The 72,089-nt window shown below is 38.3% G+C and overlaps 2 non-coding genes across 2 annotated transcripts; one reads left to right on the top strand and one right to left on the bottom strand.

Annotated features, from left to right (window-relative positions):
* Positions 1–47,528: 47,528 nt before the first annotated feature.
* Positions 47,529–47,636, bottom strand: LOC148546219 (small nucleolar RNA R71). The gene has a single exon (XR_015900292.1). It is a non-coding gene; the product is annotated as a small nucleolar RNA R71 (small nucleolar RNA).
* Positions 47,637–60,355: 12,719 nt separating this feature from the next.
* LOC148546218 (small nucleolar RNA R71) lies at positions 60,356–60,463 on the top strand. Its single transcript, XR_015902109.1, has one exon. It is a non-coding gene; the product is annotated as a small nucleolar RNA R71 (small nucleolar RNA).
* Positions 60,464–72,089: the final 11,626 nt, after the last annotated feature.

Here is a 72,089-nt window from a genome sequence, read left to right as displayed (position 1 = left end):
GGACTAGAACTTTGATGCACTCTATTGCTTGATTTCAGGACAAAGGAAGCAACGAAGAACCACGTTAGCAGCCACGTTAATCCAATTAACGTAACTCCTAACGTGGAATGGCAGTAACTTGCAAAGTTAATGAGAAAAGTAATCGCCAATAACGCTCTCGAAGCCATCATTGTCCACGTTAAGAGTCACGTTAACTAAGTTAACGTGAACCCTAACGTGGAGGAAAGGAAATGGAGCTAACGTTAGTGACACTTACCTTTGTCACTAACGTTGGACCAAGCTCATAAGTGGTCACGTTAGTTGCCACGTTAACTTAGTTAACGTGGCCTCTAACGTTAAGAAGTAAAGGGGAAGCCAACGTTAGTGACATTCAACTTTGTCACTAACGTTGGCCAAGTCACAATAAGCCACGTTAACTCCCACGTTAACCTAGTTAACGTGGAAGCTAACGTGAAGAAAGTAGGTGATCGACAACGTTAGTGACACCAAATATTGTCACTAACGTTGGGATTAACCCACACAAGCCCCAATAAGCCACGTTAACTCCCACGTTAACCTAGTTAACGTGGAAGTTAACGTGAAGAAGGAAGGTGATCGCCAACGTTAGTGACACCTAACATTGTCACTAACGTTGGAAGGAGCCCGCACAAGCCACAATGAGCCACGTTAACTCCCACGTTAACGTTAACTTAGTTAATGTGGAAGCTAACGTGGATAAGGGAATGATGAGCCAACGTTAGTGACACTCAACTTTGTCACTAACGTTGGAGATGGCTACCATGGCCACGTTAGAAGCCACGTTAACCTAGTTAACGTGGACTCTAACGTGAGAAATAGGGGCACATTGGAACGTTAGTGACAAAGGTAAGCGTCACTAACGTTCTCGAAGGTTGGCAAGCCTACGTTAAAAGAGCCACGTTAACTAAGTTAACGTGGACTCTAACGTAGAAAAGGGGGAGACTTCTCAACGTTATTGGGAAAGGTAAGTCCCAATAACGTGTGCGAAGGACAAAGAGGCAACGTTAGTAGCAACGTTTGTGCCACTAACGTTGGAGTTAACGTGGCTCTTACTTTGGTGAGGAACGTTAGTGAAAAAGGTGATTGTCACTAACGTTCTCGAACCCACATTTCCACTTAAACGTTAACACCACTAACGTCCTGAGCTAAAGTCTCTGCCCACTTCACACTTTCTCTCTGCAAGTAAAACTAAGCCCAATGAAGAAGATAACTGCTTCAAACTCAAGATCCAAAGGCTCATACCCAAGACTTGAAGAGCCAACTAGAAGATCAGAAGAGTAGTATATATAGGAGTAGCTTTGAATTAAAATGGGAGTTGGAAATTATAGGGAGCCTCTTGGCATAGAACTACTCTCTGTATTTTACTTTCTCTGCACTTTTAGTTTCATCATGTATTCTCCATCTTTGTTTTCATTTTCCAGAGCTATGAACAACTAAACCCCTTTCATTGGGTTAGGGAGCTCTGTTGTAATTTGATGGATCAATACTAGTTTTCATTATTCTTCTATCTTTTCTCTTGATTTTACTTGAAAGATTTCGATCTTCATCCAATTGGGTAGTTATCTTGGAAAAGAAGCTATTCAAACTTGGATCTCTTCTAAACCTTGAAAGAGGAATGAAGAGATCATGCTAGAAATGCTTTCTCATGCTGGACCAAATTGGGTTTGGATGGATATGTGACTATAATCCTCTCAACACTTGATTTGGGAAATGCATGTGGTATAATCAGTGACCATACTTCATCTCTTCTCATGAGCAATTGACCAAGGAATTGGCTATTGATCAAGATTTGAGAGATTGAATTACAAGAAATTGTAATTCGATCACTTAAGATTGCCAAGGAGATCAATGAGTGCATTGATTGAGGAAGAGATGAAAATGAAATTGATCTGGAGAATGCAACATCTCCTGAGCCCAATGAACTCCCCATTTCTGATCTTACCCATTCTCTTTAATTTCTGTCGTTTACTTTTATAAGCAATTACCCCATTCCCATTTAAGATTCTGCAATTTACTTTCCGTCATCTACATTCAGCTCTTTATTTCTAGCATTTACTTTTCTGTTATTTACTTTCCCGTCATTTAATTTTCTACAATTCTCAACTCAAATTTTGATTCGCTCAACTAGAACATTCCTCTAATTAAAGTTGCTTGATCAATCAATCCCTGTGGGATTCGACCTCACTCTATTGTGAGTTTTTACTTGACGACAAATTCGGTACACATGCCGAAGGAAATTTGTTATGAGACAAGTTTTCCGTGCATCACCTGGAGATGCCCCAAAATAACTCAGAGAAGCCATCATCAATCCTACTCGAAAGACCATTCCTGAACACCTCAAAGTTCAAATTAGATGCTTTTTCAGGAACATACTCTTTTGAAATAGACGGCCGAGTAGTAAGCTTCAATCTGAATGGAATTATGAAGCACCCTCCAGAAGATCATTCTATCCTCCAGTGTGACATCATAGATGAAACCGTAGCTGAAATTTACTAGGAGGAGTTAGAGGAGAAGTACATAGGACAAGGTCCGAGTGTGGGGACACTTTCTGAGGAAAATGAAAGTACTTTACCATTGTCACCAACTCCAGACAATCCAGAGCCTACCCATGAACCAAAGTTAGAATTAAAACCCCTCCCTCCACACCTCAAATATGCTTACCTTGAGGACAAGCAGAAGTTTCCAGTTATCATTGCATGGGAACTCACATCTCAACAAGAAGAGCAGTTACTTAGTGTGCTGAGGAGGCACAAAAAGGCAATTGGGTGGAGTTTGGCAGACATAGTGGGCATCAACCCTCAAGTTTGTGAGCACAGAATATTTTTAGAAGAGGGGGCTAAGCCTGTTCGTCAACCCCAGAGAAGACTGAATCCCACTATCTTGTAGGTTGTCAAAAAGGAGGTGACCAGACTACTAGAGGCGGATATCATCTATCCCATCTCAGATAGTGAATGGGTAAGCCCAGTACAAGTGGTGCCCAAGAAGTCTGGAGCCACTACAGTGAAAAATGAGCATGGAGAGCTTATAGCAACCGAAGTACAGAACACCTGGAGGGTCTGCATTGATTATAGGCGCCTAAACCAGGCCACTCGTAAGGATCACTATCCTCTTCCATTCATTGATCAAATGCTGGATCGCCTGTCAGGTAAATCGCATTATTGCTTTTTAGATGGTTACACAGGTTATTTCCAGATTCATATAGCTCCTAAAGATCAGGAAAAGACTACTTTCACCTATCTTTTTGGGACTTATGCTTATAAGAGAATGCCCTTTGGCTTGTGCAATGCACCAGCTACTTTCTAAAGGTGCATGATGAGTCTTTTCTCTGACCTCATTGAGGACTGTATGGAGGTTTTTATGGATGATTTTAGTGTTTATGGTGATTCTTTTAGCCTTTGCTTAGATAGCTTATCTAGAGTATTAGATAGATGTGTCAGAACAAACCTTGTATTGAATTTTGAAAAATGTCACTTTATGGTTAAACAAGGTATTGTACTAGGACATGTTGTGTCTAATACTGGCATTTCTGTAGATCCAGCAAAGGTGGATGTTATTTCTAGTTTGCCTTACCCCTCCTCTGTAAGGAAAGTCCATTCATTCCTTGGCCATGCAGGTTTTTACCAGAGGTTCATTAAGGACTTTAGTAAGGTAGCACTTCCCTTATCCAGATTACTGTAGAAAGATATTGAATTGGAGTTCAGTGAGGATTACAAACAAGCGTTTGATAAACTGAAGACTGCCTTAACTCAAGCTCCAATTGTGAGAGGACCTGACTAGAGCCAGCCATTTGAGATCATGTGCGATGCTTCCAACTATGCAGTAGGAGCAGCGCTGGCTCAGCGTGAAGGTAATGATCCTTTTATCATTGCTTATGCGTCTAAGACTTTAGACGCCGCTCAGTCTAATTACAATACTACTGAGAAAGAGCTTCTTGCTATTGTTTTTGCTCTGGATAAATTCTGAGCCTATTTACTTGGTACTAAGGTAGTAGTGTACTCAGACCACGCAGCTCTAAAGTATTTATTATCTAAAAAGGAATCCAAACCAAGGTTTATACATTGGATACTGCTACTACAAGAATTTAATTTAGAAATTAAAGATAGGAGTGGTAACCAAAATCTCGTGGCAGACCACTTGAGTTGCCTTGAGCACATTAAGGATACCTCCACTCCTATAAATGATAATTTTTCATTTGATAACCTGCAAGCAGTATCTGAGGCAGTCCCTTGGTATGCACCTGTAGCTAATTATCTAGTTAGTCGCACCTTTCCTCCAAACTTTACTAAGCATCAAAGAGATAAGCTGAAAAGCGAGTCTAAATATTATATATGGGATGACCCATATTTATGGAGATGTGGCACTGACCAGGTAATTAGAAGGTGTGTGCCTCAATCAGAATTCCACTCCATTCTAGAGGCCTGTCACTCATCTGAGAGTGGAGGACATTTTGGCCCTCAAAGAACAGCTTGAAAAATCTTAGACTGTGGATTCTGGTGGCCTACTCTTTTTAGAGACGCTGCTGAATTTTGTAAATCTTGTTTCCCATGCCAAAAATTTGGTAATATATCCAAGAAGGATGAGATGCCTCAACAAATTATGCTTTTCTGTGAAATTTTTGATGTTTGGGGCATTGACTTCATGGGTCCATTTCCAAATTCTAATGGTTATTTTTATATCTTGTTAGCTGTAGATTACGTTTCTAAATGGGTGGAAGCAATTTCTACCTGCACTGATGATGCTAACACTGTTGTTTTCTTTGTAAGAAACCACATTCTTTGTCGCTTTGGATCACCACGAGCAATCATGAGCGATCAAGGCACCCATTTTTGTAACAGGAGACTAACAGGATTACTGAAGAAGCATGGAATAATTCATAAAGTAGCAACAGCCTACCATCCTCAGACTAATGGGCAAGCCGAGGTGTCTAACAGAGAGATAAAGCGCATATTGTAAAAGATAGTCAAACCTCATAGAAGAGACTGGAGCACCAGGCTATAAGATACACTCTGAGCATACAGAACAGCATACAAGACACCCATTGGGATGAGTCCCTTTCGCTTAGTTTATGGAAAAGCTTGTCCTCTCCCAGTTGAAGTTGAGCACAAAGCCTTTTGGGCAGTAAAGGAGTGCAACATGGGATTTGAGAATGCCGGAGCTGAAAGGAAGTTGCAACTGCAAGAATTGGAAAGCCTTCGCCTGGAAGCTTATGAGAACTCAAGACTGTACAAGGAAAAGATGAAGGCTGTACATGATCAGCACATCAAGAGGAAAGAGTTCCAACCTGGGGACTTAGTCCTCCTTTACAAATCTAGACTGAGGCTCATGCCAGGCAAGTTGAAATCAAGATGGGAAAGTCCCTATAGAGTAGAGAAGACTGAGCCATACGGAGTTTTTCACCTAAGCCATCCTTCAAGCTCTGAACTCATCAAGGTTAATGGACATCGTTTGAAGCTATATCATGGTGAGAAGCTGACGAAAAACAAGGAGTTAGATATTTTCCTCTTGGGGGATCCACTCACAGCAGAAGACTGAGCTAATGGAGCGTCCAACTTACGGATGTTAAAGCAAAGTGCTAGGTGGGAGACAACCCACCATGGTATGATCGTTCCTTTCTTTATTCTTAGTTTTCTTTTTCAATAACTTTTTTCATTATTAGAACATTTATTTTGCATCTGCATTTGCATATTTTTATTTAAAAAAAAAAGAGAGCCGCGACACGACAGCGTCGCCGACGCGTCCGCGTCACAGGTGGCTCAGTGAGAATAAAAAATCAAACAGATAGCCACGTGGGAGCGTGGCTGGAGGCGTGCCTTTGGCACAAATCACCCCACGCGACCGCATCGCTGAGGCTTCCGCATCACATGGGAAACATGCCTCCCACGCAGACGCGTGACCTGAAAATCGACGTAAGAAAGGGTGCACGACTGAAAGTTGTGCGAGAGTGGTGCTGGACTGGTGCTGAACGCACACGCCTTACCACGTGGACGTATGGCTCACGCGTCCGCGTCATCTCCCAATGATGGCCACTCACGCGATCGCGTCGACCACGCGACCGCGTCACCCTGGATTTTGGCAATACTAACTTTTGAACAGAGAGTTGTGCGAGCGCGAGGCTGCCCTCGCGCCAATAGCACAAAACACGTCACGCGTCCGCGTGATCGACGCGACCGCATCGATTAATTTACGCACAAGTCGCGCGAAAGCGTCCCCCACGCGTCCGCGTCACTTGCGCCGCACAGCTTATCCTAATTTGCCTAATATCTTATCTTTCTCTTCCCCAAATCCTACTTTTTATTTTCCCTCCTCATTATTTTCTTCCCCTTCCTTCCTCCTTCCTTCTTTCTCACTTTCTACTTTCTCTCTCTCATCACTATTAACAAGGTTTTTCTTTTCTTCTTTCCTCTTTACTTTTCTATTCTTCTTCTCAATTTATGTTTTCTTCTCCTTTTCTTTTTCTTTTTATTTTCTTTATTCATGTTTTCTTTTTCTTTCTTTTTCTTTTAATTGGTGTTAGATATTTAGTAGGGTCGTTATTATTCTTTATGTTTGCTTGTGGTTTATTGCAACATTGTTTGGCAATTATATATCAATTTTTAAAAGGTTTCTTGCATGTTCAATTTATTATTTTCATAAGCTTATTTCCCATGCATGCTATGTGTTTGTGAAAAAGCCCATATGGCATTGTGCACTATTTTTGAATCCTTTTATTTTCCTACTCTAAATGCTTGCTTTTCACAAAACCTTTTTTCATATCATATTAATTTAATATAATTGTCATTACAAACAGATTGTTAGTATGAAAGCCTTGGTAATCTAACTTGGACATTGAATGCTTGATCTATGCTACTCATGCCTTTGCCTGCATGCCAATAAACACCTTGCATTTAATTGTCCCCATATGCACTCGTTATATTTCCATTGTTGATTTTCCACATGTTGTCATGACCATGTGTTAACATCATTGATTTTTTTAATGTGCATTGATTACCACCTTTCCCATTCTCTTCCTTGCTCTATCCCTTGACATTTTGACATACTTTCTTTCTTCTCCCTTTCAGGATGGCCACTAAGAAAGGAAAAGAGAAAGCTACTCCCAAATCAACAGCAAGGAGAGGAACAAAACGAGCATTAGTGGCAGAGCCTTCTTCAACTTCAGTTAAACCCTCAACAAAAAGAATTAAGAAGATTATAAAGGTTGATGATAAAGAAAAAGCCTTCCCAGCAAAGGACACTACGCGATTTATCAATCGCTACTGTGAGCAGATGTTTCCCATCCTAGCAGAAAGGAGTTACAACAACGAATACCTTCTTATCCTCCCAAACCATATTGTTGAATTTGTTGAGCCACAAATTGCACGGAGACAGTGGGGTTTCCTACAAAGACAGCCACGGCAGGTTAATCTTTCATGGGTGGTCGAGTTCTACTCCAACTTCCACCTGCCAACCCTGCAGTCTGTCTATGTTTGTCAGAAGCAAGTCCCCATTACAGAGGAGGCCATTCAACGAGCTTTAGATCTCCCCCCTACTCTAGAAGGACTGGACGCATTTCAAGAAGCCGCACTCAAGCGCCAGATGTACCAATTTGACTGGGACGCCGTTCTCGGAGTTATCGCACTACCTGGCAGCAGATGGATCTACGGATACCATCGTTCCCGTTCTAAGGGAATATCGGCTTCCGCACTTACCTTGGAGGCTCGAGTATGGGCACAGATTATGTCCCATTACGTCTTTCCGAGTACCCACGAGTCTTCCTTCACTGCAGACATGGCCATTCTACTATGGTGCATCCTTACAGACCAGCCTCTGAACCTACCAAGACACATCCGGAGTGCTACGGGACACATAAAAATTGCGGGCAACTTACCTTTTCCTGCCTTGGTCTCAGATCTTGTCTCAGCAGCCGGAGTCTCCTACAGAGCTGGAGACACCAAAGCCATGCTTCCACAGGTTGATCAGTACGTCCCTAACGGGAAATATATCAGACCTCCAGCAGCCACTACAAGTCAGCCTACTGAACCGGCTGAAGAGATCCCTCCTTCAACACCACAAACACCTACAACAACTCAACTGCTCCATCAGATACTTGAAAAGTTGGATCGGCAGGAACACAAAGCAAAGCTAAGAGAGCGCCGTAACAAGCGCCGATTCACATACCTCAAGGAGCTACTTAAGGAAAAATACAGAGACTCAGACACCCCGGACTCCACTTCCTTTACCAGCACAAGGAGTCATGACGGTCCCGACTGTGGAGATACTGCTACCAGCCCACCTTTGTTCCTGACAGACGGCACCGAGGACGGTGCAAAGCCTTAAGTGTGGGGAGGTCGGTCAGTACCTGACTTCCAGAGGTAATTTCTCTTCCCTAACACCAATAAAATAGGATATTTAGTTAGTTTTTATTTTGTAGAATAGGATAAATTGCATAGTAATAGATTAGTTGCATGCATGTTCTACTTGATTGAAAAGACAATAAGTTTCTTCTAAGACCCTATTTTTAGAACAAAATTTCACTAATTTTAATTTAAACTTTTGTGTTAAATTTGCTTGAAGTTATATTTGGAACATGGTTTTTAAGCTAAAGAACACACAACCTGTGAGACTTTGAGCCTTTATACATGGTTACATTATTTAACCATAATTATTCTGTTCTTGTGTGTTTACTTCTCTATGATTGTAATTTATATTTTGTTTCATCCTATATGTCCAATGTTTAATATATTTATATGCTTGCATATGATTGAGGCCATTATTTGTTTAGCTCACTTATCCAAATTAAGCCTACCCTTTCAATTACCTTTGTTAGCCACTTTGAGCCTTTAAATTCCATTTGTTCTTTATTTTACCACATTACTAGCCTTAAGCGGAAAAACAATTCTATATCCCAATTGAATCTTTGGTTAGCTTAAGATAGAATTGTATGCTAATTAAGTATGGGAAAATTGTGGGAACAAAAGATAATAAGGGAATGTGTCATGATGAGATAATGGGAATTTGGGTACCTACTCATGTGAAACTACAAGAATTAGAAATCTATGTGAATTGATAAGCTATGTTTATTTTTATGTTATTTTATTTAAAAAAAAATTACCCCAATGTTAAGTTAAGAATTCAAAGATCAATGCATGTATGATAAAATTAAAATGAAAGTTGATACATGAGTAAGAAATGTGAAAGAGAAATTTTGGGTAGCTAGGTATGAAATTTAAGTTATATAGAATGTACATATGTGTGGGTTAAAGCTTGGGTTAATTAAAGATTCAATTTATAAGCTTACTTAAACATATATGTATCCTTACGCTTACCTTGGCCCCATTACAACCTTGAAAAGACCTCATGATATTTGCATTGGTATATTAAATGTTGTTGATTGGTTAGGTGAAGAACAAAAATTAGAAAGCATGATTAGAGAAGGATAGAGTGATTACCCTATACACTAGAGAGATTGGAGCATACATACATCATCAGTGAGGGTTCAATGCTTAAATTCTATGTTCCCTGCTTTCATGAGCTACCTTCTTACATTTTTATCTGTTCTTACTGAATAAGAATTGAATTAGTGGAATTTGATTTGTGATTGTCTTGAAGAGCTTATTTACTTTTAACCAGGTAGACAAGAATCATATAGTTGCATTCATATATATAGGTTGCATTGCATTGCATGAGTTTTACATTTCCTACTCATTTATTTTATCTCCTTCAAATAAGCATGAGGACATGCTAATATCTAAGTGTGGGGAGGTTGATAAACCACTATTTTATGGTTTATATTGTGTTTAAAATTGTGTAGTTTTATCAAATCTTTACCCACTTATTCATTAAATAAGGATGCATTTATCATTCCTTCCTAAAAATACTTTATGGTTGAAAACTTGCTTCCTAGAGGCTTTTAATTTTGTATTTTAATTCTCCTTTATTCCATTCGATGCCGTGATCTGTGTGTTGAGTGTTTCAGGCTTTATAGGGCATGAATGACTTGGAGATTAGAAAAGAAGCTTGCAAAAATGGAAGGAACACAAGAAATTAAGGAGATGACCAGCGAGAAGTGACGCAGGCTGAAGAACTGAAGATTGATGGTTTAGAAGTTATAGTAAACTCTCGTTGCAAGTATAGTTACTAAACCAAGCAATCAACCTTTCTTAAAAACGTTTAGGTTGTCACAAGTAACAAACCCCTTTAAAATTGATAACCGAGTATTTAAACCTCGGGTCGTCTTCTTAAGGAATTGCAGGGAGGTGTTCTTATTATTGGTTATGAGTCTTGAAATTGGGAGTTTTGAAAGTAAGGAAGAAGTATGTTAAATGGTAAGAAAAATAAAATAGTAATAATAAAATAAACTCATAGCAAGGTATTAGAACTGGAAATCCTGTCCTTCTTATCCTTATCAGATATGATGAGAATTGGATTTTAATCCCACTTAGTTAAGTCAAGTGGACTAATTAGCTTGATCCTCAAGTCGTAGTCAATCCTTGTGGGAGGACTAGCTTTAGAGAGATCTAGATCAAGTAGAATCTACCAATTTCAACCACTCCTGAGTTTGACAACTCAAGTGTTACTAATTACCTAACCAAAGCCAAAAGGGGAGAGAGTCTACTCGAATGAAAATAATTGGGATAAATCGAAAGCATTCATGGCATAAATAAAACAATCTTATAACTGAAATACCTCAAATTATATTAAATAGAATATTCAAATCTAACATGAAAAATTTCATAAATTAAACTGAAAAAATAAATAAAAGGAATATTGAACCTGTGATGAAGAAGAAATAATCCTAAATCCTAAAACTAAATCCTAAGAGAGATGAGAGAATCTCTCTCTCTAAAAACTACATCTAAAACTAAAATTGTGTGTTGTGAGCTTCTGATTATGAATGGATGCATTCTCCCACTTTATAGCCTCTAATCTGTGTTTTCTGGGCTGAAAACTGGGTCGAAAAAAGCCCAGAAATCGCTGGAGAAGAAATCTGCCACGCTGATTTTCGCCACTGCGACGCGTCCACGTGGAGCACGCGTTCGCGTCGCCTAGCATCAAAACAACTATAGCATATTATATATCAAATTGAAGCCCCGAACGTTAGCTTTCCAATGCAACTGAAACCGCGTTATTTGGAGCTCTGTAGCTAAAGTTATAGCCGTTTGAGTGCGAAGAGGTCAGGCTGGACAACTTAGCAATTTCTCCAACTTCTTGTATTCCTTCCACTTTTGCATGCTTCCTTTCCATCCTCTAAATCATTCCTGCCCTATAAACTCTGAAATCACTTAACACACATATCAAGGCATCTAATGGTAATAAGAGAGGATTAATATTAGCAATTTAAAGGTCCAGGAAACATGTTTTCAGTCATAGCACAAAATTAGGAAGGAAAATGTAAAACCATGCAAATAGTATGAATAAGTAGATAAAGAGTTGATAAAAACCACTCAATTGGGCACAAGATAAACTATGAAATAGGAGTTTATCAACCTCCCCACACTTAAACATTAGCATGTCCTCATGCTAAGCTCAAGAGAAGCTATAAGAGAGTGAAGAGGAATGATAGAATGTATGAAATGCAACCTATCTGTATGAATGCAACTACATGCAAAATATTTCTACCTACTTGGTTATAAGTAAATAAGCTCTTCAAGACAAACATAAATCAGATTTCACTAATTCAAATCATACAATAAAAAGCAAGTAAACTTGTAAGAAGATAGCTCATGAAAGCAAGGAATATAGAATTAAGCACTGAACCCTTACTGGTAGTGTATATCACTCTAACTCTCAAGTGTCTAGGGTAATCACTCTACTCTTCTCTAGTCATGCTTTCTAAACTTTATTTTTCATCTAACTAATCAACAAATATTTAGCATATCAATGCAAACATCATGAGGTCTTTTCAGGATTGCAATGGGGATGAGGTAAAGGTAAGGATATATGTATGGCCAAGTGAGCTTTATAAAGTGAATCCTTGATTAGTCTAAGATCTCACCTAACATATACATACTTTATATAATTTTAAAATACTTTACCTAGCTACCCAAATTTTTCCCACTTTTGTATTACATGCTCATGTATCAAACTTATTTTTGAATTTTGTTCCATGTGCATTGATTCTTTTTATTTTGCATTTGGGGTAATATTATTTTTCTCTTCTCTTTTTTTTTTGTATCCCCTTATTTAATTACTTAATATATTTTTTTTCTTCAATGCACATGGTAATTTAATTATTTTGATTTCACATGAGCATGCTTCCTAAATTTTTAAATAACTTATTCAATTTAATTCCTCTTTTTTTTTTTTTTATCATCCCATGTTCCCATAAAATTCCCCATACTTAAATTATACACAATATCTATCTTAAGCTAACCAAGGATTCAACTTAGAATTTTTATTTTATTTTTTTACTTAAGGCTAGTAATGTGGTTATGAAATAGAAGGGGGTTAAAAGTTCAAAGTGGCTAACAAGGGTGATGTAAAAGGTAGGCTTATTTGGGATAAGTGAGCTAATAACAAATAATGGCCTCAATCATATGCAAGCATGTAAATACACTAAATAATGGACATATAGAATGGAACAAAGCAAAGATTGCAATTATAGAGAAGAAAACACACAAGAATAAAATTTTATGGTTAAATAATGTAACCATGTAAATAAGCTCAAAATCTCACAGGTTGTGTGTTCTTTGGCTCAAAAACCATATTCCAAATACAACTTCAAACAAGTTTTAACATTAAAAAAAATTTTCAATTTAAATTAGTGAAATTTTTCAAAAATAGAGTCCTAAAAAGAAATTTATTTCTTTAACCAAGTAGTGACTAAATGCATAAAATCAAACAAACATGCAATTAAACATGCAAATGCAACAACTAATTTAACAAAGAAAATTTAAATATTGGTGTTGAAAAGAAGGTAACTAACCCCTGGAAGTCGGTATCGACCTCCCCACACTTAAAGATTGCACCGTCCTCGGTGCATGCTAAGATGTGCAGGTGGAAGGGTTGTTCCAACTGATGCTTTTCTTCAGGGATTGTACAGATGAACTTGTTTGTCTCTCCTTTTAGAATTTTCTCCCTTTTTCTGTCTTCGGTGGCCAGCCTGAAAGAAGAGAAAAAGAAGAACAGTAACCCAGAAATAAAGATAAGAAAATAAAGGAAGTATGGGAGGGTTAATGCCAAATGATAAGGGTCTCATTTACATGGAAGCTTCAACATGTACGTGAGAAAACAATAGAAGTACATGGCAAATCAAGAGTGCAAAAATTTGCAACAATGGGGAAGAGAGTGCAAGACAATATAAATTAATGTCAATGCAAAATTAATACAAATATCATAAAAGATTAGCATTGACTTAAATAATATTACTCAACAGTGTAAAACAAGTCACTGAGCACCAAAATAATATTAGAAAAGACACAACAGTTGAATATGAACAAGTGACACCAATGGAAAAGTAATAAATTTAGAAAAGAAAAGAAAAATATGCACAAAATTAAAATACAATGAATGAAATATGCAAATAAATTAAGAAAAATAGAATGAAGGTGAAAAATAATGAGAAGTGAAAGAAATAAAGTAAGAAAGAAAGAAGAAAAAAAGAAAAGATAGAAGAGATTAGGATAAGAAAAGAAAAGACAAGATAATTGGCGCTGATCTGGATAAGTTGTGCGGCGCAGGCGACGCGGATGCGTGAGTGACGCGGTCGCGTGGTGCGCGATAAGGTCAGGTGGCGCAGATGCGTGGGTCATGCGATCGTGTGACCTGGTTTGTGCGATTGGCGCGAGTGCAGCCTCGCGTTCGCGCAACTCTCTGTTCGAAACTCTTTTTGCCAAATTCTCGGGTGGCGCGGTCGCGTGGGTGACACGATCGCGTGAATGGCCTTTCTTTTAAAAATGACGCGGACGCGTGGGGCACGCGTTCGTGTGGTAGGGCTTGTGCTTCTAGCATGGTTCCAGCCCCATTCCAGCCCAACATACTGCCATACACCCCTTTACGTCGATTTTATAGAGCCACGCATTCGCGTGGGTGACGCGGACGCGTAGGGAGGATATTTTGCAAAACGACGCAAACGCGTCAGGTATGCGGTCGCGTGAGCGTATTTGTGCCAAAGGCATGCCTCCAGCCACGCTCTCGCGTGACTCTCTGTTCACTTTTCTTTTCTTCCCAATGCACTGGCGACGCGGACGCGTCAGTGACGCTGTCGCGTCACGTGCGTGCTTCCTTTTTTTTAATGCAAAATGCAGAATGCAGTGCTAATATGAATGCTATGCATGATTCCAGGTTCAATCAAAACTCAAAAACAGACTAAAATTAAAACTGAAAAAGGAACGATCCTACCATGGTGCGTTGTCTCCCACCTAGCACTTTTAGTTAAAGTCCTTAACTTGGACATTTGGTGAGCTCCCTGTTATGGTGGCTTATGCTTGTATTCATCCAGGAATCTCCACCAGTGCTTGGAATTCCAACAGCCTCCAGGGTCCCAAACAAGGCATGTAAAGCCCTGGAGTAGTTTCAAACAGGTTCTCAGGCTTCCAGGGTGTTGAATGTCAGAGCAGATCCCAGGATCCCAAACCTTGCTTTTGCACCCGTCTTCTGGTTGACCAATATTGTTCCATCCGGGTGGTAAGCAGTCTGAATTCTCACGTAAGCACCCAAACATCTTCCTAGACCCATTCAATCGAGTTCTACACCAACCTTTGCATTTAAACTTAAAGCTTCCAACCATAATGAACCTTGCAGGACAATTCTTACTAGTGACCATCTTCCTCTTACTCTTAATGTCACAAAGAGCTCTAAATTGACCATCCATCTCCAGTAGCCTATATTCAAGTGGAATTAGAAAGCTAAGGGATATGAGTTTTACCCACTTGAATGTTGTGAAGGATGATGGCAACTTAGGGGGAGGGGTCTCCAATAACTTTTTCAAGGTGATTCCAAGCTCCACTCCCTTGTGCTCTTTGACAACTTCCACCTCTTTGCAAGCTTCTTCAATTTTAACCTCTTCCTCTTGGTAGCTTTCTTCCAGTTCAATCTTTTCTTCATTGCTCACCAAGGGCATGGGAGGCTGTGCTTCTGCTTCTTTAGTCTCCATTTCTTGATCAACCTCTTCCAAGTCTTCAACCATGGTATGCCTTGGAGGTTGTACACCATCCTCAACATTAATTTCAATTGCCTTGGAAGGAGGTTCTATAACTTGACTTTCCCATGGAGGTTCAGCATCTCCTAAGTCTGCAACCAATTCTTCTTCTTCGATAATTTCGGATTTCTCCACTTGTTCCAGTACAAAGTCATGCTCCTTACTATCCACTGGAGTTTCTAGTATCTCCTTCATGCTACGTTCTTCATTAGATTGCCCACATGAAGCCATGGGGGTTCCCTGAATGTTCAAACATTTGGAAGGTAATTGATTTATTGCTTGGTCCAGCTGGCGAAGGGTTGCATTAAGTCTTTCCATTGCTTCCTTGAAATGCTCTGTTGAGTCTTGAGGTGATGGATATGGACATGGTACATAGGGAAGTGGTGGTTCTTGATATGGTTCATATGGCTCATAAGGTGGTTGGTATGGTGGATAAGGGTTAGGATCATATGAGAGTGTTTAGTGGTAAGGGGCTTGTGAGTATAGTGGTCTAAAGCTATTTTGACGAGGTGGTTCATTGGCATATGATGGAGCTTGCTGGTAACTATAAGGGGGTCTACCATATCTATTGTCTTGGCATGCATTGTAGGATGGTCTTTGTTCATGGTATCCTGGAAGGTGTTGTTGCCTAAAGGGTTGATCAGATCCTCTTGGCTCCTTCCATCTCTGATTGTTTTGACTTTGATGCATGTTCCTGTTATAATTTCCATTCCTTGCAACAACATTGGAACCAAACTCAAAGCGATGGGGTGAGAATTCATAATAGCAATTAAAAATTAAAAACGAAAATAAAAACAAATTTTAAATTAAAAGGTTATTGAAATCTAAATTTTTGAAATTTGAATTTTGAAATTTAAAATTTGAAAATTGAAATTTAAATATTGAATTTTGAAATTTGATTTTTGAAATAAGGTAAGATAAGATTTTGAAAAAGATATGATTTTTTGAAAAAGATTTGAATTTTGAAATTTAAATTTTGAAATTTTAAATTTTAAAATTTGAAATTTGAATTTTAAGTTTTTTTTTGTTTTTTTATTTGAATTTTTGAAAATTGAAATTTGAAATTTTGAAATTTGAATTTAAAATTTTGAATTTTTGAATTTAATGAGGAAAGAGAAAAACAATAAAATGACACCAAACTTAAAATTTTTAGATCAAAACGAAAAAAACAGCTAAGAACAACTTGAAGGTCAAGATGAACACGAAGAACAACTTGAAGATCAAGATGAACACAAAGAACAATTTTTTTTTTTGAAAAATTTTTAATAAATAAATAAAAAACCAATAACCTCTTAATTTATGAAAAAGTAAAAATTAAAAACAAAAATAAAAACAAATAAACAAGCAAAAAGCAAATATTTACAATAGCCAACAATAAGGCACATGTTTGCAATTCCCCGGCAACGGCGCCATTTTGAAGAACTGAAGATTGATGGTTTAGAAGTTATAGTAAACTCTCGTTGCAAGTATAGTTACTAAACCAATCAATCAACCTTTCTTACAAACGTTTTGGTTGTCACAAGTAACAAACCCCTTTAAAATTGATAACCGAGTATTTAAACCTCAGGTTGTCTTCTCAAGGAATTGCAGGGAGGTGTTCTTATTATTGGTTATGAGTCTTGTAAATTGGGGGTTTTGAAAGTAAGGAAGAAGTATGTTAAATGATAAGAAAAATAAAATAGTAATAATAAAATAAACTCTTGGCAAGGTATTAGAACTGGAAATCCTGTCCTTGTTATCCTTATCAGATGTGATGAGAATTGGATTTTAATCCCACTTAGTTAAGTCAAGTGGACTAATTAGCTTGATCCTCAAGTCCTAGTCAATCCCTGTGGGAGGACTAGCTTTAGAGAGATCTAGATCAAGTAGAATCTGCCAATTTCAACTACTCCTGAGTTTGACAACTCAAGTGTTACCAATTACCTAACCAAAGCCAAAAGGGGAGAGAGTCTACTCGAATGAAAATAATTTGGATAAATCAAAAGCATTCATGGCATAAATAAAACAATCTTATAACTGAAATACCTCAAATTATATTAAATAGAATATTCAAATCTAACATGAAAAAGTTCATAAATTAAATTGGAAAAATAAATAAAAGGAACATTGAACCTGTGATGAAGAAGAAATAATCCTAAATCCTAAAACTAAATCCTAAGAGAGAGGAGAGAACCTCTCTCTCTAAAAACTACATCTAAAACTAAAATTGTATGTTGTGAGCTTCTGATTATGAATGGATGCATTCTCCCACTTTATAGCCTCTAATCTGTGTTTTCTGGGCCGAAAACTGGGTCGAAAATAGCCCAGAAATCGTTGGAGAAGAAATCTGCCACGCTGATTTTCGCCACTGCGACGCGTCCGCGTGGAGCACGCATTCGCGTCGCCTAGAGTCAGGGCAACTATGGCATATTATATATCAAATCAAAGCCCCAGACATTGGAACCGCGTCATTTGGACCTCTGTAGCTAAAGTTATAGCCGTTTGAGTGCGAAGAGGTCAGGCTGGACAGCTTAGCAATTACTCCAACTTCTTGTATTCCTTCCACTTTTGCATGCTTCCTTTCCATCCTCTAAGTCATTCCTGCCCTATAAACTCTGAAATCACTTAACACACATATCAAGGCATCTAATGGTAATAAGAGAGGATTAATATTAGCAATTTAAAGGTCCAGGAAACATGTTTTCAATCATAGCACAAAATTAGGAAGGAAAATGTAAAACCATGCAAATAGTATGAATAAGTGGATAAAGGGTTGATAAAAACCACTCAATTGAGCACAAGATAAACCATGAAATAAGGGTTTATCACGGGCGCATGGCTCACGCAACCGCGTGATATAGAGGAAATTGCAGTGACGCGGACGCATGGCTCACGCGACCGCGCGGATTAGAAACTGCACCAGTGACGCGAAGGTGTGGACGATGTGCACGCGTGGCAAGGCAAAATGCTGGATGACGCGAACGCCTGGTTGACGCAATTGCGTGACGTGCGCGATCTGCAGAATCTGCAGAATTCGCTAGGGGCGATTTTGGGCCTGGTTTGACCCAGTTTTCGGCCCAGAAAATCATATTAGAGCCAGGGAACATGCAAAGACAGAGGAGAACATTTCATTCCGCATAATTTTTAGTTTTAGATATGATTTTACCTCTCCTCTTGGTTTTCTCTCTACACATTCATAGTTCTTAGGATTTGATTTTATTGCTTTTTGGATTGGGATATTGAGAAGAGTTATTACCTCCGCCAAGACTTCGTCATTCTAGTTTGTTTCCTTACTTGTCACTTACTTTTTCATATCCTTTATTTACTCAAAGTTACTCTTAGATTATTTCTAGAATTTATTTATACAAGAACTATTTTTATTTTTAATTGATCCTCTTGATTATTATTTATTATATCTTTCAGTATTTCTCTTCCTTATTTTGTGAAATTTACATTCATAATGAGCGAGTAGTTCCATAACTTGATTGGGAGATGATTGAAAGGAAACCTTGAGTTGGGTTACTCAAGAGGAAAATTGTAATTGGGTTTATTGTTGGATCGCCCTCTAGTCATTGACACTAGTCCTTCCCAAGGGAGAGGATTAGGACTTGTGACTAGAAATAGCTTTCCAACTTGCTTGACTTTCCTCTACCTAGTAAGGGATAACTAAGCAGAACAACCTTCAATTATCAATTAATCTTGAGAGTACTTCAACAAGAATAGGGCTTCCAACTAATCTATTCCCAATCAAGGTTTTTATTTAAAATTACATAAATTCTCTAATTTAATTTCCTATTTATCAACTCAAACCATTTTTTAAAACATCTGATTAATAAAATAGCACACCTTTCTGCAACTCGTTGGGAGACGACCTGGGATTCATACTCCCAGTATTTTTATTTTAATTTTAATTTTGTGACAACCCTTCTAAATTGATAAGTGGATTTTCGGTTGGTTAAGAACTGTACTTGCAACGTATCTCTTATAACAATTTCTTAACTCGCCAATTTCCGCCACGTCAATGCCCAACCCGTAGGAATTGGTGGCGTCGCGTGCAGGTAGTCATGTACGCAACCCTTTAAAATCCTTTCCTCGCATACGAATGCACCCCCCCGGCGTACGCGAAACCCTCAACCTGAATGGAATGGTCGCATCACGTTTGGTGGTTGCATACATGAGTTATGCAGAACCAGAAAAAGCTTAATTTGCAGAATTTCAGTTTTTAGTACCAAACTTCCGATACGCATAACTTTTCTGTTTTAAAACATTTTTCATCCGTTCTTTGAACGGCGTAAACTTCACGGATCCAATTTTCATATGAAACAAGATTGAAATAATTTGGGGTCCGAAAGCCGAGTTATGGCTTACCAAAGTTCGGCCAAAAATCTATTTTTCATAAAAACCATCAAACCTCAATTTCATTAAAACCAATCTCAAAACCAAACTTCTATACCTACAATCAACTTAGCAATATACCAAAGCATACTAGCACAGCACCAAAGTCCTCAGTACACAATTTCAACTTAAATTCTTCATTTTACATCGACAGCATTATCACCCACTTACTCAATATATATGTAATAATATCATCCCCTCATTTATCCACAACTCATCAATCAATATACTATCATGGGTTAGTCGGATCGGGAAGTGGTAAAGTATGAAGGGAATTGGATTAGAATAGAATCCCCTATGATAGTTGTCAAGTTATAGATTAGTGAGAACTTAGGATGGATATGGCGAGATAAGAAGCTTAAGATGCTTAGTGAATTTATATTATAGTGCATTGTATTTATTTGGCACTTTTACAATACTAAGAACCCATGGGTTGGGGTTCTTATTCCATATATATATATATATATTCTGTTTTTTAGATGCAGGTCCTGGTGCTCAGCAGTGAGCTGGATTCGTCTGGATGACGGCGGAGTCTATATGATTTTGTTTTGTGCTTTTTGTTCTCAACCCTTATTTTTGTAAAACCAATTATGATGTATGTATGAATTCTTTTAAAACTTGCCTATAGAGGCTTTGATGTATTTTTGGAGAGATAGGAATTTCCTGTTGTCAACTATTTTAACTTTGTAACCTTAGTCGACCTAAACTTCGCGGGTCGTGACTATTGGCTAGTATACTTATATTTATGTCTATTCTATTTCTTCCTTATATGCCTTAGTTATTTCATCCATTAGCCGAACGCGTTGAATTTTGTTATGCTTCGATACATGAGTGTTATTACTCCGCGATTTTATTTTACTCCTTTTCAGGCTTCTCGTTTAATATTTGCTTTCAACATATAATTACATATTATAATCCACCTTGAGAGTCGTACCACCTTAATATCATTGACTTATGATTCGAGTATAAGGATTTGTATAGTAGGGTGTTACATAACGTGCAACGACGCAGGCGACGCGAGCTCACAGCAGCAGCTCCCCCGACGGCCAGCCCGTGACGGCGCTCTCCCTCTCCTCAGCCTTTGCTCCCTCACGCAGCTCTCTCTCTCTCTCTCTCTCTCTCTCTCTCTCTCTCTCTCTTTTTCATCAGCACTGGCGATGACACGTGGGACGGTGGCAAGTTGGACAAGCTCCTCGCGTGCGGCAAGGTCTCCCCCTCCTCTCCTTCTATTCCATTTAGTTTTCTATCTTTTCCTTTCTTTCTTTCTCATTTTCGTGTGTGTGTGAAAAGGAAGGGGTGGCTGCTGGGAAGGGAAATTAGGGTTAGAATTGTGTGTGTTGAGTTTTAGGGTTAGTAGGGTTTGGGTAGTTTTGGTAATTTTAATGAAATCAAGGGTAATAGAGTAATTGAAAATCAATTTTAATTCAACAAAATTATCTTTAAAGAAAATACTATTTAATTATAACTTTACAAATTGTTTTCAAATAAATACTCTAATTCAAGAATTAGAGATAATCAAATCAATTTCTTTTAAAATCATAAATAAAGTTCAAAATCTAAATATTTGAATTAAAGCATATTTATTTTCAATTACTAAATCTTTAAACTAATAATAAAAAATACTCAATTAATACAAAAACCTCTGAAATAATATCTTAAATAAATAAAAATAAATCATAAATAATTTATTATTTTATTTCTAAAAATCTGGGATCTTACAGAAAAAGGCATTACAATGAGGAATGTAAGAAAAAGCCATTGAGTGAAAAAATGGCAGAGAGAGTTAGACTTAGAGAAAAGCTAAATGTTTATTTCAAAAAACCTTTGTATGTATTTCTATTTTGTTATCATGATCCTGAGGGAATTTTCTTGTTAAGTTGGGTGAGCACTTAGTAGTTGTAAATCTAAGGTGAGGTCCTAGTCAAATCTAGCGTAGGTAGAATCTGGGCTTGTCCCAGATAGGATTAGGTTGAATCCTAAGAAAATTGGTGAATGTAATCTTGGTTAAAGATAGTGAAATTCCATCAAGTTGTGATGGAGACTGGATGTAGGCTACATTACACAAGGTAGCTGAACCAGGATATATCGCTGTGTTACTTCTCTCTCTTTTTGATTCTGGTTTTGTTCTCTAAGAGACAAAATAAAATTGTTTCTTGCTTTTTATAATCAGAAATACTTCACATCATCTATCCCTTCTCACAATTCTGTTTTGGCTCCTCCATCGACAAGAGACAAACTAAAAGTATCTTCTGCCTTTTAACTCGAGGTGACTCAACAAATACTACAAGATCCATCTAGTTTGAAGAAAAGACAAGTAAAGTTGAAAGAGGCCTAGATTCAACCTCTTTTTCTCTAAGCCACCGATATCCATAAAAAAAATATTTACATAGACATAAGCAGGAGCAAAATGATTCACCTTAAATTCCCGGTTGAGTTTCTTCTCCCAAGCTAGCCAACTCCCCCAATTCCGTCAACTACGCCAAGAGCGGCACTTTAGGATTGGTGTAATCGGAACCCAATATGAAAGAAAAAACAAAGAACAATTACTTCGTATGTATTTACTCGAAACACATAAAAAAAATCCTAAGAAAACAAGATTGATCAATAAACATAACCATATAGTAGAAGATTGTAACTAAAATAATAGTAAATTCATATAGATTTAGAAAAAAATCAAAAGGCACCAATAAAACAAATGGATAATAACATTCACACTAACAAAAAATACATGTTTAACACATCACAGTTGAAAAAAAATAGTAAATTTAATCCAAAAATATTCATTAAATAAGTTTAGAATTCTAAAATATTACTCTTCCTTTTTTTTTTAAAATCAAGCAGTAAAATATTTTTATTTTAAACATAAACTCTTTAAGCAAAGCAAAGCTAAAATCAAACTCATGGAAAAGACCCATTCTAACTCCTAGACTTCGTTGAATCAAAAGTGGGTTTTGTAATGTCTACAGACCAAATTGCAAATGCAGAGGATGCCAAATTATAATTACAATTATTGTACATGTAAGAATATAGAAATTTCAAAAATAACCAATTAAGAAACACATATGAGAATTGAGAATTCAAATTCACAAAACTATTATACATGAGCAGGGATCCAAAATCAATATTTATTAGTTTTTGGCACCTTTTCACTTCTTTGTTTCCCCGTGGCCTTTAAAGACCACCATTCTTTTCTTATTTCCAGCAAGCCTGACAACACCATACAAAAATCACCAAATAACACACAAGACACCTAAATACAAATATCTAATGACTTAAATTTCAAATAACTCGTTATTTTCACATTTTTTATATATCCGGGCTGGAAACCCTAATCCCTAATTATTTCGTTCACTTTACCCTAATACACGAGGGAGGTAAAAAAAGCAGCAGTAACCTACAACAGAACAACAACCAATACTACTTACCCGGATCGGTTCTGTTCAAATCGCCTTTCCAATTTGCGACTTTCGCAATATCAGCTGCAACCAAAGAAATTAGGCTAGTTTTCTTGGCATTAAATTGAATGAAACAACGAAAATGAAGAAGAAGTAGTGATGACTGAAAATAAATGCGAACCAGATTGTCGAACGCGGAGTTAAGAACCTAGGGATTTTTAGAAATAACAGAGAAATCACCACAATCAGAAAACTAGACATCCGTTCTCTTCTCTCATAATTCACTCCCAGAAATCAAATCTCATCTCTAAAAATCCCAACCTAACACCACGACATCCCTTCATATCGAGATACCCAGAGACAGGCAGATCGCAGACGACCCATAGAGACGCTATAATCTAGAGAGCGAAAGCACAACACTGAGAGACAGAAGATCTAGGCCTGAGGGAGAGAGTAACCTATCAAAGAGGGAATGGAGAGAATAAGGGAGTTAGGATTTTTTGAGATTGAGACAGAGGAAGCGAATGCGTGAAATGAAGGAAAAAGAACATAAGGAGAAGAAGAGGTGATATCAAACACGTATATGTTACTTTTGATTTATTATTTTTTATTCCAAATGAATATGAGACTAACGCGTGACTGAAAGAGCCACGAAAATTATACTATTAGTATATTCATACAAGTTTATATATAAGCCTTCATGTTTTTTTACTTTTGGTCATGGATATAAGACTTCCCGTTGAATTTATCTAAAATACAAAGCTTGGCTTCACACCTGTTTTTGGGCTAATAATGTTTTGGTTCGAGCATGATTTAAACTTTTAAGTTTTAACTTGTAAGATGATAATAATACCAAAAAAAAAAAAATAAAGCTTGTAAGATGATAAGACCCTAAAAAAACTCGTAAGCGTTGTAAGCTAAATAAATAGTGAAGAGAAGTATATATAAAAATAAAATAAAAATAAAATATTTTTATTAATATTCTCTAATATATGTATCTCATTATAATCGAGATTTTATAACACATTCTTAATAACAATATACTCATTATAATGCACATATATATTATTATATATGTAACACTCTAATTACCCTAAGCCTTACCTCGCGTCGTAAGACGAAGGTTAATAAAAAGGTTACGACAAGTATAAAGCTTATACATATTATATAGAAGTAATATATTCTAAAAGCCCAATGAAGGATACAGCACAAAAATAGGATTTGAAAAGCGCAAAACATACCCACGAAGCTACAAACTTAACGCATAAGAAAAAGATAAAATATAACAAAAGATAAGAGTATCATAGTGTAAAGATCTAGCCACGGCTCCCGGAGTTTAAGCCGGCTAGCTATATATATACAACACAGAATTCTGAAAGTTCAAAAAAATAGCTTATACAAGTTTTTCTCTCAAGGTAAGCCTCTAGGAAAAAGTAAATACAAAAGATGAGAGATATGAACAAAATAAGCAAAAAGACTCCAAAATATATCTAGGATCCTCCGCTCTGAAAAATAACAACAGAATATGGTATGAGAAACGGAGGTTCTTAATAAGGTAACAGTGCCCAGTGATGTAAGATATAGGACCCAGGGATGCCAGAGGCAATTGTAGAACTTCATATCCATCACAAGATTCATCTTAAAGCATAACTTAAAACCTTAACATAATAAAAGGGGTAGTCTATCTTAAAGGATTTTCTAATCTAACAATTCTCTGCGGTCCCACAGCCTTCACCAACCTATCCTCCATTCGATCCCATCGCCACCGCCTTCCGAGCCTCCTCAATCCCAGTAGAAAACACAATTAATATCAATGCAAGTAAAACACAAGTATAGGCATATATGGCAAGTAATTCAAGTAGGCAATTAGACATGTTATACAAATAGGAAAGCAATTTCAAGTCGGCAAAGCAAACAAACAGATAGAAGATGCACATGATGAATGCCTGTCATACTGGCTGTGATATCACATTGTCAGTTCAACTGCCAACCCGACACATCTCCATAGAGATGTCGCCCTTTGGAATCATAATTGGGAACCCCTGAGATATGGTGCTCGGAACACCGTCCAGGATTTTGTGCCTACACACTCTAGTGATCCGAAGGGATGCGAGCAAGAAAATTTTGCCACGGACCTCACATCTCAACGCAAGCGGGATGAACCACCGCCCTTACGCTGCCGCCGCTACCTCGACAAGCGGGATCCAACCACCGTCCCTGCCGGGCGCATAGCGTCTCAACAATCTCAATATAAAACAGTGATATAGTGGTTTTCAGAAAACATTTTCAGTATATCAATGATTCATTATTGCAATTCCAAGTCCTCGACTCATCTCAACCACTGCCAATTCAAAATTTCCATTCTGAACTCATTAGTTCATCACTTTCTCAATTCCTATACCATTCTTCCTTCTTGCTCCACCAAACCCAACCTCAGTACACCAGAAACCTATGCCTCCGTTCTCTAACTTTTCAAGGTATATCCAATTAAATCTCCTAGGACCTTTTCCCATAATTTGATACCCGAAAATAAGTCAAAAAGTCTTAAATAGGTGTCACAGAAGGTAGCAGCTTGTTAGGAAGGTAAAACAGTAAAAAACAAGAATTTAGTTTGAAAAACAGGGCATGTGCGTACACACAGGGGTGTGCGTGCGCACGCCCAGGAGAGTTTTCAAAATGTGTGCATACGCACAGGTGTAAAATTTTCCAATTCTGTTCGCTCGCACAAGTCGTGCGATCGCCCTCAATATAATGCACCTTCCAACGTGTGCGTGCGCACAGCTTGCAGAACTTCGTTGGTTGTGTGTGTGCACAGAGTGTGCTAGCGCTCTCACCAGTATCTACATCCCCGTGTGTGTGTACGCACAAGGCTCTGTGTGTGCACAGGTTTGAAAATTCATGGGTTCTGCGTGCACATAAGGCTGTGCATGCGCACACAAACCAGAAATCATAAAATTCTGCAACATTGCAGAATTCAGATTTTGACACCAAACTTTGAATGATCATAACTTCCACTACAAAAATCCAAATTTTACAAACTTTATATCAATTTGAAGATTTTTCAATGAACTTTAATTTAAAGCAAATTTTAACAAATTTTGAAAACCGAGGCTCAAGTTATGATCCGTCAAAGTTCACAAAAAAAATCCAGTTCTTACAAAAATTCACAAGATTCTCAAATTTCCAATTTTCACAACCAAAACCAACCCAAAACCATATTAACTCCATCCCATATCAGATTTTACCATTTTTCATACCTCAATTCACTACTCCACCTTATGCAATCATCAATTTCCATTATCAAATACATAATAATACATTCATATTTCAACCAACACATTAATTAAATATCATTCCACCATTACCAACAATCATCATAATCAATTTCAACCTCAACCTTCAATACCATACTATCAACATCAACATTTCAATTCATCAACAACCCAAATCATCAAGTCATCATACATCATCATACAATAATTCCAATAACCAATTTAATTCAATCCTATCCTATGGGTTACTAGCCTAGGTATTCATACCTTAGGTCGAGCTATGTGACTGATGCACTACTATTTCGTGGTACATCTTATGCTTAATTGAGTGGACTTTATCCACTATTCTCACACTTATTCATAGAATTCGCATGTTTTACATTTTCCTTCCTAATTCTATGCTTTGATTGAAAACATGCTTCTTTGGCCTTAAATTTGCTATGTTTAGTCCTTTCTTTTATACCATTCGATGCCCTGATCCGTGTGTTAAGTGTTTTCAGGCTTTATACGGCAGGAATGGCTTAGAGGATGGAAAGGAAGCTTGCAAAAATGGAAGGAACGCAAGAAACTAAGGAGCTGACCAGCGAGGAACGACGCGTGCGCGTACCTGACGCGTGTGCGCGAAAAGCGAGTTTGCATGGCGACGCGTGCGCGTGCCTGACACGTACGCATGGAACACGAAAAGGACCATCAATGCGTGCGCGTGACTGACGCGTACGCATGACATGGAATTTTACCAAATGACGTGCACACGTGATCGACGCGTACGCGTGACATGCGCCACGTGCAGAAAACACAGAAAACGCTGGGGGCGATTTTGGGCTGAGTTTGGACCCAGCTTTCGGCCCAGAAAACATAGATTAGAGGCTACAGAATGGGGGAATGCATCCATTCATTCATACAACATTCATTCACAATTTTAGGTTTTAGATGTATCTTCTAGAGAGAGAGGCTCTCTCCTCTCTCTAGGTTTTAGGATTTCTTGTAGTTTTTGGTTTATTTCTTCTTAATTCCAGGTTCAATGTTCCTTTAATTTAGTTCTCTTCTACTTTTATTTGTTCTAGCATTCTAGTTTATTTATTTTCCTTGTTGATTACTTTATGTTGATAATTTGGTTCATGAATTCCCATGTTAGATTTGATTTCCCTTATTAATGCAAGTTGAGGTATTTCATATTTATTGCTTCTTCCTTTATTTGTTAATCATTGATGATTGCAATTGTTGGTTTTAGATTTATTATCTCTTATTGATTTTCTATGATTTTATGTTGTACCTTCCAAGTGTTTGATAAAATGCTTGAGAGGATTTTAAGTTAGATTTTCCTATTCTTAACTTGGATTGATTAATTAGAGACTCTTGAATTATCAAAGGTCTTTTATTGATTGGTATTTGAGACTTGCAAGTTGATTTGAATTCCACTAACTCTAGTCTTCCCTTGAGAGTTGACTAGGACTTGAGGAATCAAATTGATTTATCCACTTGACTTTCCTTCATAGTTAGAGGTTGACTAAGTGGGAGCAAAAGACAATTACTATCATAATTGATGATGATAATAAGGATAGGAATTCCAATTCTCAATACTTGTTAAGACTTTTTGTAATTGTTAGTTTATTTTTCTTGTCATTTACATTCCTTGTTCAATCTTTCAAAACCCAAAAATATACTTTTCCATAACCAATTATAAGTAGCATACCTCCCTGCAATTCCTTGAGAGACGACCCGAGGTTTAAATACTGCGGTTATTTTATTGGGTTTGCTTTAGTGACAAACAAGTTTTTGTATGAAAGGATTCTTTGTTGGTTTAGAAACTATACTAGCAACGAGAATTTATTGTGAATTCTTTACTAGCCAAAATTCGTTCATCAAAATGGCGCCGTTGCCGGAGAATTGCAAACGTGTGCCTTATTATTGGTTATTGTGAATATTGTGAATAATTTTGCTTTTTAGTTTCTTTATTAGTGTTTCTAGTTTTAGGATTTTACTTTCATTAATTCTTATTAGTTTTTGTTTTTACTTGCTACTATGAATTCTCACCCCTTTGGCTATGAGTTTGGTTCAAATTATGTTGCTAGAAGTCGAGATTACAATGAGAGCATACATCGAGGTCAGAACAATCAAAGATGGGAGGAGCCACGAGGATTTGATCAACCCTCTTAGCAACAACTTCCTCCAATGTACCATGAGCAATGACCATTCTATGATGCATCCCAAGACAATAGTTTTGGTGGACCTTTTCGTGACAACCAACCTCCACCAAATTACTATGAGCAAGAGCCATTCCAAGGTGCGTACCAAGACAATGAATATGGTGGACCCCCTTGTAGTTACCAACAAGCCCCATGATGCCAGGGCATCTTGGCCAGTTTGACTGACCTTTTCTTTACTGTTTTTAGGTTAGTTTCATGCATTTCTTTAGGAAATAAGCTAGTTTTGGGTAAATATTCACTTATGCCTTGACTCAAGCATACATTGTGCATTTTATATGATTTCATGAGGATTTTGCATAAGTTTAGTGACAAATATTATGTTGCATTACTCATGACTTGGACTAGAGCTTTGATGTACTTTGTTGCTTGATTTCAGGACCAAAAAGGAGCAAGAAAAGGGGAGGTAACTTGCAAAGATTAATGAGAAAAGTGATTGCCAATAACACTCTCAAAAAAGCCATCAATGCCCACGTTAGAGAGTCACGTTAACCAAGTTAACGTGAACTCTAACGTGGAGAAAAGAAGTTGAGCCAACGTTAGTGACACTCAACATTGTCACTAACGTTGGCAATTACTCATAAGTGGCCACGTTAGAAGCCACGTTAACCTAGTTAACGTGGCCTCTAACGTTAAGGGGGAGGGAGAGAAGCCAACGTTAGTGACACCCAACATTGTCACTAACGTTGGCCTATGGTGCTAAGTACCACGTTAACTCCCACGTTAACTTGGTTAACGTGGGAACTAACATAGAGGATGAAGAGTTGTCGACAACATTAGTGACACTCAACATTGTCACTAACGTTGAAGCAACCACACAACCCCCAAGAGTCACGTTAACTTGGTTAACGTGGAAGCTAACGATGAGAAATGAAGGATGAGCCAACGTTAGTGACACTCAACATTGTCACTAACGTTGGGATGGCTAAAAGATGGCCACGTTAGAAGCCACGTTAACCTAGTTAACATGGACTCTAATGTGAGACCTAGGGGCACATTGGAACGTTAGTGACAATGTTGAATGTCACTAACGTTCTCGAAGGATGGCAAAGGCCACGTTAGAAGCCACGTTAACCTAGTTAACGTGAGCTTTAACGTGAAGCAAGAAGGGGCACACTGGAACGTTAGTGACAATGTTGAGTGTCACTAACGTTCTCGAAGGATGACAAGGCAACGTTAAAAGTCACGTTAACCTAGTTAACGTGGGTTTTAACGTGAGGCAAAGGGGTGCATTGGAACGTTAGTGACAATGTTAAGTGTCACTAACGTTCCCGAACATGGACTTTCACTAAATGATTAACACTCCTTACGCCCTGAGCTTAAGTCTCTGCCCACTCCGCACTTTCTCTCTGCAAGTAAAGCCAAGCCCAAATAAAGAAAGGAACTGCTTCAAACTCAAGATCCAAAGGCCCAAGACTTGAAGGGTAAACTAGAAGCTGAGATGAGTAGTATATATAGGAGTAGCTTTGAATTGTAAAGGAGTTCTGGAGGCTGAAGAATTACTCTCTGTATTTACTTTCTTTGCAATTTCTGGTTTTATAATGTATTCTCCATCTTTGTTTTCATTTTCAAGAGCTATGAACAACTAAACCCCTTTCATTGGGTTAGGGAGCTCTGTTGTAATTTGATAGATCAATACTAATTTTTATTGTTCTTCTTCTATCTTTCCTCTTGATTTTACTTGAAAGCTTTCGATCTTCATCCAATTGAGTAGTTATCTTGGAAGAGAAGCTATTCAAACTTGGATCTCTTTTTAACCTTGGAAGAGGAATGAAAAGATCAAGCTAGAAATGCTTTCTCATGCTGGACCAAATTGGGTTTGGATGGGTATGTGACTGTAACCCTCTCAATACTTGGTTTGGGAAATGCATGTGGTATAATCAGTGACCATAATTCATCTCTTCTCATGAGCAATTGACCAAGGAATTGGCTATTGATCAAGATTTGAGAGATTAAATTGCAAGGGATTGTAATTCAATCACTTAAGATTGCCAAGGAGATCAATGAGTGCATTGATTGAGGAAGAGATGAAAATGAACTTGATCCGGAGAATTGCAACATCTCCTAAGCCCAATGAACTCCCCATCTCTAATCTTACCCATTCTCTTTAATTTCTGCGATTTACTTTTATGAGCAAATCCCCCATTCCCATTTACAATTCTGCAATTTATTTTCAGTCATTTACTTCCAGTCCTTTAATTCTAGCATTTACTTTTCTGTTATTTACATTCCCGCCATTTTATTTTCTGCAACTCTCAACCCAAATTCTGGATTCGCTTAACTAGAACATTCTTCTAATTAAAGTTGCTTGATCAATCAATCCCCGTGGGATTCGACCTCACTCTATTGTGAGTTTTTACTTGACGATAACTTCGGTACACTTGCCGAAGGGAGATTTGTTGAGAGACAAGTTTTCCACGCATCACCCCACCATATGCTTATGAACCACCTTCTCAACAGAGCTTTGAACCACCATACTCACAAGGCCCCTACTACCAAACACCTCCATATGACCCCAGTCCATATCCACCTAACCATCCACCATATGAACCATATGAACCATACATAGACCCACCCCAATTCCAACATAATTACCCCCAAGAACCACCACCTCAATATTCACCATCTCCATATCCTCCTATCCACCCCAACCTCTACTGGATGACAATACCCTTAATATTATTCGCCAAAGGCAAATAGAGCTTCAAACCACACTTACCTCTGTTTTCACTGATCTAACCTCTGCTATCCAAGCTCTTATATCCCGTATGGATGCTTCAATACAAGAGCAACATAATCACAATTATACTATTGACCCAGAACAAGAGAAGCACAAGGAAGCTGACGTTAGGATTTTTGCCAGTAAAGAATTTTATAAAAACAGTCGCGTTGTAGGTATAGTTTCTAAACCAACAGAAATCCCTTCGTACAAACGTTTTAGTTGTCACAAGTAACAAACCCCTTTAAAATTGATAACCGAGTATTTAAACCTTGGGTCGTCTTCTCAAGGAACTGCAGGGAAGTATATTCTTATTATTGGTTATGAAGATTGTAAATTGGGGTTTTGAAGGTAGGGAGCAAGTAATTTAAATTGCAATTAAAATAAGTAAAAGACTGTAAAATAAATAAATGACTGTAAAATGCACTTTTGGCAAGGTATGAGAAATTGGAAGTCATATCCTAGTTATCCTTATCAATGATGATGAAAAAATTGAATCTTAATTCCACTTAGTTAACCTTTGCTAGAGCAAGGGAAGGTCAAGTGACTAATTAGTTAGATCCTCAAATCCTAGTTAATCCCTAAGGAAAGATTAGGATTATTGAAGTTCAATTCAATTAGCAAAGATAACGATTATCAATCATGTTGAGTTTGATAACTCCTGAGTTACTGATTTCTTAACCAAGACCAAAAGGAGAAAAATAAATCTACTGGAATAAAAATGTCTTCAGATTGGTAATAACAATAACATAAATAAAAGAAAGCAATAATAAACTGAAATACCTCAAATAACATTAATTCAAAAGAGTAATCTGTAACATAGAAGAATTCATAACTAAAATTGAGAAAATAATAAAAAAGAATATTGAACCTAGTAAAAAGAGATAATCCCAAAAGCGAATAAAATCCTAATCTAAATCCTAATCCTAAAGAGAGAGGGGAGAATCTCCCTCTCAAAACTAAATCTAAATCATGAAAAGTAACTAATTGGAGACTCTTTTGAACGGATGCATTCTCCCACTTCATAACCTCTGATCTATGCCTTCTGGACTTGGATTTGGGCCAAAAAAAGGCTTCAAAAATTGCTGGGAGCATTTTCTACAATTTCTGGTGCGTGGCCTCTGTCACGCGTCTGCGTGGGTCATGCGGTCGCGTCATTTGGAGTTTTCCTTGTCACGCGGTCGCGTCAGTCATGCGTCTGCGTCATATGAGTTTCGCTCAAGGTGCGCGATCGCGTCAATCACGCGGTCGCGTCACTGTTAATTCGCGCTGGCATGCGGCTGCGTCGTCCATGCGATCGCATCGTTGCCAGTTTCTTCAAAAACTCCATTTTGTGCTTTCCTTCTATTTTTGTATGTTTCATTTCCATCCTTTAAGTCATTCCTGCCTTAGAAGATCTGAAACTACTCAACACATGAATCACGGTATCGAATGGAAATAAAGGGTAATCAAAATAATTATTTTTAAGCATATGAAACATATTTTTCACATACATCACATAATAAGGAAGGGAAAGTAAAACCATGCAATTAATATGAATAAGTGGGTGAAGGATTGAATAAATCACTCAATTTGAGCACAATATATATCATAAAATATGGGTTTTTCAACCTCCCCACACTTAAGCAATAGCATGTCCTCATGCTAAATCCAAGATAAAGAGTAAGGTAAGGTTGAAGTGGTGGAATCTCATGCAATGCAATCTATTCTAAATGCAACTACCTAAATGCATCATGCAATTCTAATTGTTTTTATTCACTTGTGTATAAAGCTTACATTTAGTTGAATTAATTCACATTCTCAAGGAATCATATATAGCCAAACCTTAGATAATGCTAAAGCACTTTTACAATTGAGATGGGAAAGAAAAATATTTTATAGACTTGCAAGACAATTAATAATTCAAGCAGAGATATATGTTAATGAGCTATTAAACCCTCACTGGATTTTGTGTTTACTCTCTAGTCACTCAGTGTTTATTGGGTTAATCACTCTATTCTTCTTTTTATCCTTACTTTCTATAACTTTGTTCTTCATCTAACCAATCAACAATTATAGAATATAGGCATACAAAAGTCATGAGGTCTTTAATTAAGGTTGTAATGGGGCCAAGGTAAAGGTAAGGGTATATGTATAAGGCTAAGTGAGCTAATTAAGCGAATCCTTGATTAGTCTAAGATCTCACCTAACATACATACTTTGTAAAGCAAAGCTTCTTTACCTATTTTACCCATACTTTCCCACTTTTGATGTTACATGCTCATGCATTAGTCTTAATTTTGTCCCATGTGCATTGCTTTATTTTGCATTTGGAGAATTCTTTTGTATCCCCTTTATTCAAATACTGAAAAATAAATATTTATTTATTTATTTTTAAATGCACATGGTAATTCAATTATTTTGATTTCACATGAGCATGCTTCCCAAAAAAATTTTTTATTTTGAAATAATTTTATTCTTTTCAACTTTCTACCCTTTGTTTTTATCATCCATGTTCCCAATAGGTTTCCCACACTTAAACAATTACACAATTTCTATCTTAAGCTAACCAAGGATTCAACTTGGAATTTTTATTTTGTTTTTCCGCTTAAGGCTAGTAATGTGGTTTGTAGAATAAGAGGGGATTTAAAGGCTCAAGGGGGCTAATAAGGGTGATGCAAAAGGTAGGCTAATTTAGGATAAGTGAGCTAAAATCAAACAATGGCCTCAATCACTCTCTTGGTATGTATTTCTATTCTATAATCGGACATATAGATTAAAACAAAGTAAAGAACACTAGAATAAAAAAGAAGGGCGGAACACACAGGAATAAAATATGTTTAAATGTAACCATACAATTAAGCTCAAAACTCACAGGCTGTGTGTTCTCTAACTCAAACATCATATATCAGTTATATATGTCATGCAAGTAAAAATTAAGAGTTCCCATTATTCTCAATGTAGTTCTTAAGGTGGCTTTAAAGTTCTAGTGTTTCTCCTTGATGAAATGTTGTTAACTAACTAACATGTAATGCTATATATACAAGGTGTGTGGATTGCTTATGTTCAAGTCTCTAGTTTACTTCCTTTTTATATTTTCAATTTAAACTAAGCTATCTTATGCTAAAAAGGGTAAACTATACTAATTAATCCACAATTTCTATAACTAATAAGTTAGAATTGCAACTAAACTAAATGGCTAAAATATGAACTAAGAGTGCAACATGCAGAAATAGAGTAAAAATAGATGAAAATAGCAATGTATAAGTACTGAGAAAATAAAAATAAAAAAAAGAGAAAAAATACAGAAAAATAGCAAAATAAAATGAAAGAGTCTGTAGTGGTTCACCAAAAAATACACCAGAGATGGCAACCTCACCACACTTAAAATGAAGCATCGTCCCTGATGCTCACTTAAGCAGGGTGTGAAGGGGTGTCATCACTTGAAGGGTGGGTAGCTGGAGTCTCTGTGGTGGTGGTCTGAGGATCTGCCTGTTGCAGAGGAGGTGTTGACTGAATAGGAACCTCTGGGTCTGCAGCCTGGATATGATGCGGTGTCTCCTGTTGTGAAGCAGCCTGCTCTGGGCCTGCCTGTGCAGCCTTACTCTGTGGATGGGTCTCTGCCACGTGATCATCCACCTCCTCCTCAGATGGCTCTGATGGTGTGTCAGGCTCGGAGGGGATATCGCCAGATCGTATCATCAGCTTCAGGTGCTCATAGCGTCGCTTGCTGCGACGCTCAGCTCGCTCATATCGGCGCTGGTTACGGCGCTCCATCTGGTCTAGCTGTCAAAACAGGCGGTGCACTAGGTGATAAACTAGCTCTGAGGCAGGTGGAGGTGCAGTGGTGGTAACAGGGGTAGCTGGGGTAGCTGTAGAGGAAGAGGGGCCGGCAGATGGTGTGGCTGTCTCAGCAGTAGCAGTGAGGAATGGAGGTCTATAGCCCAAAGCCAGAAAGTTCCTGCTGTGAGGGATAATCTTCTTGCATTCTGCAGCAGGTGGCTTCTCATCAGCATCCTCCCACGGCACGTCAGCTCGACGGCCTAGCTGTGTAATTAGATAAGGAAAGGGGAGAGTGCCTCGGACGTGGACCCTGGCCATATAGTACTGGATGAAGCATGGCAGGTACAGGTCCTTGCCCTCCAGCACACACCATAGGAGGGTGATCATAGCGGCAAATATCTCAGTCTTATGGGTATTCGGCATAACAAAGTTGCTAAGTATCTGATGCCATAGCCGAGCCTCATCATTTAAGTAAATCCACTTGATTCCCTTTGGCATGGTGGTGTTCTGACCCATGATCCATGGAATGGTCGGGTCAAGGGCTATCCTAGCCTTGACTGCATCCCAATCAAACTTCATGAAGCGCACATCCTCCTCAACTTTTTGATAACCATCCAGCTGATCGGATTTAGGCAGAAGCTTCAGAACATCCTCTATGGCCTCTTCAGTGACCAGTATCTGCTTCCCTCTTAGGTTCACTGCATCTAGAGAAGTTTTGAAGTAATTGCAGTAAAATTCCCTTACCCAAGATATATTGACCTCATTCAGGTTTCTCTCCAGGAAGAACCAGCCTCTTTGTTTGATCTGATCAGAGGTGTATTGCTAGAGTTCTTCTGGGATTTTCAAAGTCCTCTCCAGGTACAGGTTCCTGGAGGTTGCAAACACCGGATACTTCAGCTCGCAGTATCGGTTTGCAAATCTAATGGGATCAGTAGCAGGGAGTAGCTGGTCAGCCTTCTCCTGCGAGGTAAAGTGTTTCTCCCGCCAGGAGTCATCGTGCATGATGTCCAGTATGGACATAGAGGATTCTCCTCTTTTCTGTTTGCCAGTTGTTGCCTTTCCTTTTCCCTTTCTCTAGGTGTCAGACATCCTGAAAAACAGAAAACCAAGATATAATAAAAACAGGAAAAACAAATATGCAATTAAGCAAAAGAAGCACATAATGGCAAAGGAGCAGTAGAATAATGAAAAGGAGTTAGTAAATGTGCATTAAGGATTGTATAGGAGTTAGAAAACTGAGAAGAGAAATCCACAATCCAAAATGTAATAGAATTCATGTTATTTAGGAAAAATTATCGTCATGCCTTGGTTAGAAGGTTAAAGAGAATAGTGAAAAACCAAGAAGGTAAATTTTGAAAGTTAGGTTGGTTAGGAATGAAAAAGAGTTTAGGGAGTTAAAATTAGTGAGTTAGTAAAAAGTGGATTAGAATAAGTGGCATGATGATCATTCCCTAAGTAACGAAAATTCACAAATATAAGCAACAAATAACTCATAATCAAGCAAGGAAGTTAATGATGATTCATATGGGAATGACAAAAAGTGGAATGGAATCATCCAAGTTGCAATTTATAAACCAGGAAATTGAAAAGAATAAGAAAGCTTGCCCTGGCATTCATGAATTGGTTTGGTAAAAGCTGAGTAAAGCAGAGTTCAAAGTGCCCAGAACCAAAATATGAATGAAAGTCAAAACAGTTTACAAAAATTTGGGCAGCATCCCGGCTAAAATTGGATGTTTCCGGAAAATAAATAACAATCAGAATAGCTCATATGAATTAAAAAATATAGCTGCAATTACATAAAGGGAATATGAATCATGGAAAAGCAGTGTAGAAAGCAGCATGAAACAAGAAATTACAGCATATAAACAATACGAACATCACAGCAACAGCAGAATTGTGAAAATTAGAAAACAAGAAACATGAACAGCGCAATTAAACAGGCCTAAATCCACTAACCACATCCTAGGCTACCTAACAACCTAGAATCCACTACAACATGCATAACTAACTAGCCTAAATATGAACATAAACAGAAAAAAATAGGAAATTAACGATGAATGGAAAAAAGGGTGACGTTCAGCGGAACCTGGAAGGCGAATGAAAGAAGGTGGGGCAGAGGGGTGGCTGGGAGATGGTGGCGATGGCTGCTGAAGCGGCGGTGGACAACGGTGTGGCTGTTCGGAGGTAGGGGGTGGGAAGTGTAATGGGGTAGGGGAAAAGGGGAAGGAAGGGAAGGGGGGTGTGGACGCGGCGGCTGGAGGCGCGGTGGTGACGACGGCACGGTGGGGTGGTGATCGCAGAGAGGGGCAGTGGTGGTGGAGGGAAGAAGAGGAAAGAAAAGGAAGAAGGAGGAGGTCGAGGGGGAAGGGGGGCGGCATGGCAGCGGCTTCTAGGTGGTCGTCGGGGGTTGCGGTGGGCGGTGGTGGTGGCTGGAAGTTGTGGATGGTGGTTATGGAGATAAGAGAGGAAGGAGAGGGGGCTGAGGGGCGGAAATGGGTAGGGTTTGCGTGACTGGGGGAGTTAGTAAATTTGAATCCACGCGATCGTGTGGGGCACGCGGTCGCGTGGCTGGGGTGAAATGGGGGTCGACGCGATCACGTGGGTGGCGCGATCGCATGGAATGGTTAAAAGAGTGAATGACGCAGTCGCATGAGGCACGTGACCGCGTCGCTGGAAATTATGCTGAACGCACAATTCCAGCGCCGTTTCAGCGCAACTCTCTGTCTCCTTTGGGGTGGTGTGCAATCCACGCGACGCGATCGCGTCGCTCACGCTGTCGCGTGGGATTGGTATTGTGCAAGTGACGCGATCGCGTCAGGGACGCGACCGCTTGGGTCGTTTTGTGCGAAATGCACAACGGCCGCATGATTCCAGCCTAACTCTCTGGACGTTGGGGATTTACGCCGATCTCCAGATCACGCGGCCGTGTGAATGACGCAGACGCGTGGGAAGTGTTTTTCGCAACTGACGCGATCGCATGGGTGATGCGGTCGCGTCGCGCACCCATTTTTTTTTATGCAGGTATGCAGGTATGCAGTTATGCAGTATGCAATGTGAATGAATAACGTTCAGGTTCAATTGAAAAGGAAAACAAAAATAAATAACACAAAATAAAACTAAAAAAGAAACGACCATACCATGGTGGGTTGTCTCCCACCTAGCACTTTTAGTTAAAGTCCTTAAGTTGGACATTGGATGAGCTTCCTTTTATGGGGGCTTATGCTTAAATTCATCCAGAAATCTCCATCAATGCTTGGAATTCCAATAGCCTCCGGGGTCCCAAACTAGGCATGTAAAGCTTCTGAGCAGCTTCAAACAGATTCTCAGGCTCCCAGAGTGACAAATGTCAGAATAGATTTGATGCACGGAAACTTGTCTCTTAACAAATCTCTCTCAGCAAGTATACCGAATTGTCGTCAAGTAAAAACTCACAATAGAGTGAGGTCGAATCCCATAGGGATTGATTGGTCAAGCAACTTTAATTAGAGGAATGTTCTAGTTGAGCTAAGTAGAATTTGATATGAGAATTGCAGGAAATTAAATGGCGGGAAAGTAAATGGCAGAAAATGTAAATGCTGGAAATAAAGAGCTAAATATAAATGACGGAAAGTAAATTGCAGAATCTTAAATGGGGAATGGGGAATTTATCATGAAAGTAAATGGCAGAAACTAAAGAGAATGGGTAAGATCAGAAATGGGGAATTCATTGGGCTTAGGAGATGTTGCATTCTCCGGATCAAGTTCATTTTCATCTCTTCCTCCATCAATGCATTCATTGATCTCCTTGGCAATCTTAAGTGATTGAATTCCAATTCCTTGGTAACTCAATCTCTCAAATCTTGATCAATAGCCAATTCCTTGGTCTAATTGCTCATGAGAAGAGATGAGGTGCGATCACTGATTATACCACATGTATTTCCAAATCAAAGTATTGGGAGAATTATATGTCACCATATCCGCCCAAACCCCAATTTAGTCCAACATGAGAAAGCATTTCTAGCATGATCTCTTCATTCCTCTTCCAAGGTTCAGAAGAGATCCAAGTATGAATAGTTTCTTTTCCAAGACAACTATCCAATTGGATGAAGATTGAAAGCTTTCAAGTAAAATCAAGAGAAAAGAAAGAAGAAGAATAATGAAAACTATTATTAATCCATCAAATTACAACAGAGCTCCCTAACCCAATGAAAGGGGTTTAGTTGTTCATGGCTCTGGGAATGAAAAGCAAAGATGGAGAGTACATTCTGAAGTAAAACTAGAAGTTGCAGAGAAAGTAAAATTATACAGAGAGTAGTCCTCTCAATCCCCAAGCTTTTTTCTTGTTCAAAACTACCCCTATATATACTACTCTTCTGATCTTCCAGTTGGCTCTTCAAGTCTTGGATATGGGCCTTTGGATCTTGAGTTAAAGCAGTTTGGAATCTTCAGTGGGCTCAGCTTTACTTGCAGAGAAAGTGTAAAGTAGGCATGGACTTTGGCTAGGACGTTAGTGGCGTTAACGTTAAGTGAAATTGTGGGTTCGAGAACGTTAGTGACAATCACCTTTTGCACTAACGTTCCTAGCCCAAGATGAGTTACGTTAACTTCAACGTTAGTGGCACTAACGTGACACTAACGTTGCCTCTTGATCCATCATGAGCGTTATTGGCATTTACCTTTGCCAATAACGTTGCCCTTGGCCCCTTCTTCCCTACGTTAGAGTCCACATTAGTGTAGCTAACGTGACTCTTAACGTGTGTATGCCTCAACTTCGAGAGCATTAGTGACTCTTACCTTTGTCACTAACGCTCCAAACACCCTTCTTCCCACGTTAGAGTTCACGTTACTTGGGTTAACGTGACTTCTAACGTGGTAGTGATAGCCATCTCCAACGTTAGTGACAAAGGTGAGTGTCACTAACGTTGGCTCATCATTCCTTTCCTCCGCGTTAGCTTCCATATTAATGCAATTAACGTGGCAACTAACGTGGCTAATAGAGGCTTAGTCCAACGTTAGTGACAAAGGTGAGTGTCACTAACATTGGCTCTTCATTGCTTCTCCCACGTTAGAGTTCACGTTAATGTAGTTAACGTGACTCTTAACGTGGCTAAGTGTGCCCCTCTCCCCAACGTTAGTGGCATTCACTTTTACCACTAACGTTGGAGCTTTACTTCTCTTCCACGTTAACGTAATTAACGTGGACACTAACGTGGGCTATGATGGCTCACGAAAGTGTTATTGGTGTTCACTTTTCTTGTTAACGTTGTAAGCTAGCCTCCTTTCCACGTTAATGGTCACGTTAGTTGGACTAACGTGACTATTAACGTGGCATCTTCCTTGCTTCCTTTCTCCTGAAATCAAGCAAATAAAGTGCATCAAAGCTAGGTTCTAACCCATGAGATCATGCATCATTCAATTTATCATTCAATTCATGCATAATTCTCATGAAATCATATAAAATTCACAATGTTTGCTTGAATCAAGATGTAAATGATTATTTACCCAAAACTTGCTTATTTCCTAAGAAAGTGCATGAAACTACCCTAAAACCATAAAGAAAAGGGTCAGTGAAACTAGCCAAAATGCCTTGGCATCAAGATTCCAAGATCCCAAACTTTGCTTTTAAATCCACCTCCGTCTTGATCTATATTTTTCCATCCAGGCAGTTTAGAAAGTAGAGTTTCACCAAGATGACCAAACGTTTTCCTAGATCCATTCGATTGATCATGATGCCAATCCGTGCACTTCGAGTTGAAGTGTGGAACCTTATTGAACCTTGTACACCAGCTCTGGGTGTGAGCTATTTCCCTCTTACTCTTAAAGTCACAAAGAGCTCTAAGCTGGCCATCTGTTTCAAGCAAACCATATTCAAGTGGAAAAGTAAAGATAAAGGTTAAGGATTGTACCCACTTGAAGCTTGTATTGGGTGGTAATGGCCTTGGGATAGGTGTTTCCAGTGATTCTGTGAGTTCTACTCCCTTGTGCTCTTTGGTGAATTTCTTCACTTCCTTGCAAACTTCTTCAATTGCATCCATGTCCTGATCAAAGCCTTCTATGTCTTCCTCGTCGCTTATGTCATAAATGGGAGGTTGAGAGAAATCTACCTCCGCATCATCTTCGTAATCACTTGGGAAAGAGTCTTCGATCTCAGAGAATTCACTTGCTGATGCAAGTTCACTACTGGGAGAACTTGACTTGAGATTATCATCGTCAAGGAAACTTGCTTCTTGGATTATTCCGTCTAGTTCTTCATAAAAGACTTGCTTTGGGAGTTGTGCATTATCCTCCTTAGCATCAATTGGAATGTTTTTGACAGAATTCTCCATAACTCTGGATTTCCATGGAAGTTCAGCGTCTCCTAAGTCTTCAACCAACTCTTCTTCGTGTACAATGACAGCTTCCTCTACTTGTTCTAATACGAAGTTATGCCTTGTTCTGTCCACTAGAGTTTCTAGTATCTCCTTCATGCTACGCTCTTCTTTAGATTGACCAAATGGGGCTGTGGGGAGGTCCTTGAATGTTCGAACGTCTAGAAGATAATTGACTTACAGCCTGCTCCAGTTGATGAAGGGTTGTTTGGAGTTGATCTACTGTTTCCTTGAGGCGAACCTCTGATTCTCGGGGTGATAGATTTGGACGTGGTACATGGGGAAGTGGTGGTGTTTGGGAGTAATTGGATTGGAATCAGGGTAAATGAGGATCATATAGTGGCGAATGGTGAAAAGAAGCTTGTGAGTGTGGTGGTTCGAAGTTATGTTGAGAGGATGGCCTATAAGCACAGGGTGGGGCTTGTTGGTAACTACAAGGTTGTCCACCATGTCTATTGCCTTGGTATGCACTGTAGAATGGTCTTTGTCCATGCTATCTTGGAGGGTATTATTGCCTAAAGGGTTGATCAGATCCTCTTGGCTCCATCCATCTTTGATTGCTCTGACCTTGATGCATGTTCCTGTTATAACTTTTACTCCTTTCAACAATATTAGAACCAAACTCAAAGCGAGAGGGGTGAGAATTCATAGTAGCTAATGGAAATAAAAGGGGAAAATAAAGACAAATAAACAAGTAAAAGAAAAATATTTACAATAACCAATAATAAGGCACACAATTGCAGTTCCCCAGCAACGGCGCCATTTTGACGTTAGGATTTTTGCCAGTAAAGAATTTTATAAAAACAGTCGCGTTGTAGGTATAGTTTCTAAACCAATAGAAATCCCTTCGTACAAATGTTTTGGTTATCACAAGTAACAAACCCCTTTAAAATTGATAACCGAGTATTTAAACCTCGGGTCGTCTTCTCAAGGAACCACAGGGAAGTATGTTCTTATTATTGGTTATGAAGATTGTAAATTAGGGTTTTGAAGGTATGGAGCAAGTAATTTAAATTTCAATTAAAATAAGTAAAAGACTATAAAATAAATAAATGACTGTAAAAACGCACTTTTGGCAAGGTATGAGAAATTAGAAGTCCTATCCTAGTTATCCTTATCAATGATGATGAAAATTGAATCTTAATTCCACTTAGTTAACCTTTGCTAGAGCAAGGGAAGGTCAAGTGACTAATTAGTTAGATCCTCAAATCCTAGTTAATCCCTAAGGAAAGATTGGGATTATTGAAGTTCAATTCAATTAGCAAAGATAACGATTATCAATCATGTTGAGTTTGATAACTCCTGAGTTACTGATTTCTTAACCAAGACGAAAAGGAGAAAAATAAATCTACTGGAATAAAAATGTCTTCAGATTGGGAATAACAATAACATAAATAAAAGAAAGCAATAATAAACTAAAATACCTCAAATAACATTAATTCAAAAGAGTAATCTGTAACATAGAAGAATTCATAAATAAAATTGAGAAAATAATAAAAAAGAATATTGAACCTGGTAAAAAGAGATAATCCCGAAAACGAATAAAATCCTAATCTAAATCCTAATTCTAAAGCGAGAGGGGAGAATCTCCCTCTCAAAACTAAATCTAAATCATGAAAAGTAACTAATTAGAGACTCTCTTGAACGGATGCATTCCCCCACTTCAAAACCTCTGATCTATGCCTTCTGGACTTGGATTTAGGTCAAAAGGGCTTCAGAAATCGCTGGGAGCGTTTTCTGCAATTTCTGGTGCGTGGCCTCTGTCACGCGTCCGCGTGGGTCACGCGGTCGCGTCATTTGGAGTTTTCCTTATCACGCGGTCGTGTCAGTCATGCGTCCGCGTCATATGTGTTTCGCTCAAGGTGAACGATCGCGTCAATCATGCGGTCGCGTCGCTGTTAATTCGCGCTGGCATGCGGCCGCGTCGTTGCTAGTTTCTTCAAAAACTCCGTTTTGTGCTTTCCTTCCATTTTTGTATGTTTCATTTCCATCCTTTAAGTCATTCCTGCCTTAGAAGATCTGAAACTACTCAACACACGAATCACGGCATCGAATGGAAATAAAGGGTAATCAAAATAATTATGTTTAAGCATAGGAAACATGTTTTTCACATACATCACATAATAAGGAAGGGAAAGTAAAACCATGTAATTAATATGAATAAGTGGGTGAAGGATTAAATAAATCACTCAATTTGAGCACAATATATATCATAAAATATGGGTTTTTTAGAAGCCCAAAAGGTGGAAGTAGTTGAGACCCTTAAAGAAAGTTGTCAAAAGGCGGAAGACATCAAGGAGGAGTTCGATTTTGTATTAGAGCAAGTGGAGAAAGTCGAATTTGTAGAAGAAGCAGAAGAAGTGGTTGAAGACTTAGGAGATGCAAAACCTCCATGGGAATCTAGAGCGGAAGAAAATCCCCCCGAGAATATTGAATTTGATGTTGAGGAGGAGAGTGCACAACCTCCAAAACAATTGTTGAATGAAGACTTGGAAGGAATGAAGCAAGAGTTGAGCCCTGATGAGCGGATAATTTATACGCTTTTTGTCATTGTTTTTACATAGTTTTCAGTATGATTTAGTTAGTTTTTAGTATATTTTTATTAGTTTTTAATTAAAAATCACATTTCTGAACTTTACTATGAGTTTGTGTGTTTTTCTGTGATTTCAGGTATTTTCTGGCTGAAATTGAGGGACCTGAGCAAAAATCAGATTCAGAGGTTGAAGAAGGACTGCAGATGCTGTTGGAATCTGACCTCCCTACACTCAAAGTGGATTCTCAAGAGCTACAGAACTCCAAATTGCGCGCTTCCAATTGCGTTGGAGAGTAGACATCCAGGGCTTTCCAGCAATATATATAATAGTTCATACTTTTTCTCGAGTTTAGATAACGCAAACTGGTGTTGAACGCCAGTTCCATGTTGTAGTCTGGCGTTCAGCGCCAGAAACAAGTTGCAAAGTGGAGTTCAATGCCAGAAACACGTCACAAACTGGCGTTCAACTCCAAGAATGACCTCTCCACATGTAAACTTCAAACTCAGCCCAAGCACACACAAAGTGGGCCCCGGATGTTGTTTTTTGCATCATTTACTCATTTCTGTAAACCCTAGTAACTAGTTTAGTATAAATAGGACTTTTTACTATTGTATTTACATCTTTAGTTTCATCTTTAGATCACATTTGGGGGCTGGCCATTTGGCCATGCCTGAACTTCATCACTTATGTATTTTCAACGGTAGAGTTTCTACACACCATAGATTAAGGTGTGGAGCTCTGCTGTTCCTCACGAATTAATACAAAGTACTACTGTTTTTCTATTCAATTCAACTTATTCCGCTTCTAAGATATTCATTCACACTTCAACATGAATGTGATGATCGTGACACTCATCATCATTCCCTATGAACGTGTGCCTGACAACCACTTTCGTTCTACCTTCAATTGAATGAGTATCTCTTGGATTTCTTAATCAGAATCTTCGTGGTATAAGTTAGAACCCATGGATGGCCATTCTTGAGATCCGGAAAGTCTAAACCTTGTCTGTGGTATTTCGCGTAGGATCTGGGAAGGGATGGCTGTGACGAGCTTCAAACTCGCGAGTGCTGGGCGTAGTGACAGACGCAAAAGGATGGTGAATCCTATTCCAGTATGATCGAGAACCTCCAGATGATTAGCCATGCAGTGACAGCGCATCAGACCATTTTCACAGAGAGGACGGGATGTGGCCACTGACAACGGTGATGCCCAATATACAGCTTGCCATGGAAAGGAGTAGGATTGATTGGATAAAGACAGCAGAAAAGTAGAGGTTCAGAGGAATGAAAGCATCTCTATACGCTTATCTGAAATTCTCACCAATGAATTACATAAGTACCACTATCCTATTTTATATTTTATTTATCTTTTACTTATCAGTTCATAAAATCAGTTGAATCTGCCTGACTGAGATTTACAAGGTGACCATAGCTTGCTTCATACCGACAATCTCCGTGGGATCGACCCTTACTCACGTAAGGTTTATTACTTGGACGACCCAGTGCACTTGCTGGTTAGTTGTACGAAGTTGTGAAACAGAATTAAGAACATGAACATGCGTATGTAGTTTTTAGCGCCGTTACCAAGGAAGTAAAGATCACGATTTCGCACACCAAGTTTTTGGCGCCGTTGCCAGAGATTGTTTGAGTTTGGACAACTGACGGTTCATCTTGTTGCTCAGATTAGGTAATTTTATTTTAATTTTATTTTAATTTTAAGCTTTTTATTTCTTATTTTCGAAAAATACAAAAAAACTTTTCTTCTTTTTTTTCATTTTTCCCAATTAAATTTCGAAAAAAAATCAAAAAAAGTTTAATAAAATAATAAAACCAAAAATATTTTGTATTTCGTGTTTGAGTCTAGAGTCAAGTTTTAAGTTTGGTGTCAATTGCATCTTTTTAATTTTCTAAAAATTATTTTCGAAAATTTCATGCATTGCATTCTTCATGATCTTCAAGTTGTTCTTAGCCAGTCTTCTTGTTTGATCTTCATATTTTCTTGTTTTGTGTCTTTTCTTGTTTTTCATATGCATTTTCAATTTGTTAATGTCTAAAAATTAAAAATTTTTAAGTTTGGTGTCTGGCATGTTCTCTTTTCTTGAAAATTTTTAAAAAATAAGTTCTTGGTGTTCATCTTGACATTCAAAGTGTTCTTGCTGTTCATCTTGACATTCATAGTGTTCTTGCATGCATCACATGTTTTGATCCAAAATTTTCATGCATTGAGTCAATTTTGTGTTTTTCTCTTTCATCATTAAAAATTCAAAAATAAAAAAAATATCTTTCCCTTTTTCACTCATAAATTTTCGAAAAGTTGAGTTGACTTTTTCAAAACTTTTTAAAATTTAGTTGTTTCTTATGAGTCAAAACAAATTTTCAATTTAAAAATCCTATCTTTTTCAAAATCTTTTTCAAAAATCAAATCTTTTTCATTTTTTCTTATTTATTTTCGAAAATATTACTAACAAATAATTTGATTGATTCAAAAATGTAAAGTGTTACTTGCCTAATAAGAAAGGTTCAATCTTTAAATTTTAAAATCAAATATTTGTTTCTTGTTAGTCAAGTAATCAACTTTAATTTTCAAAATCAAATCTTTTTAAATTTCTTTTTCAAACCTTTTTCAAAATAATTTTCAATCATATCTTTTTCAATTTCAATCATATCTTTTTCGAAATCAAATTTAAAATCTTTTCTAACTTCTTTTCTAACTTCCTATCTTTTCAAAATTTGACTTTCAAATCTTTTTCAATCAATCTTATCTTTTTGTTTTAATCACATCTTTTTCAAATTTCAATCTTATCTTTCCAAAATTTGATTTTCAAAATCTCTTAACCACTTAACTTTTTGTTTGATTCTTATCTTTTTCAAAACTGCCCAACTAACTTTTTACCTTTAATTTTCGAAAATCCCTCCCTCTTTTTTTTTTAAATTCCTTTTTTAATTAACTAATTATTTTAAATTTTAATTTTTAATTTAATTTCAAACTTTAATTTTCGAAATTTAACTTTAAATTTAATTTTTATTTTAATTAATTTTCGAAATTCTCTCACCTCTCATCTCCTTCTATTTATTTATTCATCTACTAACACTTCTCTTCCACCCAAAAATTCAAACCCCATCCTCCTCTCTGTGTTCGAGTTTTTCCTCATCTCTTCCTTACATTACATTCTTCTCTTCTTCTACTCACATAAAGGAATCTCTATACTGTGACATAGAGGATTTCGTATTTTCTGCTTTCTTCTTCTTTTTCATATGAGCAGGAACAAGGATAAGAAAATTCTTGTTGAAGCTGATCCTAAACCTGAAAGGACTCTGAAGAGGAAGCTAAGGGAAGCTAAAGCACAACTCTCTGGAAAAAATCTGACAAAAATTTTCGAAAAAGAAGAAGACAATATGGCCGAAAATAATAATAATGCAAGGAGGATGCTTGGTGACTTCGCTGCACCTAATTCCAATTTACATGGAAGAAGCATCTTAATTCCTGCCATTGGAGCAAACAACTTTGAGCTTAAACCTCAATTAGTTTCTCTAATGCAACAGAACTGCAAGTTTCATGGACTTCCATCTGAAGATCCTTTTCAGCTCTTGACTGAATTCTTGCAGATCTGTGATACTGTTAAGACCAATGGGGTTGATCCCAAGGTCTACAGGCTTATGCTTTTCCCCTTTGCTGTAAGAGACAGAGCTAGAGTATGGTTGGATTCTCAACCTAAAGATAGCCTGAACTCTTGGGATAAGCTGGTCACGGCTTTCTTAGCCAAGTTCTTTCCTCCTCAAAAGCTTAGTAAGCTTAGAGTGGATGTTCAAACCTTCAGACAGAAAGAAGGTGAATCCCTCTATGAAGCTTGCGAGAGATACAAGGGACTGACCAAAAAGTGTCCTTCTGACATGCTTTTAGAACGGACCATTTTGGTTATATTCTATGATGGTCTGTCTGAGTTATCAAAGATGTCGTTGGATACTTCTGCAGGTGGATCCATTCACCTAAAGAAAACGCCTGTAGAAGCTCAAGAACTCATTGACATGGTTGCTAATAACCAGTTCATGTACACTTCTGAGAGGAATCCTGTAAGTAATGGGACGCCTCAGAAGAAGGGAGTTCTTGAAATTGATACTCTGAATGCCATATTGGCTCAGAACAAAATATTGACTCAGCAAGTCAATATGATTTCTCAGAGTCTGAATGGAATGCAAGCTGCTTCCAATAGTACTCAAGAGGCATCTTCTGAAGAAGAAGCTTATGATCCTGAGAACCTTGCAATAGCAGAGGTGAATTAAATGGGTGAACCCTATGGAAACACCTATAATTCCTCATGGAGAAATCATCCAAATCTCTCATGGGAGGATCAAAAGCCTCAACAAGGCTTTAATAATGGTGGAAGAAACAGGTTTAGCAATAGCAAGCCTTTTTCATCATCCACTCAACAACAGACAGAGAGTTCTGAGCAGAATCTATCTAGCTTGGCAAATATAGTCTCTGATCTATCTAAAGCCACTTTAAGTTTCATGAATGAAACAAGGTTCTCCATTAGAAATCTTGAGGCACAAGTCGGCCAGCTGAGTAAAAGAATCACTGAAACCCCTCCTAGTACTCTCCCAAATAATACAGAAGAAAATCCAAAAGGAGAGTGCAAGGCCATTAAATTGATCATCATGGCCGAACCTATAAGGGAGGGAGAGGACGTGAACCCTAGTGAGGAAGACCTCCTGGGACGTCCAGAGATCAATAAGGAGTTTCCCTCTGAGGAATCAAAGGACTCTGAGGCTCATCTGGAGACCATAGAGATTTCATTAAACATCCTTATGCCATTCATAGGCTCTGATGAATATTCTTCTTCTGAAGAGAATGAAGATGTTACTGAAGAGCAAGTTGCCAAGTACCTTGGTGCAATCATGAAGCTGAATGCCAAATTATTTGGTAATGAGACTTGGGAAGATGAACCTCCCTTGCTCACCGATGAACTGAGTGATCTGGATCAACTGAAATTGCCTCAGAAGAAACAGGATCTTGGAAAGTTCTTAATACCTTGTACCATAGGCACCATGACCTTTGAGAAGGCTCTATGTGACCTTGGATCAGGGATAAACCTCATGCCCCTCTCCGTAATGGAGAAACTGGGAATCTTTGAGGTGCAAGCTGCCAGAATCTCATTAGAGATGGCAGACAACTCAAGAAAACAGGCTTATGGACTAGTAGAGGACGTGCTAGTAAAGGTTGAAGGCCTTTACATCCCTGCTGATTTCATAATCCTTGACACTGGAAAGGATAAGGATGAATCCATCATCCTTGGAAGACCCTTCCTAGCCACAGCAAGAGCTGTGATTGATGTGGACAGAGGAGAGTTGGTCCTTCAACTGAATGAGGACAACCTTGTGTTTAAAACTCAAGGATCTCCTTCTATAACAATGGAGAGGAAGCATGAAAAGCTTCTCTCAGTACAGAGTCAACTAAAGCCCCCACAGTCAAACTCTAAGTTTGGTGTTGGGAAGCCTCAGCCAAACTCTAAGTTTGGTATTGAACTCCCATATCCAAACTCTAAGTTTGGTGTTGGAAGTCTATAAAATTGACCTGATCACCTGTGTGGCTCCATGAGAGCCCACTGTCAAGCTATTGACATTAAAGAAGCGCTTGTTGGGAGGCAACCCAATTTTTATTTATCTAATTTTATTTTTATTTTTTATTGTTCTTTCATGTTTTATTAGGTTCATGATCATGTGGAGTCACAAAATAAATACAAAAATTAAAAATAGAATAAAAAACAACAGAAGAAAAATCACACCCTGGAGAAAGGACTTACTGGCGTTTAAACGCCAGTAAGGAGCATCTGGCTGGCGTTCAACGCCAGAACAGAGCATGGAGCTGGCGCTGAACGCCAGAAACAAGCATAAAAATGGCGTTCAACGCCAGAAATATGTTGCATATGGGTGTTGAACGCCCAGAACAAGCATCACTTCGGCGTTTAAACGCTAGAAATGCATGCAAAGGCGTTTTACACGCCTAATTGGTGCAGGGATGTAAATCATTGACACCTCAGGATCTATGGACCCCACAGGATCCCCACATACCTCCACTCACCTTCCCTCCTCATAATCCTATATCACCCTTTCCCAAGAACCCTTCACCAATCACCTCAATCTCTCTTTCCCATTACCTCTTCACCACTCACATCAATTTCTTCTTCTTCTCATCCTTTCTTTCTTCTTTTAATCGAGGACGAGCAAAAATTTTAAGTTTAGTGTGGAAAAAGCATTGCTTTGCTTTTTTTTCCATAACCACTAATGCCTCAAGGGATGCACTTTCCTCCACAGAATTTTTGGGAGCAAATCAACACCTCCCTAGGAAAACTAAGTTCCAACATGGGACAACTAAGGGTGAAACATCAAGGGCACTTCATCATCCTTCATGAAATTAGAGAAGATCAAAGAGCAATGAGGGAGGAGCAACAAAGACAAGGAAGAGACATAGAAGAGCTCAAGGACATCATTGGTTCCTCAAGAAGGAAACGCCACCATCACTAAGGTGGACTCATTCCTTGTTCTTAAATTTTCTATTTTTCATTTATTTTATGTTAAATGTTTAATTATGTTTGTGTCTTATTACATGATCATTAGTATCTAATTGTCTATGCCTTAAAGTAGTGAATATGAATCCATCACCTCTCTTAAATGAAAAAGGTTTTAAAAACAAAAGAACAAGAAGTACATGGTTTCGAATTCATCCTTGAAACTAGTTTAATTATTTTGAGGTGGTGATAATACTTTTTGTTTTCTGAATGAATCCTTGAATAGTGCATATGCCTTTTGAATTTGATGTTTAAGAATGTTAAATATGTTGGCTCTTGAAAGAATGATGACAAGGAGACATGTTATTTGATAATCTGAAAAATCATAAAAATGATTCTTGAAGCAAGAAAAAGCAGTGAATACAAAGCTTGCAGAAAAAAAAAAGCTGAAAAAAATATAGCGAAAAAAAAAGAGAAAAAGAACAAGCAAGCAGAAAAAGCAAAAAGCTCTTAAAACCAAAAGGCAAGAGCAAAAAGCCAGTAGCCCTTAAAACCAAAAAGCAAGGGTAAATAAAAAGGATCCAAAGCTTTGAGCATCAGTGGATAGGAGGGCCTAAAGGAATAAAATCCTGGCCTAAGCGGCTAAACTAAGTTGTCCCTAACCATGTGCTTATGGCGTGAAGGTGTCAAGTGAAAACTTGAGACTGAGCGGTTAAAGTCAAGGTCCAAAGCAAAAGCAGAGTGTGCTTAAGAACCCTGGACACCTCTAATTGGGGACTTTAGCAAAGCTGAGTCACAATCTGAAAAGGTTCACCCAGTTATATGTCTGTGGCATTTATGTATCCGGTGGTAATACTGGAAAACAACGTGCTTAGGGCCACGGCCAAGACTCATAAAGTAGCTGTGTTCAAGAATCAACATACTGAACTAGGAGAATCAATAACACTATCTGAACTCTGAGTTCCTATAGATGCCAATCATTCTGAACTTCAATGGATAAAGTGAGATGCCAAAACTATTCAAGAGGCAAAAAGCTACAAGTCCCGCTCATCTGATTGGAGCTATGTTTCATTGATAGTTTAGAATTTATAGTATATTCTCTTCTTTTTATCCTATTTGATTTTCAGTTGCTTGGGAACAAGCAACAATTTAAGTTTGGTGTTGTGATGAGCGGATAATTTATACGCTTTTTGGCATTGTTTTTACATAGTTTTCAGTATGATTTAGTTAGTTTTTAGTATATTTTTATTAGTTTTTAATTAAAAATCACATTTCTGAACTTTACTATGAGTTTGTGTGTTTTTCTGTGATTTTCGGTATTTTCTGGCTGAAATTGAGGGACCTGAGCAAAAATCAGATTCAGAGGTTGAAGAAGGATTGCAGATGCTGTTGGATTCTGACCTCCCTGCACTCAAAGTAGATTTTCTGGAGCTACAGAAATCCAAATGGCGCGCTTCTAATTGCGTTGGAAAGTAGACATTCAGGGCTTTCCAGCAATATATAATACTTTATACTTTTCCGAGTTTAGATAACGCAAACTGGCGTTGAATGCCAGTTCCATGTTGTAGTCTGGCGTTCAGCGCCAGAAACAAGTTGCAAAGTGGAGTTCAATGCCAAAAACACGTCACAAACTGGCGTTCAACTCCAAGAATGACCTCTCCACCTGTAAACTTTAAACTCAGCCCAAGCACACACCAAGTGGGCCCTAGAAGTGGATTTCTGTAAACCCTAGTAACTAGTTTAGTATAAATAGGACTTTTTACTATTGTATTTACATCTTTAGTTTCATCTTTAGATCACGTTTGGGGGCTGGCCATTCGGCCATGCCTGACCCTCATCACTTATGTATTTTCAACGGTAGAGTTTTTACACACCATAGATTAAGGTGTGGAGCTCTACTGTTCCTCACGAATTAATACAAAGTACTACTATTTTTCTATTCAATTCAACTTATTCCGCTTCTAAGATATTCATTCGCACTTCAACATGAATGTGATGATCGTGACACTCATCATCATTCCCTATGAACATGTGCCTGACAACCACTTTCGTTCTACCTTCGATTGAATGAGTATCTCTTGGATTTCTTAATCAGAATCTTCGTGGTATAAGTTAGAACCCATGGATGGCCATTCTTGAGATCCAGAAAGTCTAAACCTTATCTGTGGTATTCAGAGTAGGATCCGGGAAGGGATGGCTGTGACGAGCTTCAAACTCGCGAGTGCTGGGCGTAGTGACAGACGCAAAAGGATGGTGAATCCTATTCCAGTATGATCGATAACCTCCAGATGATTAGCCATGCAGTGACAGCGCATCGGACCATTTTCACAGAGAGGACGGGATGTAGCCACTGACAACGGTGATGCCCAATATACTGCTTGCCATGGAAAGGAGTAGGATTGATTGGATAAAGACAGCAGGAAAGCAGAGGTTCAGAGGAACGAAAGCATCTTTCTACGCTTATCTGAAATTCTCACCAATGAATTACATAAGTACCACTATCCTATTTTATATTTTATTTATCTTTTACTTATCAGTTCATAAAATCAGTTGAATCCGCCTGACTGAGATTTACAAGGTGACCATAGCTTGCTTCATACCGACAATCTCCGTGGGATCGACCCTTACTCACGTAAGGTTTATTACTTGGACGACCCAGTGCACTTGCTGGTTAGTTGTACGAAGTTGTGAAACAGAATTAAGAACATGAACGTGCGCATGTAGTTTTTAGCACCGTTACCAAGGAAGTAAAGATCACGATTTCGCACACCAAGCCCCCTTGGTGATGAAGATCATGCATCAAACCTTTTCGGTGGTGAATCCTTTGACCTTGAAGAATCCTCTCCTGATGAGATAGAAAGTGATGCAGAGGTAGATCTCTTTCATCCTCCCATTTATGACTTAAGTGATGGAAAAGAGTTAGATGAATTTGATGAACAAATGATTGAAACTAAGAAAGTTTGCAAAGAGGTAGAAGAATTCAAAGAAGAGCACAAGGGAGTTGAGCTTGCAAGCCCATTGGAAACACCTCTCCCAAAGCCATTATCATCCAATACAACTTTTAAGTGGGTAAAATTCTTATCCTTAACCTTTACTCCCCCACTTGAATATGGTCTACTCGAGACGGATGGTCAACTTAGTGCTCTCTGTGGCTTTAAGAGTAAGAGGGAGATGGTTAGTGGTAGGAGTTGTCCTGCAAGGATTGGTGTAGAGCTCGATTGAATGGGTCTAGGAAGTCGTTTGGGTACTTCATTGAGAATTCAGATTGCTTGCCACCTGGTTGAAAAAATGATAACCAACAAGAAGACGGGTGCAAAAGCAAGGTTTGGGACCCCGGAATTCGATCTAGCAATCAACACTCTTGGGGCCTTGTCACTTGCTTTAACTTACTCGAAGGCTTTATGTGCCTAGTTGGTGCGCAGAAATTGTGATTACACTTTGATTATGTAAAATTCATTGCTCTTTCTTTCCCTGGTAATGGCGCCAAACACATGATGCCAATACCATGGTTCACAACTTCGCACAACTAACCAGCAAGTGCACTGGGTCGTCCAAGTAATACCTTACGTGAGTAAGGGTCGAATCCCACGGAGATTGTTGGTATGAAGCAAGCTATGGTCACCTTGTAAATCTCAGTCAGGCGGATATAAAATAGTAATGTGGTTTTCGAAATTAATTAATAAAAGAAGGATAGAAATACTTATGTAAATCATTGGTGAGAATTTCAGATAAGAGAATAGAGATGCTTTCGTTCCTCTGAACCTCTGCTTTCCTGGTATCTTCATCCAATCAGTCTTACTCCTTTCCATGGCTGGCTTTATGTGATACATCACCATTGTCAATGGCTACTTTCGGTCTTCTCTCGGGAAAATGATCCAAATGCCCTGTCACGGCACGGCTAATCGTCTGGAGGCATCACCCTTGTCAATGGTTTCATCCTATCCTCTCAGTGAAAATGGTCAACGCACCCTGTCACGGCATGGCTATTCATCTGTCGGTTCTCGATCATGCTGGAATAGGATTTACTATCCTTTTACGTCTGTCACTACGCCCGGCAATCGCGAGTTTGAAGCTCGTCACAGTCATTCAATTATTGAATCCTACTCGGAATACCACAGACAAGGTTTAGACCTTCCAGATTCTCTTGAATGCCGCCATCATTCTATCTTACACCACGAAGATTCTGATTAAGAGATCTAAGAGACACTCATTCAATCGAAAGTAGAATAGAAGTGGGTGTCAAGCACGCGTTCATGGGGAATGATGATGATTGTCACGTTCATCACATTCAGGTTGAAGTGCGAATGAATAACTTGGAAGCGAAATAAGATGAATTGAATAGAAAACAGTAGTACTTTGCATTAATCTTTGAGGAACAGCAGAGCTCCACACCTTAATCTATGGAGTGTAGAAACTCTACCGTTAAAAATATATAAGTGAAAGGTCCAGGCATGGCCGAATGGCCAGCCCCTCTGATCTAAGAACCAGGCGTCCAAAGATTCAAAGATGTCTAATACAATAGTAAAAGGTCCTATTTATAGTAAACTAGCTACTAGGGTTTACAGAAGTAAGTAATTGATGCATAAATCCACTTCCGGGGCCCACTTGGTGTGTGCTTGGGCTGAGCTTTAACTTTCCACGTGCAGAGGCCATTTGTGGAGTTGAACGCCAGGTTTTGATCCATTTCTGGCGTTCAACTCTGGTTTTTGATCCCTTTCTGGCGCTGAACTCCAGAATTGGGCAAAGGGCTGGTGTTGAACGCCAGTTTGCGTCGTCTAAATTTGGGCAAAGTATGGACTATTATACATTGCTGGAAATCCCTGGATGTCTAATTTCCAACGCAATTGGAAGCGTGCCATTTTGAGTTCTGTATCTCCAGAAAATCCACTTTGAGTGCAGGGAGGTCAGAATCCAATAGCATCAGCAGTCCTTCTTCAACCTCTGAATCTGATTTTTGCTCAAGTCCCTCAATTTCAGCCAGAAAATACTTGAAATCACAGAAAAACACACAAACTCATAGTAAAGTCCAGAAATGTGAATTTAACATAAAAACTAATGAAAACATCCCTAAAAGTAACTAGATCCTACTAAAAACATACTAAAAACCATGTCAAAAAGTGTATAAATTATCCGCTCATCACAACACCAAACTTAAATTGTTGCTTGTCCCCAAGCAACTGAAAATCAAATAGGATAAAAAGAAGAGAATATACTATAAATTCCAAACTATCAATGAAACATAACTCCAATCACATGAGCGGGACTTATAGCTTTTTGCCTCTTGAATAGTTTTGGCATCTCACTTTATCCATTGAGGTTCAGAATGATTGGCATCTATAGGAACTCAGAGTTCAGATAGTGTTATTGATTCTCCTAGTTCAGTATGATGATTCTTGAACACAACTTCTTTATGAGTCTTGGCCGTGGCCCTAAGCACTTTGTTTTCCAGTATTACCACCGGATACATAAATGCCACAGACACATAATTGGGTGAACCTTTTCAGATTGTGATTCAGCTTTGCTAAAGTCCCCAATTAGAGGTGTCCAGGGTTCTTAAGCACACTCTTCTTTTGCTTTGGACCTTGACTTTAACCGCTCAGTCTCAAGTTTTCACTTGACACCTACACGCCACAAGCACATGGTTAGGGACAGCTTGGTTTAGCCGCATAGACCAGGATTTTATTCCTTTAGGCCCTCCTATCCACTGATGCTCAAAGCCTTGGGATCCTTTTTATTTCCCTTTCCTTTTGGTTTTAAGGGTTATTGGCTTTTTGCTCTTGCCTCTTGGTTTTAAGAGCTTTTGGCTTTTTCTGCTTGCTTTTTCTTTTTCTTTCTATTTTTTTTCGCCTATATTTTTTTTTCTGCAAGCTTTGTTCTTTGCTGCTTTTTCTTGCTTCAAGAATCATTTTTATGATTTTTCAGATTATCAAATAACATGTTTCCTAGTCATCATTCTTTCAAGAGCTAACATATTTAACATTCTTAAAACAACAACTTCAAAAGACATATGCACTGTTCAAGCATTCATTCAGAAAACAAGAAGCATTGTCACCACATCAATATAATTAAGCTAAGTTCAAGGATAAATTCGAAACTCATGTACTTCTTGTTCTTTTGAATTAAAAACATTTTTCATTTAAGAGAGGTGATGGATTCATAGGACATTCATAACTTTAAGACAAAGTTACTAACTACTAATGATCATGTAATGAAGACACAAACACAGATAAGCACATAACATAGAAAACGAAAAACAGAAGAAATAAGAACAAGGAATGAATCCACCTTAGTGATGGTGGCGTTTCCTTCTTGAGGAACCAATGATGTCCTTGAGCTCTTCTATGTCTCTTCCTTGTCTTTGTTGCTCCTCCCTCCTTGCTTTTTGATCTTCTCTTATTTCATGAAGCATGATGGAGTGCTCTTGATGTTCCACCCTTAATTGTCCCATGTTGGCACTTAATTCTCCTAGGGAGGTGCTGATTTACTCCCAATAGTTTTGTGGAGGAAATTGCATTTGAGGCATCTCCGGGATCTCATGGTGATGAGCTTCTTGCACCTCTTGAGCTCCATGAATGGACTCTCTTGCTTACTCCATCTTCTTCTTAGTGATGGGCTTCTCTTCCTTAATGGGAATGTCTCCTTCTATGAAAGCTCCAGCTGAGTAACATAGATGGCAAATAAGATGAGAAAAAGCTAGCCTTGCCATGGGGGATGACTTTTCGGCTATTTTGTAGAGTTCATTAGAGATGACTTCATGAACTTCTATTTCGTCTCCAATCATGATGCTATGAATCATGATGGCCCGATCCACAGTAACTTCAGATCGGTTGCTAGTGGGAATAATGGAGCATTGAATGAACTCCAACCATCCTCTAGCCACAGGCTTGAGGTCCAATCTTCTTAGTTGAACCGGCTTGCCCTTGGAGTCAATCTTCCATTGAGCTCCTTCCACACATATGTCCATAAGGACTTGATCCAACCTTTGATTAAAGTTGACCCTTCTAGTGTAGGGGCATTCATCTCCTTGCATCATGGGCAAGTTGAACGCCAACCTCACATTCTCCGGACTAAAATCTAAGTATTTCCCCCGAACCATTGTAACGTAGTTCTTTGGATCCGGGTTCTTACTTTGATCATGGTTCTTGGTGATCCATGCATTAGCATAGAATTCTTGAACCATTAGGATGCCGACTTGTTGGATGGGATTTGTTAGAACTTCCCAACCTCTTCTTTGAATTTCATGTTGGATCTCTGGATACTCATTTCTTTTGAGTTTGAAAGGGACCTCAGGGATCACCTTCTTCTTGGCCACAACATCATAGAAGTGGTCTTGATGGGCTTTAGAGATGAACCTTTCCGTCTCCCATGACTCGGAGGTGGAAGCTTTTGTCTTCCCTTTTCCTTTCTTAGAGGATTCTCCGGTCTTAGGTGCCATCAATGGTAATGGAAAAACAAAAAGCTTATGCTTTTACCACACCAAACTTAGAATATTGCTCGCCCTCGAGCAATAAAAGAAAGAATAGAGGAAGAAGAAGAAAAAAATATGGAGAAGAGGGGTAAAGTGTGTTTCGGCCAAGTAGAGAGGAGAGGGTTGTGTTGTGTGAAAATGAGGAAGAATGGAGGGCTATATATAGGGGAGGGAGGGGGGGAAGGTTTCGGCTATATGGGTGGGTTTGGGTGGAAAATTGGTTTTGAATTTTGAAGGTAGGTGGAGTTTATGAGGTAGGTTTATGGGGAAGAGTGAATGGATGTGAGTGGTGAAGAGGTGATGGGGAAGAGAGATTGAGGTGATTGGTGAAGGATTTTTGGGGAAGGGTGTTTATGGGATTGTATGAAAGAGAGGTGAGAAGAAGTGAGTGGAGGTAGGTGGGGATCCTGTGGGGTCCACAGATCCTGAGATGATCGTGTGGGGTCCACAGATCCTGAGATGATCCTGTGGGGTCCACAGATCCTGAGATGATCCTGTGGGGTCCACAGATCCTGAGGTGTTCAAGGATTTACACCCTTGCACCAATTTAGGCATGCAAAATGCCCTTGCACGCAACTCTGGGCGTTCAGCGCCAGGTTGGTGCCCATTTTGGGCATTCAACGCCCATTTACTGGCCATTTCTGGCGTTGAACGCCAGAACCATGCTTGTTCTGGGCGTTCAGCGCCCAGATACTGCCCATTTTGGGCGTTCAGCGCCAGAACCATGCTCTGTTTTGGCGTTGAATGCCAGACAGATGCTCCTCCAGGGTGTGATTTTTCTTCTGCTGTTTTTTATTCCATTTTTAATTTTTTTGTTTATTTTGTGACTCCACATGATCATGAACCTATAAAGACATATAACTAAGAAAAATATAGTTAGATAAATAAAAATTGGGTTGCCTCCCAACAAGCGCTTCTTTAATGTCAATAGCTTGACAGTGGGCTCTCATGGAGCCTCACAGATGTTCAGAGCATTGTTGAAACTCTCCAACACCAAACTTAGAGTTTGGATATGGGAGTTCACCACCAAACTTAGAGTTTGGTTGTGGCCTCCCAACACCAAACTTAGAGTTTGACTGTGGGGGCTTTGTTTGACTTTGCTTTGAGAGAAGCTTTTTATGCTTCCTCTCCATGGATGCAAAAAGAGATCCTTGAGTTGTAAACACAAGGTTGTCCTCATTCAATTGAAGGATTAATTCTCATTTTTCCACATCAATCACAGCTCTTGCTGTGGCTAGGAAAGGTCTTCCTAGGATGATGGATTCATCCTCTTCCTTTCCAGTATCCAGGACTATGAAATCAGCAGGGATGTAAAGGCCTTCAACCTTTACTAACACGTCCTCTACTTGTCCATAAGCCTGTTTTCTTGAATTATCTGCCATCTCTAATGAGATTTTAGCAGCATGCACCCCATAGATTCCCAATTTCTCTATTACAGAGAGTGGCATGAGGTTTATTCCTGAACCAAGGTTACACAGAGCCTTAAAGATCATGGTGCCTATGGTACAAGGTATTATGAACTTTCCAGGATCCTGTTTCTTCTGAGGCAATGTCAGTTGATCCAGATCACTTAGTTTATTGGTGAACAAGGGAGGTTCATCTTCCCAAGTCTCAATACCAAATAATTTGGCATTCAGCTTCATGATTGCACCAAGAAACTTGGCAGTTTGCTCTTCAGTAACATCCTCATTCTCTTCAGAAGAGGAATACTCATCAGAGCTCATGAAGGGCATAAGGAGGTTCAATGGAATCTCTATGGTCTCTAGATGAGCCTCAGAGTCCTTTGGTTCCTCATAGGGAAGCTCCTTATTGATCACTGGACGTCCCAGGAGGTCTTCCTCCTTGGGATTCACGTCCTCCTCTCCCTCTTTGGGTTCGGCCATTTTGGTTATGTCAATGGCCTTGCACTCTCCTTTTGGATTTTCTTCTGTATTGCTTGTGAGAGTACTAAGAGGGATTTCAGTGATCCTTTTACTCAGCTGGCCCACTTGTACTTCCAAATTTCTAATGGAGGATCTTGTTTCATTCATGAAACTCACAGTGGCCTTAGATAGATCAGAGACTAGATTTGCTAAGCTAGATGGATTCTGCTCAAAATTCTCTGTCTGTTGCTGAGTGGATGATGGAAAAGGCTTGCTATTGCTAAACCTGTTTCTTCCACCATTATTAAAGCCTTGTTGAGGCTTTTGATCCTTCCATGAGAAATTTGGATGATTTCTCCATGATGGATTATAGGTGTTTCCATAAGGTTCACCCATGTAATTTACCTTTGCTATTGCAGGGTTCTCAGGATCATAAGCTTCTTCTTCAGGAGAAGCCTCTTGAGTACTGTTGGATGCAGCTTGCATTCCATTCAGACTCTGAGAAATCATATTGACTTGCTGAGTCAATATTTTATTCTGAGCCAATATGGCATTCAGAGTATCAACTTCAAGAACTCCCTTCTTCATAGGCGTCCCACTATTCACAGGATTCCTTTCAGAAGTGTACATGAACTAGTTATTAGCAACCATGTCAATGAGTTCTTGAGCTTCTGCAAGCATTTTCTTTAGGTGAATGGATCCACCTGCAGAGGTATCCAATGACATCTTAGCTAAGTCAGACAGACCATCATAGAATATGTTCAGGATGGTCCATTCTGAAAGCATATCAGAAGGACACTTTTTGGTCAGTCCTTTGTATCTCTCCCAAACTTCATAGAGGGATTCACCTTCCTTCTATCTGAAGTTTTGAACATCCACTCTAAGCTTAATCAGATTTTGAGGAGGAAAGAACTTGGCTAAGAAAGCCTTGACCAGCTTATCCCAAGAGTTCAGGCTGTCTTTAGGTTGAGAATCCAACCATATTCTAGCTCTGTCTTTTACAGCGAAAGGGAAAAGCATGATCCTGTAGACTTCAGGATCTACTCCATTAGTCTTAACAGTATCACATATCTGCAAGAATTCAGTTAAGAACTGAAAAGGATCTTCAGATGGAAGTCCATGAAACTTGCAGTTTTGCTGCATCAGAGAAACTAATTGAGGTTTCAGCTCAAAGTTGTTTGCTCCAATGGTAGGAATGGAGATGCTTCTTCCATGTAAATTGGAATTAGGTGCAGTAAAGTCACCAAGCATCCTCCTTTCATTATTATTATTTTCAGCTGCCATCTCCTCTTCCTGTTCGAAAATTTCTGAAAGGTTATCTCTGGATTGTTGTATTTTAGCTTCTCTTAGTTTCCTTTTCAGAGTCCTTTCAGGTTCTGGATCTGCTTCCACAAGAATGTTCTTGTCCTTGCTCCTGCTCATATGACAAAGAAGAGGGCACAGAAAAATAATAATAATAGGGATCCTTTTTACCACAGTATAGATGTTCCCTTATGTGAGTAGAAGAAAAGAAGAAGAAATTCGAACACAGATAGAAGAGGGGGTTCGAATTTGGTGAGTGATGTGAGGAAGAGATGTTAGTAGATGAATAAATAAATAGAATAAGATGAGAGAGAGAGAGGATTTTCGAAAATAATTTTTTTGAAAAAGAGTTAGTTGATTTTTGAAAATAGTTTTTGAAAAAGGTTAGTGGTTTTTCGAAAATTAAAATGAAAAAATTAAAATTTTAGTTAATTAAAAAGAAATTTTTGAAAAAGGGGGAAGATATTTTCGAAAATTAGAGAGAGAGAGTTAGTTAGGTGGTTTTGAAAAAGATAAGAAACAAACAAAAAGTTAGTTAGTTAGTTGAAAAAAAAAATTTTGAAAAGATAAGAAGGTAGGAAGTTAGAAAAGATATTTTGAAATCAAATTTTTTGGAAAAGGTGAGATAAGAAGATATTTTTGAAAAGATATGATAGAAATTAGTTTTTGAAAAAAAGATTTGATTTTTAAAAATACAATTAATGACTTGATTCACAAGAAATCACAAGATATGATTCTAAAACTTAAAGTTTGAATCTTTCTTAACAAGCAAGTAACAAACTTGAAATTTTTGAATCAAAACATTAATTGTTATTGTTATTTTCGAAAATTTGATATAAAAATAAGAAAAAGATTTTTGAAAAATATTTTTGGAATTTTCGAAAATAACTAAGAAATTTGAAAAAGATTTGATTTTTGAAAAAGATTTTGAAAAAGATAAGATTTTCAAATTGAAAATTTGATTTGACTCATAAGAAACAACTTGATTTTAAAAATTTTTGAAAAAGTCAATCCAAATTTTCGAATTTGATGAGAGAGAAAAAGGGAGAGATATTTTTTTGATTTTTTTGAATTTTTAATGATGAGAGAGAAAAATATGAAAATTATGCAATGCATGAGAATTTTAGATCAAAACATGTGATGCATGCAAGAATGCTATGAATGTCAACATGAACACCAAGAACACTATGAAGATCATGATGAACATCAAGAACATATTTTTGAAAAATTTTTAATGCAGAGAAAACATGCAAGACACCAAACTTAGAATTCTTTAATGCTTAGACACTAAGAATTCAAGAATGCATATGAAAAACAAGAAAAGACACAAAACATGCAAATGCAAAGATCAAACAAGAAGACTTACCAAGAACAACTTGAAGATCATGAAGAACACTATGAATGCATGAGAATTTTCGAAAAAATGCAAGATGCATATGCAATTGACACCAAACTTATAACATGACACATGACTCAAACAAGAAACAGAAAAATATTTTTGATTTTTATGATTTTCTAAAATTTTTTTTTGGATTTTTCGAAAAATTAATTGAAAAAGAAAAATAAGGATTCCAAAATTTTTAATATGAATTCCAGGAATCTTGCATTCTTAGTCTAAAGCTTCAGTCCAGGAATTAGACATGGCTCACTAGCCAGCCAAGCTTTCAATGAAAGCTCCGGTCCAAAACACTAGACATGGCCAATGGCCAGCCAAGCTTCAGCAAGATATCAGAATATACTGCTCATTACTTGTCAAATATGTAACTTGCCTCTATGCTAATGGTTTGGAAGCCTCAGTCCAAAAGAATTTAGACATGGCTTTGCAGCCAGCCAGGCTTCACATGCTTCATGAAACACTAGAATTCATTCTTAAGAATTTTGAATCTAAAAATTTTTTTTTGAAAACATTTTTATTTTTTCGAAAACAAAAGAAAAATTTTTGAAAGAGTTTTTTTGAAAACTTTTTGAAAACAAAACAAAAAGAAAATTACCTAATCTGAGCAACAGGATGAACCGTCAGTTGTCCAAACTCGAACAATCCCCGGCAACGGTGCCAAAAACTTGGTGCACAGAAATTGTGATTACACTTTGATTATGTAAAATTCATTGCTCTTTCTTTCCCTGGTAATGGCGCCAAACACATGATGCCAATACCATGGTTCACAACTTCGCACAACTAACCAGCAATTGCACTGGGTCGTCCAAGTAATACCTTACGTGAGTAAGGGTCGAATCCCACGGAGATTGTTGGTCTGAAGCAAGCTATGGTCACCTTGTAAATCTCAGTCAAGCGGATATAAAATAGTAATGTGGTTTTCAAAATTAATTAATAAAAGAAGGATAGAAATACTTATGTAAATCATTGGTGAGAATTTCAGATAAGCGAATAGAGATGCTTTCGTTCCTCTGAACCTCTGCTTTCCTGGTATCTTCATCCAATCAGTCTTACTCCTTTCCATGGCTGGCTTTATGTGATACATCACCACTGTCAATGGCTACTTTCGGTCTTTTCTCGGGAAAATGATCCAAATGCCCTATCACGGCACGGCTAATCGTCTGGAGGCATCACCCTTGTCAATGGTTTCATCCTATCCTCTCAGTGAAAATGGTCAACGCACCCTGTCACGTCACGGCTATTCATCTGTCGGTTCTCGATCATGCTGGAATAGCATTTACTATCCTTTTGCGTCTGTCACTAGGCCCGGCAATTGCGAGTTTGAAGCTCGTCACAATCATTCAATCATTGAATCCTACTCGGAATACCACAGACAAGGTTTAGACCTTCCGGATTCTCTTGAATGCCGCCATCATTCTAGCTTACACCACGAAGATTCTGATTAAGAGATCTAAGAGACACTCATTCAATCGAAAGTAGAACGGAAGTGGTTGTCAGGCACGCGTTCGTGGGGAATGATGATGATTGTCACGTTCATCACATTCAGGTTGAAGTGCGAATGAATAACTTGGAAGCGAAATAAGATGAATTGAATAAAAAACAGTAGTACTTTGCATTAATCTTTGAGGAACAGCAGAGCTCCACACCTTAATTTATGGAGTGTAGAAACTCTACCGTTAAAAATACATAAGTGAAAGGTCCAGGCATGGCCGAATGGCCAGCCCCTCTGATCTAAGAACTAGGCGTCCAAAGATGATCAAAGGATCAAAAGATAATCCAAAGATTCAAAGATGTCTAATACAATAGTAAAAGGTTCTATTTATAGTAAACTAGCTACTAGGGTTTACAGAAGTAAGTAATTGATGCATAAATCCACTTCCGGGGCCCACTTGGTGTGTGCTTGGGCTGAGCTTTAACTTTCCACGTGCAGAGGCCATTTGTGGAGTTGAACGCCAGGTTTTGATCCATTTCTGGCGTTCAACTCTGGTTTTTTATCCCTTTCTGGCGCTGAACTCCAGAATTGGGCAGAGAGCTGGCGTTGAACGCCAGTTTGCGTCATCTAAACTTAGGCAAAGTATAGACAATTATACATTGCTGGAAAGCTCTAGATGTCTACTTTCCAACGCAATTGGAAGCGCGCCATTCCAGAAACTCTACTTTGAGTGCAGGGAGGTCAGAATCCAACAACATCAGCAGTCCTTCTTCAACCTCTGAATCTGATTTTTGCTCAAGTCCCTCAATTTCAACCAGAAAATACCTGAAATCACAGAAAAACACACAAACTCGTAGTAAAGTCCAGAAATGTGAATTTAACATAAAAACTAATGAAAACATCCCTAAAAGTAACTAGATCCTACTAAAAACATACTAAAAACCATGTCAAAAAGCGTATAAATTATCCGCTCATCACTAGTCTGGGACCCCGGAGGCTATTGGAATTGCAAACATTGGTGGAGATTCCTAGATGAGTTCAAGCACAAGCCACCATGACAAGGTTCTCACCAAATGTCCAACTTAAGGACTTTAACTAAAAGTGCTAGGTGGGAGACAACCCACCTTGGTATAATCTTTCATTTTTATTCTTAGTTTTATTTTATTTTATTTTTGTTAGTGTTCATTCATTATTTCTGCATAATCATCTGCATTCTGCATTTTGCATTAAAAAAAGGGGCAACCCACGCGCGCGCGTAGGCCACGCGTGGGCGTCAATTCCCAATTTTGCTATCCCATCCAACGAACAGAAAGTTTTGATGGAATCGTGCAGTTGGTGTGCTCTGCGCACACTTCGACCCACACATACGCGTCTAGGACGCGTGCGCGTCACATGAAACTTGGGAAATCCACGTGTACGCGTCAAGCATGCGCACGTGTGGACATGGCAATTAGCGTAAATGGGTGTTTGACCCGAGAGTTGTGCTGCCTTCGCGCTAGAACTATGCTAGAGGCACAAAATCACCCCACGTGTATGCGTCCCTGATGCGTGCGCATAATTTCGCTTTCAGACCACCCACGCGTACGCATGGGCGACGCTTACGCGTCGATTGGCTAACTCAGTTTTCACGCGTACGCATGATACACGTGCGCGCGTCGTGCCCTGTTTTTCAAATTCTTCCTTCTTTCTTCTCTCCTTTATCCTTCTTTCTTCATCCTTTCTTACATTCTTCTTCTTCATTTCTTTAACTTCTCATCCTTATTCTCTTTTATTCTATTTTCCTTATTCCATTTTCATACTATTCTTCCTTGCGTTTTAATTTTGCTCATGTTTTTATATTCTTTTCTACGTTTCCTATTTTCTTCGTTGGTGTTAAATGTTCTTATTCAACTGTTGTATCTTTTCTTGCATTATTTTAGCGCTTCATGATTTGTTTTACATTTTTGGGTTATATTATTTAAGTCAATGCTAATCTCTTACGATACTTGTACTCCTTTTGCATTGACATGAATTTATATTGTCTTTCATTACCCACTATCTCTTTCCCCATTGTTGCACTTTTTGCACTATTGATATGCCATTTGCTTCTACTGTTCTCTCACTTACATGTTGTAGCTACCATGTAATTGAGACCATCATTATTTGGCATTAACCCAACCATATTTTAATTGTTTTCTATCTTTGTTGTTGGGTTACTTTTCTTTCCTTTTTTCTTCTTTCAGGATGGCCACCAGGAAGGGAACTAGAAGACGTTACATGAGGCAACGGACAAGTCCATCTGCACAATCTCTAGGGAAAAGCATCAGTTGTAGCAATCCGTCCACTTGCACATCTTAGTATGCACCGAGGATGGTGCAATCTTTAAGTGTGGGGAGGTCGATACCGGCTTCCGTGGGTTAGTCATTTCCTATTTCAACACCAATGTTTAATTTTCCTTGTTAAATTAGTTGTTGCATTTGCATGTTTGATTGCATGTTGCTTGATTTTGTGCATATTTTACCACTACTTGGTTGGAGTGATAAATTCTTTTCAAGTCCATGTTTTATAGCATTTTACTAATTTAAATTAAAACTTTTGTGTTAAACTTGATTGAAGATTGTAATTTGGAACATGGTTTATAGCTAAGAACACACAACTTGTGAGATTTTGAGCTTAATTACATGGTTACATTATTTAACCATAATATTTTATTCTTGTGTGTTTCCTTCTCTATGATTGTAATCTATATTTTGTTCCATTCTATATGTCTACTGTTTAGTGTATTTGCATGCATGCATAAGATTGAGGCCATCAATTGTTATTAGCTCACTTATCCCAAATAGCCTACCATTCCATTTACCTTTGTTAGCCACTTTGAGCCTTTTTATCCCCTTTGTTCTATATTTTACCACATCACTAGCCTTAAGCGAAAAAATAATTAATTACCCCAATTGAATCTTTGGTTAGCTTAAGATAGAGATTGTGTATTAATTAAGTGTAGGGAACTGTGGAAATCTGGGTTAATGGGAATGTGTTATGTTTCTACTTTATGTGAATATTGGGAATTTGGACACCTACTCATGTGAAACCAAAAAAATCAAATACCTATGTGCATTGATATGTTATATTTGCTTTCAAAAAAAAAACTAAAAGAAGTTATTTTACAGCATAAATAAATAAATAAATAGGGGACAAAATCACCCCAATGTTAAGTTTAATAGAAGGTCAATGCATATGTGGTGGAATTAAAGAAAAATTTGATACATGAGTATGTGTTGTAAAAGTGGGAATTTTGGGTAGCTAGGCATGGTTTTAGAATTACATAGAGTGTGTTTGTGTTAGGTGAGAGCTTAAGTTAGTCGAAGATTCATATTGTAGCTCACTTAGCCATACATGTATCCTCACCCTTACCTTAGCCCCATTACAACCTTGAAAAGACCTCATGATGTTTGCATTGGTATACTAAATATTTGTTGATTGGTTAGATGAAGAACAAAGTTTTAGAAAGCATGACTAGAGAAGAGTAGAGTGATTAACCCTAGACACTTGAGATATTAGAGTGCATATATACTACCAGTGAGGGTTCAATGCTTGATTCTTTGTTCCCTGCTTTCATGAGCTATCTTTTTACAAGTTTACTTGTCTTTTATTTTGTAATTTGAATTAATAAAATCAGATTTATGCTTGTCTTGAAGAACTTATTTACTTTTAACCAAGTAGGTAGAAACATCTTAGCAAATAGTTGCATTCATATATAGGTTGCATTTCATGAGTCTTACTTTTTCCCATTTATTCTTTTGATCTCCTTGAGTTTAGCATGAGGACATGCTAATATTTAAATGTGGGGAGATTTGATGCACCACTATTTCATGGTACATCTTGTGCTTAATTGAGTGGATTTTATCGAATATTCTCACACTTATTCATAGAATTCGCATGTTTTATATTTTCCTTCCTAATTTTGTGCTTTGATTGAAAACATGCTTCTTTGGCCTTAAATTTGCTATGTTTAGTCCTCTCTTTTATACCATTCAATGCCGTGATCCATGTGTTAAGTATTTTCAGGCTTCATAGGGTAGGAATGGCTTAAAAGATGAAAAGGAAGCTTGAAAAAATGGAAGGAACGCAAGAAACTAAGGAGCTAACCAGCGAGGAACGATGCGTGCACGTACCTGACGCGTACGCGTGGAACGCGAAAAGGACCATCGACGCGTGCGCGTGACTGACGCGTACGCGTGACAAGGAATTTTGCCAAATGACGCGCACGCGTGACCGATCGTACACGTGACATGCGCCACGTGTAGAAAATGCAGAAAACGTTGAGGACAATTGGTGCACGAAATCGTGATTGTTCATTCCTTGGTAACGGCGCCAAAAACTTAATACGCACGTTCATAATCTTAGTTTTTTTTTCACAACTTTGCACAACTAACCAGCAAGTGCACTAGGTCGTCCAAGTAATAAACCTTAGTGAGTAAGGGTCGATCCCACGGAGATTGTCGGCTTGCAGCAAGCTATGGTTATCTTGCAAATCTCAGTCAGGCGGATTCAAATGGTTATGGTGAATTGATAGTTAAAATATAATTTAAATATAAAATGGGATAGAGATACTTATGCAATTCATTGGTGAGAATTTCAGATAAGCGTATGGAGATGCTTTTGTTCCTTCTGAACCTCTGCTTTCCTACTGTCTTCATCCAATCATTCATACTCCTTTCCATGGTAAGCTGTATGTTGGGCATCACCGTTGTCAATGGCTACATTCCATCCTCTCAGTGAAAATGGTCCAAATGCGCTGTCACCGCACGGCTAATCATCTGTCAGTTCTCGATCATGTTGGAATAGGATCCAGTGATCTTTTTGCGTCTGTCACTACGCCCAGCACTCGCGAGTTTGAAGCTCGTCATAGCCATCCCTTCCCAGATCCTACTCGGAATACCACAGACAAGGTTTAGACTTTTCGGATCTCAAGAATGGCCGCCAATAATTCTAGCCTATACCACGAAGACTCTGATCGTAAATCAGGAGGCTATGAGATATGCATTCAAGCTTGCTTTCATGTAGAGCGGACGTGTTTGTCAGGCATGCGTTCATAAGTGAAAATGGTGATGAGCATCACATAATCATCACATTCATCATGTTCTTCTGTGCAAATGAATATCTTAGAGAAGAAATAGGCTTGAGTTGAATAGAAAAATAATAGTACTTTGCATTAATTCATGAGGAACAGTAGAGCTCCACACCTTAATCTATGGTGTGGAGAAACTCTACCATTGAAAATATATAAGAACAAGGTCTAGACATGGCCGAATGGCCAGCCTCCCCAAATGGCATATGAATTCGAAAATAGGGAAAAAGACCCCTAGTACAATAGTAAAAAGTTCTATTTATACTAAACTAGTTACTAGGGTTACAGAATTAAGTAAATGATGCAGAAATCCACTTCCGGGCCCACTTGGTGTGTGCTTGGGCTGAGCATTGAGCTTTCATGTTTAGAGATTCTTTTTGGAGTTAAACGCCAGGTTGTAGCCTGTTTCTGGCGTTTAACTCTGATTTGCAACCTATTTCTGGCATTTAACTCCAGAATAGGGCAGGGAGTTAGCATTTGAATGCCAGTTTGCATCATTAAAACTCGATCAAAGTATGGACTATTATATATTTCTGGAAAGCCCTGGATGTCTACTTTCCAACGCAATTGAGAGCGCGCCAATTGGGTTTCTGTAGCTCCAGAAAATCCACTTTGAGTGCAGGGGGTCAGAAATGTGATTTTTATTTAAAAACTAATAGTAAAGTCTAGAAATGTGATTTTTATTTAAAAACTAATAAAAATATATTAAAAACTAACTAAATCATACTAAAAACTATGTAAAAATAATGCCAAAAAGCGTATAAGTTATCCGCTCATCAGCAATTTTGGGCTGAGTTTAGACCCAATTTTCGGCCCAGAAAATACAGATTAGAGGCTACAGAATGGGGGAGTGCATCCATTCATTCATACAATATTCATTCAAAATTTTAGGTTTTAGATGTAGTTTCTAGAGAGAGAGGCTCTCTCCTCTCTCTAGGTTTTAGGATTTCTCTTAGTTTTAGCTTTATTTCTTCTCAATTCCAGTTGTAATGTTCCTTTAATTTAGTTCTCTTCTACTTTTATTTTTTCTATAATTCTAGTTTATTTATTTTCCTTGTTGATTACTTTATGTTGATAATTTGGTTCATGAATTCACATGTTAGATTTGATTTCCCTTATTAATGCAAGTTGAGGTATTTCATATTTATTGCTTCTTCCTTTATTTGTTAATCATTGATGCTTGCAATTATTGGTTTTAGATTTATTATCTCTTATTGCTTTTCTATGCGTTTATGTTGTACCTTCCAAGTGTTTGATAAAATGCTTGGGAGGATTTTAAGTTAGATTTTTCTATTCTTAACTTGGATTGATTAATTGGAGACTCTTGAATTATCAAAGGTCTTTTATTGATTGGTATTTGAGACTTGCTAGTTGATTTGAATTCCACTAACTCTAGTCTTCCCTTGAGAGTTGACTAGGACTTGAGGAATCAAATTGATTTATCCACTTGACTTTCCTTCATAGTTAGAGGTTGACTAAGTGGGAGCAAAAGACAATTATTATCATAATTGATGATGATAATAAGGATAGGAATTCCAATTCTCAATACTTGTTAAGACTTTTCTTAATTGTTAGTTTATTTTTCTTGTCATTTACATTCCTTGTTCAATCTTTCAAAAACCCAAAAAGATACTTTTCTATAACCAATTATAAGTAGCATACCTCCTTGCAATTCCTTGAGAGACGACCCAAGGTTTAAATACTTCGGTCTATTTTATTGGGTTTGCTTTAGTGACAAACAAGTTTTTGTATGAAAGGATTCTTTGTTGGTTTAGAAACTATACTAACAACGAGAATTTATTGTGAATTCTTTACTAGCAAAAATCCGTTCATCAGCGACCCGGGTTAGACAAAGACCAAAACGAACGACCTCTTATAAATATTGGTTGACACCGACCTCTCCCAAAGAGCTCGGCCAAATTGCTATAAGGGCCCAAATAGGCCCAAAGCAGAAGACAACAGCCCACCTAAAGGCGGCTGGCAAAAGATAAAGACATCCTCCACAAAAAGATTAGATAAGATAACAAACTTATCTCAAGGAAGGTCACTCCCTACTACTATAAATACACTGGAGCACCCAGGTATAATTCATACTCTAATTCTACACAAAAAACCTACTCAAAGCCGGTGCTAACTTAAGCATCGGACCACTACCCTTTGGTCATCAAGGATCAGCAACATCTCAAGGTTTAGCAAGTCGGACATGACAGCTCTAGCCACAACAGCAGATCTCCTCCGAGATCGACCTTCAGTTTCAAGTAACACTTGGAACATTGGCGTCGTTGCCGGGGAACCTGGAAGTCATCCCATCATCATGGAGGACAACCTTGACAATGATCATAACTCTGGTTTGGAGGACAGAACGCCGCATAAGAACACAGATACTGATGAGTCCATATTTGATGGTATATTTGACTCAATTTGGATGGATTCTAGCACATGAACTCACACTTAAGCACAAAAATAGCATACTTTTGTGTTTTGTCCTCAAATTGATCCTAAATGTGAAAACATGCAATTTTGTGCTTGAAATTAGCAATTTAATTCCAATTTTATCCCATTTGATGCCATGACATATTTGCTAAGTGATTTCAGACTTTGGAGGCAAGAATGGATAGACAAAAGTGGAAGAAAGCATGTACAAGGGAAAAAATATGAAGAAAACAAGGAAAAGCACACACAGCAAAGTGTGCGTGCGCACAAGTACTTGTGCGTACACAGAGGTCAACATTCAGCCAAGTGTGCGGACGCATACATCTGTGCGTCCGCACAGGTCCTTGCACGTGATTTCATTAATGAAGCACATGCTTCTCGAATTTTGAGGCCTCTTGGCCCATTTTGGAAGGCTTGAATGATGAATTGGAGTGCTATATCAAGGGGGATTGAAGCCATATGAAGGCATTAGAGTAGAGGCCACATTTTTACATTTTTTTAGCATAGTAATTAGGAGTATGAGTAGTGTAGATAGTACAATTCTCTCTTAGGGTTTACTTCATCTTCAATGTAGCATTTTATAGCAAGCTTTGATTTTGGATTTTGCTTCTTTAATTGTAATTACTCTTTAATTCCTCTTTAATTACAATGTCTTTATTTTCAATTTCCTTTGGTTCAAGTTACTTTGTTCATATTTGCAATTTTGAGTTTCTTGAAGTTTTGGTTGATGAATTTTATGTTTCATGCTTCCTTTATGTTTGATTGCTTGTTTATGTTTGGTTGTGTTGATAGTTGGTTGTAGTTTTCCATTTTACTTTGTAATTTTCCATGTTTTACTTTTATG

Source organism: Arachis ipaensis, chromosome B9 (genome assembly GCF_059453495.1).
Source record: "Arachis ipaensis isolate K30076 ecotype BB chromosome B9, ASM5945349v1, whole genome shotgun sequence".
NCBI lineage: Eukaryota > Viridiplantae > Streptophyta > Magnoliopsida > Fabales > Fabaceae > Arachis > Arachis ipaensis.
The sequence above is the reverse complement of the archived record's forward strand: the minus strand, read 5'-3'. Positions and strand labels throughout refer to the sequence as shown.